This window comes from Stenella coeruleoalba, assembly GCF_951394435.1.
Source record: "Stenella coeruleoalba genome assembly, chromosome: 4".
NCBI classification, from domain to species: domain Eukaryota; kingdom Metazoa; phylum Chordata; class Mammalia; order Artiodactyla; family Delphinidae; genus Stenella; species Stenella coeruleoalba.
Window position 1 is genome coordinate 17,054,148 of NC_137149.1, and position 72,089 is coordinate 17,126,236.

The 72,089-nt window shown below is 37.0% G+C and overlaps 1 protein-coding gene across 1 annotated transcript; it reads left to right on the plus strand.

Annotated features, from left to right (window-relative positions):
- Positions 1 to 2,202: 2,202 nt before the first annotated feature.
- On the plus strand, positions 2,203 to 45,737 carry ANKRD50 (ankyrin repeat domain containing 50). Its single transcript, XM_079919632.1, has 5 exons — positions 2,203 to 2,480; positions 3,994 to 4,946; positions 31,399 to 31,628; positions 37,572 to 41,119; positions 42,641 to 45,737. The coding sequence occupies exons 2-4, from the start codon at positions 4,435 to 4,437 to the stop codon at positions 41,114 to 41,116; spliced, it is 4,287 nt and encodes a 1,428-aa protein (XP_079775758.1). The 5' UTR covers positions 2,203 to 2,480; positions 3,994 to 4,434; the 3' UTR covers positions 41,117 to 41,119; positions 42,641 to 45,737.
- Positions 45,738 to 72,089: the final 26,352 nt, after the last annotated feature.

Here is a 72,089-nt window from a genome sequence, read left to right on the forward strand (position 1 = left end):
TTTTATTGTTATTTTTTGAAAAATAATGTTTAAATAGAATATCTCTGTCAAATACAATAGAACCAAGCTTTCAGTCAATAAATAAGTATATCTAAGAATTATACAATTTTAATTGTTTTTATTGTCTCCTTTTTGTTCTCAAAAATGCCCTGGTTTGGTCAATAAATAGGCCCACTAAGCCAGACTTTTTTTTTTTAAAAAAAAACAGTGGAGATTTCAGACTTTTGGTGAGAGAGACAGTAATTTGGCCGAGCGGAGTTGGAAAAAGCTTACAAAATATCATTGCTTCATATCAAAAACTGGTGAGATAAATGGATATTCTGAAAAGAAAGAATGGCTATAGCAGTCCCAAGTTTCTTTTGCCATCTGTGTCCATCCATCTTTATAACCTAGCACTATGCCCAGCATAATACCATACCTGTAGTAAGCCTCTAAGTAAGTGAGTGTGACAAAAAGGAACAGACATGCTTTACATGCAAGGAAACTTGCTACATACCTACAGGGGTGTGAAGGGCACAGTCCCTGCTTTTCAGAAGTTCTTCTATTAGGGAAAGCAAAAAGCCATAAAAATGAAACGTGAAATAAACTTTAAAGTAAAAAAAATTCTAAATGGGTCTGAAGATTAATTACAGCTTAGTTATTGCTGAAGTTATTTAGAACAGCTTTCCATGATGGTTAGTTACCTTAAAAAAAATAGGCTCACTAAATCAAGTTTCTGTAACTTCTCTCCCTATTGGGCAGAAATTATTTTAATTATTGTATTAGCAAATAGTTTAATGGAAATGATTAAACGACGTACATATCTCTTATTTAAAATGTTCTCTAAGCATATAATTTTACAACCATGAAACTGAAGGAGTCAACTTTTCCAATGACAATAATGTATGGCAAACAAGTTAAGTGGTAATTAAAATTGCTTAAGCAAACTAATATCAAAATTGTATCTTTTTAAAAATCAATTTTCATCACTCTAATTCTTGAGGATTTATACTCTTCTGCCTTTTTTGCTTGTGTTTTGGAAAAGAACCTCAGAATTTGCAACAAATGTGTTAAAGTTAAAGATTAAGATCAACAAACCTCAAATGCCATGGATAGCCAGGGAATAAACAGAATGGAAGAGTAAGCACAAGCACAATCCATTTTTCTAGTTAAGAGTGAGAACTAAACTTTGAAATTCCTGAAAACAGATGGGAGACTGGCTCAACATTTAAGAAATAAGCACATTTAAATTAATGGAGAATGGGAGGAAAGCTCATGGTTTTAGCATAAATAATAACATAATAAAGATACATTTCCTACTCCATCAGTTGACAGTACTTTCCCAGCAGAAATTTGGAATCTAATCCAGGTCCACGTGAATGCAAACAACTGGCTTGTCTAGTTCAAAAGTAACTGCCCTGTGGTCAGGTCCTCTAGGGCAGTTCATGTTATTCTGCATTCTGATCTCGACCATGGTCTTTTTCTCATATAGTGGCCTCTGTGGGTAATCAATCGGTCCAGAAGGGCAGGGGCCTGAGACCCAATCGTGATTGCTTTCAACCTCCATCTGGCCATGTCCTTCACATGAGGCAGGTGGGAACATCGCCCACACCCCTACGATTTTTAGTTTTACAACCTTCTACCCGGTCTTTACTTGCTTCTCTTAGCCCCAGACTGAGAAAGTTAAAGCATCATTTTGTACAAATTGGAATTTAATAGATTGAAAGGGGACCCGGATGACAGGAATACAACGGGCCTGGAGTGGCCTTTGGGGACAAGAGGGTTAAGGGAGTGGCAAGGGGCAACTCTCCCAGCTCAACTGCCCCTCCTAGCATCGGACACGGCCCCCAAAGCCAGCGGAGTCCCTCAGCCTGGAAGACAAAGGAAGGCTCAGGGCCGACTGGTGAAGGGGGGGGCAGCGACTCGCGTGAGCTCGGGGACGCGAGAACGCAGCCCCCGCCCCCTTCTCCGCCCCGTCCCCGAGAAAGGCGGAGCCCCGAGGCCGCCCCCAGAAAGGTCTCCCCGCGGCGCAGGCAGCGGGTCCCAGGCGGCTGCACACGCCCAGGCACGGTTGGCGACTGGACGGCGCGGTGGGGGAGGGGCGAGGCAAGGGGGCGGAGCCGGCGGCCGAAGAAAGGCCTGGCGGCCGGGAGGGGCGGGGCTTGTGCCGAAGGGGCGGGGCTGCTGGGCGGGGCGGAGCCGGCCGGTCCGGGGCTGCCTGAGACAGTCACTGCCCTGACGACGACGACGGCGGCGGCGGCGGCGGCGGTTGGCCATTGGGGGCTGGGAGGAGCACAGCCAAGGCTGCTGGGGCAGCTGGAACTGGCAGTTGCCGGGGGCCAAGAGGAGGATCTGGAACCCGGAGCGTGCTCCGGGCCGGGTGGAGGAAGCGGCTGCAGTTGGAGTCTGGGGAGCGCTGGCGGCGGCGGCGGCTTCTCAGCGAAGCAAGTGTCTGAAGCTGAGAGTCCTCGGCGGCGGCGGTGGCGGCGGCCGGGACCGAGGTAACCGAGGGGCGGCGGCGGCGGCGGTGGAAGCGAGGCCCCACGCTCAGGTCGGATTCTTGGGGGCATGTGCCTGGGGCTACGACCTGACCCACCCAGCCAGCCACCCTGTCCAGCCTCCGGCCCCAGACCCGACTTCTCCCGTCGTTCCGCCGCGGGCCGGGCGGGGGCGGGAGCGGCGCCCGGGGTAGGGGCGCGGAGCTGGACGCCGACCGGAGGCGACCCCTCCTCAAGGATTGGCAAGGACGTCGGGCACCCCCTCCCCCTTCAAAAGACACACCCCGACCTCGGGGCGGGGCGGGGTGTCGAGGCGTTCCCAGCCTTCTGGAAGGAAGACCTCGGTGTGGAGGCTGCACCTCCGTCCGTGGCCTCTCCAAGGTGGCCCCCCTGTGGCTCCTTGGGGCTGTTGAAACCAAAGGTGGTTCCCGTCGCTGGGAATCCCGGAGTTCCTTTTGTCTATCAGCTGAAACTAGAGGCCGGAACTGTAGGCGAACACCCACCAGTCCTGAAGCCCTCTGCTCCTTATCCCTTTCCTGCCTGGAGTGCATGCAGCCTTTTCTCCGGCCACAGTAGTAGATTTCATTCCTAACCCCCCTCCGAAACGTTCCCCCCTTCGGCTCAGAGGAAGGAAGGATTCCCATAGTACGTGTGTTTGGATTTATCTTTCATGTAAGCTCACCCGCCTTTTTTTCTTTCCAATCCATTCCCATCTAGCCACAACCCTGATAATCATCCCCTAGGTTTTTTGCAAACTATCAACAAAGAAGTGTGGCTAGTCGCGTAAACAGAGTCCTTGACTGGCTGGGCTGTGCAAGTTAATGGAGCTTCCTGAACTGGCGCTGTTCTACCAAGCTGGTTGGAAAGACCTTTTTGGCTAGAGTTAAGGATGTTACTGCATGTGCCTAAAGTCTTTTTTTTTTTCCTTCTCCTTTCTACAGTGAGGTTTTAAAAATCCAGGGTAACTTGATTAAAGTGTAGCTGTTTGGGAAGCCTAACTATAGAGGCAGAAAAATACAGAAAGGAAAGTGTAGTTATGATTTGGGGGTAGTTGTCCAACTTTTTGAAACTGCCAAAGATGAAGTGAATGGATTTTTGATATTACTGTAACTGGTAAATTGTATTCTTTGATAAGTAAGCATTTAGCATGTGATATTTCGCACTGAGATATTTTTGTTTTATTTTAGTTACTGGTGGGAATTATTGATTACCTGGACATCTTAAACCGAGAAGCCTGTGAACAGGTTCATTAAGAATCTATCTTGAAAAATGCATTTTATGAATGCTTTGAATTAAGGAGGTGTTAACAGTGGTTTGCCATTTTTGCCACATAAGAGACAGTAATCTGAAACAGTTCCCTCCCTGGCAGTTGCCCATATACTTAAAGCTGGCAGGGTCTAGTACTTTGAGTGACTATACTTCAACAAGGAGTAGAGCACTAACAATCTACTGTATAAATGTAATCTCTTTGGTAGCATTTACTATAATGGACACCTTTTCTGCATCTAATTTTCAGATACAGACTTAACGCTTGCGATCTGGAAAAGCATTTTGTACAAATTGAAAGATTGGGCTTTCTCTTCAGTTTTCCAGATGTATTGTCTCATCTGCATACTTGAAACATCCACAATCACATAAACTCCAGATGAACCATGGAGTTTTGCGACCCATCAAGATATAGGAAAAGTGTTGGCCAAGGTTCGGAACCAGGCAGTTTTCCATCAGTTCAACAATTCATATAAACTAATATATTCTCTGCTGATGATCAGGAATAAAGAGCCAGATAAAGTCATGCACATTCTGTTGGCAGATGGACTATGTGGCTGTTGAATTTTACTGTAACTGGTTACTCTTGTCATTCAAAGTCAACTTAATATGCAAGTTACGTCCTAATGGATGTAAAGACCTGTGTTGATGTACCCAGATTCTAGCAAATGTTGACGCTAAGAAACCTATTATGACTAATCCTTGGGAAGAAAAAGTCTGCAAAATGGCTCAAACGAGTTTACTGCAGGGGAAGCAGTTTTACTGTAGGGAGTGGGTTTTCCACAAGCTTCAGCATTGCCTCCAGGAGAAAACTAACTGCTGCAACAGTGCTGTCAACACACCACCCCTTGTAGTGAATTCTGGGAATAATGCTAGTGTTGTCTCTGGAAAAGGAGCTGCCTGGGGTGTGTTATTGGTAGGAGGGCCTGGCAGTGGCAAGACAGCCTTATGCACTGAGCTCTTGTGGCCAAGTTCACCTACAAGCTTGCAGAGAGGTTTACATCGCCAGGCTTTGGCCTTTCATTTCTGCAAAGCCCAGGACTCTGATACTTTGTGTGTTGGAGGGTTTATTAGAGGTCTGGTTGCCCAGATCTGCCGCAGTGGACTTCTCCAAGGATATGAGGACAAGCTAAGGGATCCAGCAGTTCAAAGCCTCCTACAGCCCGGGGAATGTGAGAGAAACCCAGCTGAAGCATTTAAAAGGTAACAATAAGTATGTCATGGTGTTCTGGTTTCTGTGCAAAAATTAAAGTTTTTTTTAGTTTTTTTGTGTTTGTTTCTTAACTTTGCCAGTGCTTTTACTACCGCTGTATATTTGGGGATAATCTGTGGTTATGAATACACCTGTTTACTTTGTTGAAGGAAATAAAATTTAAGCTTTGTATTGTAAGGTTATGGATTAAAAGTATATCTTTTACTTGTTTAATAACAGAATGTGAAGCACTGAAGAAACTTAATTTGAGAGGTGTGGTATTCTTGCAGACTTTTTAATGTGTAAGTGCTGTCCAGTAAAACTCAGGGCAAATCTGTTATCTTTTGCTGTGAGCCATCAAAATCAGCGTTAGAATCGTTATATCATTCTTAAATTAATGAGGAAATAGGTTAGGCAATACCTGTATCACAAGTATGAGATGCCAGGTTTGATGGACAGTGTTCAATATGGAATCACTGTGTATGGAATCAATAATGCAGTCTTTAATATTAAACTTAACTTTTAAGAGACTTAAGTCTCTGTACATAAACAGCTCTTTTCCTCTTGACTTACTGCTTTTTCTGGAGATACTATCACTAGTTGAAGAGCTGAGTTTTCATTTCTTATAAGTAATTTCATAAACTGCATTTATTGACACCTTAGAAAATGTTTCAAAGAGCTTATAGTCTAAGTTGAACTTAGTCTAACTAAATTATGTAATTATGCAATTTGTCTTATTGGAATTAGCTATGTAAATTTCTAATACCTTTAAATATTTAAAATCAAGTCTGATAACTATATTTTTGATATATACTGATTCTAAGCAAATCTTTCTCTATAGTATCAGATTTTCTTGAAAAAGATCCTTCTACTCAGATGGATTTTCTGTAATTTTTTTTCCTGTGTGAATTTTAGTTACTCATTGAAGGGGAATAACAAGCAAATAGAGCTGTGTGTAAATTGATTTTTATTAATTTTGATTTTCTGATTGACAGAAGGAGCTAATCACTTTGTATTCCCAGTCTGTACTTGGTTAGGGAAAACCTAGTCTTTCCACTTGGACCATTTTGGTGCTCTTACTAATCTTCCACTGGATCTTTCAAAAACTTGGGTCACTTTCTTTTTCATTAAAGTAATGAATCATTAAATAAATTAGGTAACTTTGATATTGGAGAAGCTGTTCTGATAATTCACAGAGCTACATTTCCTTCAAGACTGCGAAGCAGTAAGATAACCATAGTCGAATGCAGACATGAGATCATAATTAAAAGTTAAAAAGAAATATTTCTACATAGTCTATGGCATTAGATGATCTAGGCCTCTGCTTTTGGACAAATAGTTAAGATTTCATTGTGGGTTTTATTAGTGACTGATTGACTTGTTAGATAAGTCCTTTAGAGAGTTTTGATAGGAATGTATTTTTGATAGGAATTTTATTTAGGCAGGGTTAGATGTAATTCAACAAGTAGACAATGGAGCAAAAGGTAATTATTTTCAAAGAGTTGCAATATTTTGAGGGAGACAGAGCTGGAGGTAATTATAACATGATGGGAGATGAAATATAAACAAAGAAAAGTATTTTTTTTTTCATTTTTGACAAAAACAACCTCCCAAACCAGTTTGTGTATTGTTACTTTCTTAACATCTAACACTTGATAATATTGATGGCTTCATATATTCATGTGTGAAACAATTTAGTAGAAACAGAAAATTGATAAAGGTAAATCTTAGTTCTTCACAGGTCCACAAAGTTGGGGAAATTTCAGAGTGATTCAGTAATTAATGCTTTTTATCTGCTTTTCTTCAGTTTTACTTCCTAATTTTTTATCCCTATTTTTTTTCCCCTTAATGATACTAGATACAGTATGTAGTGCGGCAAGCTAACTTCTTACATGAAGTCACGTAGCTAAGTGGTAACTTGTTAATTACCAGTTTTTTGAAATCACATTTTCTTCACGATAATTAAAGACTGAAAGGAACTTTATGTTAATCTTAAACTTCATGTTAAATATTGCTACTTCTTTTTCTTCTGACATGGTAGAGTATAGTGTGTTGATTCTGAGATTTAGTTGTCAAATTTCTTCTGACATCCATTCATTCTTACAGCAAATGTTTATTGAGAGCCTTTTGTGTTACGTGGAATTCAGATGTGGATAAATCAGTGAACCGAACAGAAAAAATACCCTGTCTTCATGGAGCTTTAAGTTCTTACGCTAATATTTATCTTATTTCTATAAAAAGAAATAATATTGATACTTCGGGTATCAATATATAGATACTTGCTGTAGATGCAGCATGTGAACATTTTAACACAAATGGAATTAGGTCATCTGTTGAAGAGAATGATGAATGAAGACACATTAATTTCTTATTTTTGTTCTTTTCCATTTTTCTTCGCTGGTTAAAGTGAAAAGCTATTGTTACTACATTTAGAATATATATATTTTATCTGTTTCTGTTGGTGGAACTAAGTTGATGACAATTACATTTTTACTTGTTTTGAGAACCAAATGCTGATTTCTTTCATTCTGCCTCCCACTTCAGGCTTTTATTGCAAAACTTTGCCTTTTGTGTTGAATTGTCTTTTCTAGAGTTAATGTCAGAGGTAGAGTTTCCTAGTAGTCCTCTAATTGTGAAACAAATTCCAGTTGTTTTTGACAGAAGAATCAAGGCACCTAAGTTATGGAATGAGGGAGGGGCTAGTGGTTTTAGATCGTGTGATTTGTTTAGAAGCACAACTGAAGATGGTTATTTTTTCAACCAGAAACTTCTTTCTGAACTTTATTGTCATGGTCCTTGAACCCCCAAGGGTCTTTTTTGGAGAGTTAGACGGATGTGGAATGGAAGTACAAAGCTTTGTTCCTAGTGGATATCATTCTCTTTTATTTCTGGTTCACAATCTGCAAGGCCAGGTGTGAGTCAATTCTGTGTGTGACGTCAATTTTTCCGAGTCGAGTAAAAAGATTTTGTTCTGTGTAATGTTGATAGGAATTAATTAAACATCTTCAGTGGTACCACAAATTAAGTGTAAATGGAATAAAATCATGATGAAGAATTAAGGATGAATGACTCTAAACTTTGAGAGTTTAGTAGAAAAGTCATCTGAGAAGTGGTGAAAGACAACAATGGCTTGTTAGAAAAGGATTGGGAGTTGGAAGACTGGACTGTGACCTTTGTTTTTATGTTGAATAAGAATCCTTGGGCTTCCCTGGTGGCGCAGTGGTTGAGAGTCCGCCTGCTGATGCAGGGGACACCGGTTCGTTCCCCGGTCGGTCCGGGAAGATCCCACATGCCGCAGAGCGGCTGGGCGCGTGAGCCATGGCCGCTGAGCCTGCGCGTCCCGAGCCTGTGCTCCGCAACGGGAGAGGCCACAACAGTGAGAGGCCCGCGTACCAAAAAAAAAAAGAATCCTTGAATGGTGAAATTTTCTTTCTAATCTTTTTATCTCCCTCTTGAACATTTTATAGTTCTTCGCTGGTATCTCTTTAGATTTTTAACTTCTTTTGTAATTATTTATGCATACATGTTCTGTAATCTCCTCTATTAGGCATATGTTTCTTCGTGACATTATTCATGACTGATTAATATTTTATGCTTACCATAGCGCTTTGAACAGCACTTTGCATATCGTAAGTGCTAAATGATTATCATTTGAAGGAGTGAATAATACTACTTACCTATCTAGAATGTGCTTGAACCTGATTGAAGGACAGCTGAAGTGCTTGCATAAGAAAGGAAATTGAAATGTTATATCATTTAGGTCAGTTTTAAATGCAGACCAGACTGGTACAGTGATTATTAATTTATTAACCTGCTGTCTGCTCTTTAGCATGTATGAATGTGGATTGGTCCAGATAGTTTTACGTGGCCAGATGTCTGTCTTCTGTCTTAACTGTAGTATTAAGAGTATACTCCAAGTATTTTTGGCAAACTCAACAAAGGGGCAAAGAACAGAATGGGACTGGAACGTGTGCTTCCTTCTTACCCTCAGTTGTGGGGTATTTTCAAGGCAAAATATTTCCTTTCCATTATCTGTCTTGAATATCTAAGACTATTTAAGATAACCATCATTATCTATTCTTAAACGTCGGATTAAAAGGTCTTGTAACGGTGTCTTTACAGTTCACATTTTGAATAAAATAAATGAAAATATAATTTTCATAATCAAAATTCTACATTTCTTTTAGTGTAATAGTGTCAGTTTCCACTGAGTTGTCTGTTGCTTCCAGCTCTTATGTTATTTTGACTTTGATATGGACTTCCATGCATTCAAACCCTTGCACTTTCCCTTCCTAAAATCTTTTCCTTTTACCCTAGCCTTTCTCTCTCTTTTATTCTTCATGTCTAAGTGCTGCTTCCTTTGGTTCCTGGTACCTTTATCATTTGCTGAACTAGTCCTCAACATTTAATCAATTCTGTAGTGGCATAACATATTGCTCCGTATTTATACTGTTTAACATCAGCCACGTTCTTAATTCTGCTTGGCCATTTTTTTATTTACTTCTTGATAACTCAGACTTTATTTTGGATCAGAAAGAGTAAAGTAGTGCCCTATAGGTTGAATATATTTTTTATCCACTTCAGGAAATTTCACACACCTATCCAGATTTGGGGGTTTTCTTGAAAAAAAATTGGAAATTTTGATGGTATTAGCTTTTCATTTTTTTTTGAAGCAATAATCTGGTGGCACTGTGTCAGCTGCTGTCTTTATGTGGGGCCTACACATTCTAATTTGATTCCGTCTCCTCCACTCTCTATTATTCTATCCCAAGACTACTTCGTTTGTTTATATATGCCAGCCTGGCTCCTGTGGGCATTTGCAAACGTGAACATGTTTTCTATTTCTCTGAGTAGAGAAACACTATAATTTTTATCTCCCCCCAAATTTGCTATTATATTATCTTGAATTTGTACATGCAAGTACTACTACTTCTTCCCTATCACCTCATTTTATCTTAGCGTACTAAAATCTGACTTCTACGTCTACATGTTCACAGAAAGATGTTTAAGCATAATAGCTTCTGAATCCACTACTCAGTCGATCTTTAGCCTTAGATGATATATGTTAGGACTTTCTTCATTATTTGTGCTTTCTTGCATTCAGAATCTCCTGTCTGACTGTATTCTTTGGTGGCCCTTCCTCTAGGTTCTCTCTGGCCATTTGTCCAACAAAGCTTCCTTAGATCTTCTCTCTTTGTATATACGCTCCTTCAGTAATTTTATTTACTTACATGGCTACCAATGCTCATGTCTAATGTGATAGCAATCAGATCTACATCAACAGCCTTTGTCTTCATTCTGATCAACATATATCTTTTCACTGGAGTGTCTGTCACCTTCCTCTGTTCAATCCAGCGTCTCTTTTAGCATTTCTCTTCGTTGACTCATTCATTCATTTCTTTTTTTTATATATAAATTTATTTATTATTTTATTTATTTATTTTCGGCTACTTTGGTTCCTTGTTGCTGTGAGCGGCTTTCTCTAGTTGCAGTGAGTGGGGGCTACTCTTCGTTGCAGTGCGTGGGCTTCTCGTTGCTGTGGCTTCTCTTATTACGGAGCACGGGCTCTAGGAATGTGGGCTTCAGGAGTTGTGGCACGCGGGCTCAGTAGTTGTGCCTCGCAGACTCTAGAGCACAGGCTCAGTAGTTGTAGCACACGGGCTTAGTTGCCCCGCGGCATGTGGGATCTTCCTGGACCAGGGCTCGAACCCGTGTCCCCTGCATTGGCAGGCAGATTCTTAACCACTGCACCACCAGGGAAGCCGCATTCATTTCTTAAACAAATAATCAGCACCTGCTATGCGCCAGATGTGTGCTAATGTCCAGATACCAGGACTAAAGTGGTGAGCCAAACAGGACACTGAGCTCAGTGGGGGGAAATACATTGAACAAATAATCACAAAAATAAATGTAAAAATGGAGCTTTAGTAAGTGCTAAGAAGGAGGGACACAGGCTGATAAGGAAGCATGTAATATGAGGCTTGATCGTTGTCTTGGGTTCTGGGAAAACTGACTCTCTTATCTACGTTGTTCCATAATTACTCTTATTTCCTAGACCCTTTCTACTTAAAAGTATGATCTTAAGATCAACAATAGTGGCACCACCTGGGAGGTTATTATAAATGCAGAATCTTGAATCCACTGAACTGAATCTGCCTTTTAACAAGATTCCTAAGTGAATTCTGTGCACATTGAAGTTTGAGAAGCACTGCCCAGGCTAGATTCTAGAGTTTTCTTTGATTATTTTCTATTATATTTCTCTATTCTACGGTATTTAATCTTTTTCTTGGAATGGTTCTTGAATTCTTTTCCCCTAATCTAGAATTTTTGTTCATCACGTCCTGGGTGCTTTACTTAACCTTAGCCTCTCTATATGTAATTCATTTTGGTAACAGTTGGCCAATTAACTGTAGTAAAACAGTGCTTTCTTTAGGTCATTCCTCTGAGCCTGTGATAACCTCTACAACAAATTTAAATTTCTCTGCTTGGCTTTAAAAGCGCTTCATAATTTGGTTCTCTTCCATCTAAAGTATGTATCATGTTTCCAAACTTCACCAGAACACATTAAGCTCATTTATTCTTTCAAGAAATATTTTTAAGCATATGAGACAATGTTAAAGTCGACAAGAGATATGGATAAGAATAGTCTTATTTTTCTTAGTCTTTAGTAAGAACTTGATATACATAGTAAGGATATGGACCTTTTGTTTGTTATATATTTTGCAGATTTTTTTTTAGTTTGTTTTTTAGCCCTTAACTTTGTTTTTAGCAACTTTGCTTTTAGCAGTTTTGCTTTTTAGGAAATATCTATAAAGTATAATGGCTTCTATACAATGAAATGGTTTGATTTTATAAAGTAAATACTTATTTTTCTCCCCTTAAAAATAATCTTTGAAGTGTATTCTGATTGGTTGCCTGTCTTTACTGTCTAGTTGTTCTAGTGATGTCTTTGACCATACTATACAATTGTTTTAAATTTCAAACCAGGGCTTCCCTGGTGGCGCAGTGGTTGAGAGTCCGCCTGCCGATGCAGGGGAACCGGGTTCGTGCCCCGGTCTGGGAGGATCCCACATGCCGCGGAGCGACTGGGCCCGTGAGCCATGGCTGCTGAGCCTGCGCGTCTGGAGCCTGTGCTCTGCAACGGGAGCGGCCACGACAGTGAGAGGCCCGCATACCGAAAAAAAATAAATAAATAAAAATAAATTTCAAACCAGTTTCTTTCTTTCATGTCATCTTAATCTCAGAAATATGCCTAATGTCATTTTTTTCTATAACACATGTAGTGTAGCTAAATATAGTCTTTGGTAATAAAGTAGAATTTGAAAATGTTCATGTAATTACTTAATAAAAATAGGTACTAATTAAGAGAACTAATTATATCTTACTTGTGGTTATCCTGAGCAATGATTTGGAACATTCCAAAAACTGGTGACCTTTTACAGTTGTGACTCATGATTTGAATATATAGACACTGGTGTGGATTGAATTATCTGCTTTTGTTCTTCTTCTCTCCGTGTATCCTTGGTCTTTGCCATGTGACATTGCAGTCCTTCTGCTAGAGGAGAAGCGTACCTCTCTGCCTTTTGATTTCGGCTCAGCCATGTGACTTGCTTTGGCCAGTGGGATGTTAGTAGACGTGACCCAAACAGAGGCTTAACATGTGCGTGAGTGATTGGGCTTGTCCTTTTTGTGTCTCATTACCTTCAGAAGAACATGTTCTGGCGAGCTTGTTGGTCCAAAGAAGATGAGGGAGATGTGGAGTAAACCAGACCCAAGTGGAAGCTTGACTCCACGCCTGGAGTACAACGAACTCATAGACACAGAAGTATAAATGATTGTTATTTCAAGCCACTGCGTTTTGGGGTGGTTGTGGTACATCACTGTTGTGGAAATAGCTAACAATACAAAAATTAAGGAAATAACATTTCAAATAGGAAATCGTTAATTTTCATCAAAAATCTAGGAGTCCTCATTGATTCTTCAATTTCACTCACCCCCTACACTCAATCCGTCAGGTACTTTTGTTCTGTTTCCAAGATAAAACAAATACCTCAACTTTTCTTCATCTCCATTGCTGTCACTCCCATTATCCCTTTCAGTGGTGTCCTAACTGGTCTTCTTCTTGCTATTGTTGTCCCTCTTATCTTCACAAAGCAGTTAAGGATAATCAGATCTTGTTAACTCTCTGCTTAAAACCTGCAGTTAGCTTCTCACTACCTTCAGAATAAAATCTAAGCTTTACATGGTCTAGCCCTTACCTAGCCTTTGACTTCAGCCTGTACTGTTTTCAGCCTTGTTCATTGGTTCTTCATCCACATTGTTCTTATTATTGGTCTGAAATAGGTCACCTTCTGGCCAGCAGATTTTTGTATGGCTACTTGCTCTGGTATCACTTAGTGCACCAGCTTTAATGTTACCTCCTCTGAGGTCTTCCCTTCTCCACTGACTCTTTACAAGTCTCCCCACCCGGTCATTTTCTTAAATCACAACATCCCACTTTGTTTTCTTTATTTCTTAATTTTCAGTGTCTATCATGATTGGAAATTATTTTATGCATTTGTTCACTTTGACTTTCTGTCTACCTTCTGGAATGAGCAGAGTACTTGTCTGTCTTGTGTCTTTATATCTCCAGGGCTTAGAATATAGCAGAGACTCAGTATTTCCTGAATTAATGAGTAACTGTATTTTACTTTAAAACGTTATAATTTTGTCACATTGATAATTTGTATTGCTCAACCATATTCAGCTTTGAAATATTCTATTTTCCTGTGGAATAATACTATACATATAGATTATATAGTTATAGATGAAAAGTATCTAAAACCAGTATTTTTGATGATTTCATTAGTGTCAACAATTCATATTGAAATTAATTTTTATCAATGGAAAATCTTTTTAATAGCATCAGATTTATGTTATGTGACGTGAGTCATATGAGGTCATAAATCCATAGTTTCATCTGTAGAATTCTTATCATTCTTTCAGCCATTGTCATTTAAATTTCATATTCACTTAGAAAGGAGAAAAAAACTTTTGTAGCTTAAATCTCAGCTAATATGTTTGTTAAATTGCTACTTTAGGGAGAGAAGCAACTTGCAAACAGAGACCTTCACAGGAATTTAAAGGGAAAAAATAATGGTACTAAAGGGGAAGAAATTGTAGAAAATAAATTTACAGAGGAAATGATAGATTGCTCCTACCGCCAAAGGTTCAGTTATACAGGAAAGTTAATAAAATTGAAAAACAAAGATGCATGTACTTCCTCATTTTGCCATATTTGCTCTAAATCTGGGTTTCCTGTTTCTGTTTTAAAGAAAAAATAATCCACATTTGAAGCCACCCAGGTATGCCGTTAAGTCTGATCTACTCATACCCCGTAGGTGACCCCTCCTGTGAGTTTACTTTTTATGCCTATGTAGTTTGACCAGTTTATATACATAGGGAGATATATATGTATATACACATACTTGTTACATGCTCTAGTTCTGTACATTTTTGATTCCACATCAGCAATTCTCAAACTTTTTTATTCTAGGTCCCCTTTATACTCTTGAAGATTATTGCACACACCAAAGAATTTGTTTATGTGGGTTGTATTTATAAATATTTGCTTATTTAAAATTTAAACTGATATTTAAATATGTATTAATATATTTAATAATAAATCTTTATCTATTAACATAAATAACATTTTAATGAAAGAATATACTGTCCAAGACCAAAAAAAAAAAAAACCACTTAAAGAGTGGTGTTGTTTTACATTGTTTTGCAAATCTTTTTAATATTAGGCTTAATAAAAGACAGCTGGATTATCGTGGTTCTGTTTCTGCATGCAGTCTCTAGAAAACTCCACTTTATCCTTGAGAGAGAACAAGAGTGAAAAAGGCAAATGACATCTTAGTTTTATTATGACACTGAATAGGGGACTCCAAGGGATCCCCAGACTACAATGTGGAAACCATTGTTCTGTATAAATAGTACTGTGTTGCTGGCACTATTCTGCAACATTTTCCGTGTAACGCTTTTTTTTTATGTTTAGCCAAGTTTTTATATGTGGATCTACATGATTCACTTTACCATATGGTATATAATGTCATCCTTTATACTATAATTCATTTGTTGTCATGTTGATACTCATTTAAGATGTATTCAACTTTTCCAATTTAACAAAACAGTTACGAACATTCTTGGGTATTCTGATGTGCATATACTAGGAATAAAATAGTGAAGGGTGATTCGAGGTTGAATACTTAGAAGTGAAATTTTGGATTATAAGGTGTGTATATCCATCTTCAACTCTGAGGAGATAGTACCAACTACCCTTTAAAATTACATCAGTGTATCCTCTTGTAGTACTGTGTAATTTGAGTTTCCATTACTCTACCAGGTCACCAATACTTGCCATAATGTCAGAGTTCTTTATGTTCTGGAAAGTGAATGTGAAATGGTCCCTTATTTTAAATATCCTTGATCCTGTGGCTCGTAATTTTGCTTGTGAAATTTTTGTTTTGAAATGTACAAAAAAGAATAGAGTCAAATATATCAATCTTTTCTTTTTTAAAATTGTTTTAGTTCTCGTAACTTTAATAATTTTATTTATTCATTTATAAATTTATTTATTTTATTTATTTTGGCTGCGTTGGGTCTTCATTGCTGCCTGCGGGCTTTCTCTAGTTGCAGCGAGAGAGGGCTACTCTTCGTTGTGGTGCATGGGCTTCTCATTGTGGTGGCTTCTCTTGTTGCAGAGCACGGGCTCTAGGCGCGCTGGCTTCAGTAGTTGTGGCACGTGGCTCAGTAGTTGTGGCCCGTGGGCTCTAGAGCGCAGGCTCAGTAGTTGTGGCGCACGGGCTTGGTTGCTCCATGGCGTGTGGGATCTTCCTGGACCAGGGATCGAACCCTTGTCCCCTGCATTGGCAGGTGGATTCTTAACCACTTCGCCACCAGGGAAGTCCCTCAATCTTTTCTTTTTATGATTTCCTTTACACTTTGGCCTTTTTGGGTCTTAATATTTAAAAACTTGTTTTCTACTTGATTATTCTAGCAGCACTTGTTGAATGGCTCATCTTTCACTATTGATTTGTAATACCGCTGCGGTGAGACACACACACACACACACACACACACACACACACACACACACACACACGTATTTCCGAGTTCTCTATTTTACTTTGGTTTATTCGTTCATTCATTGATTTATCATATATGTATTAGATACCAGGAATGCGCCAGATGCCATTCTTAATACTGGATGTAATAGTAAAAAAGAAGTGGCAAATATCCTCTGTGTTTATGGAGCTTACATTTTGAGGGTTGGGGTGGGTGGTTAGTAGAAAAATGAAAAGTTAAGAAGATAGTATATAATACATAGCATATCACTACGCAGTAAGTGCTACGTGGAAAATCAAAGCAGAGTTAGGATGGTAGGAGTGATGCGCTGAGTAGGTTGGGGGAGGAGTGTTGCTATTTATGTAGGGGAGGTTAGGGCATCCTGAAGGAAGTATCCAGACTGAGGATATATCAAGTGCAAAGTCTTGAGGTGGGAGTTGGCTTAATATTATCCAAGAGAAACAAGGGGGAGCCTGTGTGGCTGGAACAGAGTGAGCAAGTAGTTGAGTATGTGAGACAAGTCGAGATGTAGTTAGGAGCCACATAATGTATGGACTTGGAGGCCATTGTAAGGACATTCATTTTTCCTTTGAGGAGATTGGAAGCCATTAAGTCTTTTAAACAGAGTAGTGAATGAAACATCCTATGACATGATTTTAAAGGATCACACTAGCTACTGCGTTGAGAACTGGCGTGGTAAATGTGGAAGCAAGGAAACCAGTAAGTGGCCAGTGCAGCAGTCAAGGTGAGAGTGTACTTGGACTAAGGTGAAGTAGAGGTGGTGAGAAGTGTTGTATTCTGATTATTTTTAACATTGACCTGATAGCACGCTGGAAGGTGGAATATGAGAAAAACAGAGGAGTAAAGGATGGTTCTAAGATACTTGGCTTGAGAAATTGTAAGGATGGAGTTGTCTTTTACTGAAAAGAAGAAGACTGACAGGAGCAAGGTGGAGTTTGAGGTCAGAAGTTTCGTTTTGCATATGTTCAGCATTAGACGTCTGAAGTTAGGTAAGCAGTTAGATTTACGAGGCTAGATTCAAAAGAGAGGTGCTGTCTCTATATATCAGTTTGGTTTCAATGGAATATAGATGGTATTTAAGAGCATTAAGTAGCTTATGTAAGGAATGAATGTAAATAGAGAAGATCCAAGATCTGAACCTTAGTGTACTTCCAACTTCAAAGGTTGAGAATATAAGAAGAAAAAGTAGCTAGTATGAAAGGAGCAGAAAGCCAGGTGACAAAGTGAAGACAGTGTCTTTAGAAGGAGGAAGTGATAAGCTAAGTCAGGTATTTGCTGAGTTGAGGATTAATTTTAGTAACATGGAGGTCTTGGGGTATAGGTGGAGTGGAAAATAAACCTTGATTATAATAAGATCATGAATAAGTGAGAGGAGTAAATAGGCAGTAAATATCGGCAGAATTTTTGAGGCATTTTGCTGTAAGGAAGGGGAGCAGCAAAGTTGAATAATAGCTGGAGAAGGATATGTGTTTGAGGGTGATAAAGAAGAGATGAGATTGATGATTCGAGAAAGAAAGGGTAAAGTGCTGGAAATAAATCATTGAGAAGGTAAGATAAGGAAGGATCTGTTATTAGAGTGGGTGGGATAGGAGCACAGATGGTTCATCCATAGTCAGAGGAGGGAAGGCAGTGTATGTAGATCAAAGTGCAGGTGGGTTGGGAGAGTAGATGTTCCAGTGAGTTTGTGGAAGTTCTCTTCTAATTATATATGCCTAGAAGGGTGTGTGTGTGTGTGTGTGTGTGTGTGTGTGTGTGTGCATGCACACATTTTTATATTAAATGTTACTTACACGTATTTAAATAATTTTTTATTATCTAGGAAACCAGGTCAATAGTTGCAAGTGAATGTGGGGAGTAAGGAAATCATGGAGGTTTGAGAAGAACGAAGTGTAAATATCATCTAGGCAAGTGGGGCATGGATGGTTTAGTGTTTCTCCAAGTGCGGTGTAGGCCCCTGCAAGGTCAAAGTTATTTTTAAAATAATACTAACACATAACACAGCATTTGTTTTTTCACTCTTGTTCTCTTTTGAGGGTATAGTGGAGGCCACATGAGAGACTGAGTGCACAAATATTCTGGCTGAGATTTTGATGAGGGTTGCATTGAATCTTTAGGTGAATTTGTGGGAACTGACCTGTTTGCAGTGTTGAATCTCCTAACCCATGAATGTATCTCCTAATTCAGTGTTGAATCTCTTCATCCATGAATATCATGCTAACAATAGTATCTAGATTATTTAAGTCTGTATTTATTGTCTCTTTTTCCTCTAAATTACCAATCACGTATTTCTGCCCTTTTTCTGTCTGATAATTTTTGATTGTATGTCAGACAGTGTGTTAAATGACTGGAGCTCCAGATAATATCTTTCATCAGAGAAGGTTTTCGTTTTTCTCATTTGGGCAGAGAGAGTGAGGGGCTGATATAATCAGGATGGAGGTGGGCTGGGGCTCCTTTGTAGTCTTAGTAAGACTGCTAGTTTATTCCTATTATTTTGGTGTGGACCTTCTAAGCTTTTGATTGAGAGTTCCAAAAGGACTTGATAATTCAGTTCTTCCCCAAGAAATATTTATTTAGTCCTTTGACTTCCTGCCCCTTATACCTTCAAATTCTAACAAGTGTCTTGAAGGGGATGGGTTTTGTGTTTAAAGCAAGTACCCTCCCATTAGCAGAATTTTGTCTCCAACATACAGACTACGGGAGATTTCATGCTGGCTTTTAGACACACTCATCCCAGTTCCCTAGCTTTTTAAATACAACCCAGAATTTAGCAAATGTACCTTGGAGAAAATCAGCCTCTTGTTAGGGACACCTCAGATTTGCACTTTCTCTGAAAGAGACATAGCTGACCTCTGAAAGTTGTGCTGATTTTATTCCTCTGGTAGAGTCCCTCAGGGTGGCCCAAGCCTGATTCTCAGTCCGTACTTAAAATCACTGTATGCCTCAAATCAGCAAATGACCCCTGAGGAGAAAGCAGCAGGTGGTTTGGTTTTTTGTTTTTGTTTTGCTCATTTTGGATCAACTCCCATCCTCTGGAGTTCTAATTCATTTTGTTCTCTTGCTTCAACAGCTTTCTCATATCTTTAAAAACGTAAATTTTGTAACGGATAACATTTTTTTTCTAGCTATTGCAGCGGGAGTTTTGGGCTGCTGCCACCTACTGCATTTTATCTGGCAGTGGAAGTCCCTATGAGGAAGATTTCTCTGGTTCTCTCCTGTTTTATTTGATTTGTGGCTTTGCTTGTTAAATAATTCCTTTTTTAAAAATTGGATTTTATTCCCTCTTTTATTTATCTGAATATCACAACTACATTTTCTTTACGTTCTTTGGCAGTTTTATAAGTTACTTTCATTTGGACATGCACACGTATTCCGATTGTTGAGTTTGCTGCTTTCTCTCTGAGCACTATAAATTTTGTAATTTTTTTTTTCACTCTCCTGTTTGGTTCACCACTTCTACCTCTGCTCTCCTTGCTCTGATTGCTGATTGCCTCCACCACTCCGCACCCTCTGTGCAGTCTAGGATGAGGGCCAGTAATTGAGATACAAAGCTCACACTCCAAGCCGATACAAGTGATTTTGTAGATTTAGTCACTGACCCATGATCATTTTAGGTTCAGTTCCTGTCTCCAAGGAGGCTGATTTTTTGCCCTCCCTGCTGCTTCTTAAAAGCCATGGCCCTAGGCAGTAATCTGTGCTTTTTGTTTCCTTCTTTCATTAGTAATAAGGAAAGCCCCTGTTCCAGCCCCTAGTTTCATACAGTGAGTCTGAGTCCTATTAGTAGAGGCAGGGCTACTACCTCGCCCCTTTTACTTCCACCATCTAATCCCCAGGCTGCCATTGCAGACAAGTTTGACAAGCTGAAGTTTTCGGTTCACTCACAGCATTATGCTTCTTTTCTGTTTCTGATACTTTGAAATGTTTATTTTATTTTTGACTCTGGTTATGTTTTTCTTATTTCATTTTGTTTTTATATTCCATCATTCCCTGCTATATTTTAGCAAAGGGGAAACAGTGCATAAAAGCATGAAGTTACAACAATATCTTGGTCAAAGTTTTGAGGGAAATTTTCCCCTACATTTTGGCCAAGCTCCTTACCTGATTTTAATTATCAATTGTACTTATTAGATTTTTTTTATTGAGTATATAAATTTGATCCCTAACTGGTTTGAGGTATCTTATACCCTGTTCCACATTTTCACATGCTTTAATTTACTGGAGGGTAATTTCATTCCTAAGGAAAGAAAATAGGGAAACAACCTAAGTGTCCACTGACTTAGATAAATTGATAAAGAAATTCTGATATGCATATATACACATAATTCAGCCATAGTAAAAGAAGGAAATTCTGCCATTTCTGGCAGCATGGATGGATCTTGAGGGCATTATGCTGAGTGAAATAAGTCAGACATAGAGACAAATGCTGTATGACTTCACTTGTGTTTGGAATCTAAAAAACCCAACTCATTGAAATGGAGATCAGCTTTGCAGTTCCCAGAGGCAGGGGTTAGGAGGTGGGGGCATTAGGTGAAGGTGGTCAAAAGGTACAAACTTCCAGTTATAAGAGGTGTAACGTACAGCATGGCAACTATAGTTAGCGGTACTGTATTGTATATTTGAAAGGTGCTAGGAGACTAGATCTTAAAAGTTGGAAAAAAAAATTATTAACTGTGAGATGATGGATATTAACTAAGCTTATTTTGGTGACATTTTACAATATGTACATATATGTGTTGTATACCTTAAACTTATACAATGTAATATGTCAATATATATCTTGACGAAATGGGAGAAAAAGAGAAAAGTAAAACCTGTGTTTGTTTTCCTAAGACAAGATATATTAAGTAAGAATTATTAGTGATTTAGTTTTTCTACTTCTCGTCTTTTTAAAAAACATTTTAAAGCATAGCCTTTTGAAAGAATTTAATCATTTTATTAATAAAATGATGGGCCAGTATGTCAGCATTGTACTTCCAGATGGTTTTGGAAAGTGCTAGGTATTTAGGATTACCCTTCTAGGTAAACTTCAAATGTATAATATTTTGATGCTAAATTTCACCAGATAGTAGTGAAATTTTAGACGGCAGAATTCAAAGTGGGTAATCTGGTAATATTATGTATAATTTTTTTTTTGGTTGAAAAAACTTTCCTTTCTCAATTGAATTCCCTTTGCAACTTTGTGAAAAATCACTTCCTGTATTTATACTGGTCTGTTTCTAGACTTTGATGTGTCTGTCTTTTGCAAATACCATACTATTTTTTTAAATTTACAGACTTTATTTTTTTAGGTTCACTGCTTTTAAGGGGAACGTGTAGAGAGTTTCCATTTATTCCCATCCCTGCACACACACAGACTCCTCCACTATCGACATCCTGCATCACAGTGGTGCATTTGTTATAAATGATGAACCTGCATTGACATATCATTAATACCCAAAGTCCATAGTTGACATTAGCGTTCTCTCTTGGTGTTGTACATCCTATGGGTTTTAAGAAATATATAATAAGTGTATCCACCATTATTGTATCATACACAGTAGTTTTACTGCCCTAAAAATCCTCTATGCTCTGCCTATTCATCACTCCCTCCTCGTAGCAACCACTGATCTTGTCACCATTTCCATAGTTTTGCCTTAAGAATGTTTGACAGTCAGAATCATACAGTATGTAGCCTTTTCATATTGGTTTTTTTCACTGGGTAATATACATTTGATTCCTCCATGTCTTTTCATGGCCTGATAGCTCATATCTTTTTAGTGCTGAATGATTTTCCATTGTCTGGATGTACCATAGTTTATTAACATTCACCTACTGAAGGACATCTTGGTTGCTTCCGAAGTTTGGCAGTTATGAATAAAGCTGTTATATACACCATGTGTGCAGATGTTTGCATGGACATACTTTTTCAGTTCATTTAGGTAAATACCAGGGACACAATTGCTGTTTTGTATGGGAAGAGTATGTTTAATTTTCTATGAAACTGCCAAACTGTCTTCCAAACTTGCTGTGTACCATTTTGCATTCCCACCAGCAACGAATGAGAGTTCCTGTTGCTCCACATCCTTGCCAGTATTTGGTGTTGTCAGCGCTTGGATTTTGGCCATTCTAACTTATATGTCGCAGCTTGTCTTAATTTGCAATTCCCTAATGACATATGACGTTGAACTTCTTTTCATACGCTTGCCTGCTATCTGTAGCTTCTTTGGTGAGGTGTCTGTTCAGGTCTTTTGCCTATTTTTTATTCAGTTTGTTTTCCAGTGTCCAGGTGCATCTGCCCCAGGTAAGTAAGTGCTTGCGTTCTGTGTCTGCCTGCAGATGTCTGTGTCACCTTAGATTTTGGGCTAGTTGGTTGCCCTGTGACCTAAGCACTCTCGTAGGTTCATGAAAAGTCTTGAACTTGCAGTTTGCCTGGCTTATTTTGTTGTAAGACTGGGAGGGAGGCTCTTAACTAGTTCTCTACTCCTGAGGGAGTGAGCCAGAGAATGAGATGAAACTCAATGTTCAACAGTGAAAACCTTAAGAAACTATTGTACGTATAGTATCTGTCTAATAGTATACTCCTTACAATACTTGTAGGAGCTTTTAAAAGTTAATTAGCCTCTTGAGAAAGAGGCAGTAAGTAAATTCACTGTATTAAAAAAAAATGGATTTCATTTCATAATTGCCCTAATGGTCTTTTAGCTGCCTTTCTGCCTGAAAATCAGAAGGCCAGCTGCAGAAGCATGATGCTGCCAGCGCTTATTTTCAACATAGAATTGAAAATGGGGGGAGAGCTAGCTCAAGGACTTTAAATTAAATTCATAAAAGTATTAATGTAATATATATTGCCTGAATTTTAATAATGCACCTAAGAAATGTAAGACATTTAATAACGTATATCTACACAGGTAAAATCCTGCGGCACACTGCTGGTTTTAAAGATGGTGGTTATCTTTGTCTGAATGTGATAATCTAATACTATCACATGATCTCATTTTGAAGATAATATATACATATATATTCACAAACAGAGGAAAATCTGTTTTAGACTTCTAAAGCGCTCTTGCTTTGTGTGTGTATACTTTGATGGGATTGTCATTTATAAAATGATAAAACGTAATCTGGTAGAGATGTGGATCTGTGTGTCACTTGGTGGTGTAGGTATCCCCATATGGTGCTTTTGATGGAATAAATAAAGGGAAACTGAATATGGGAATTCTGAGTCTAGAAAATTTTTTATCTAGTGTTTCAGAGTAGCAGTTTTCCTATTAATTACCATTCATTCATGAAGCAGATTTTACTGAGTGTTTGTGATGTGCAAATAATGGTTTTGAGTGCTGGGAATCTAGCAGTGCACAGGACGGGCGCCATCCCGGGGGAGGCAGCACGGAAGTGGAGGAGCTTCACCCCAGCCTTACAGTGAAAGCGGTACACGAGATAACGCAATAAATTACTTTGAGGATGGGATCAACACTACGAAGAAAACAGGATGAGTTGTTAGAGGAACAGTAATACACGATGAAGGCCATTTAAGACACGGTGACCAAGGAAAACCTCTTCAGGGATAAACTTTGTGTTGAAATCTGAAGGAAGAGAAGTTCGGCCTCAGGGAGCTTTCTAGGCAGAGGGAGTACCAAGTACATAGGCCCTGACTGGAGGAAAGCTTGCTGTTAGGACTGAAAGGGGGACCAGTGGCTGGAATAAAAGGGAGGACTCAGGAATTAGTCCTAGGATTTTGACTTAAGAAACTAGGGGGGTGATGGGATACCACTAACTGACATGGGGAAAATGGGTGGGGAGGAACTTATTGGGGTAAATTGAGAGAATGCTTCTTTAAACATGTTAAATTTGAGACGCCTGTAGGACATCCACATGGAGATGGTAGCAGACAGTTTCAAGTTTAGAGGTGATGTCAAGACTAGAAAAAAATTACTCAACATTTTTAAAGCCATAGTTTGGCTTCTGGTTTTGACATGACTGACTAAGGCCCGGGAAATAGTCTAATAGCAAGAAAGTGAAACTATGAGAGACCTGTAAACCCCAGCCTCAAGATAAATGTGGAAGTTAATACCAAACTGAGATGCAGACAAAACTGACACAACATTTACTCTTTGAAATAAATGTATACCCTGAACATCATCAAGAGCATAAAGACCCTCATTTGGAACCAAAGAGACAGGTTATAGACTTATGCTAGAGGTTTCCCTGGACCCAGTTAAGCAGAATGGAAGAACAAAGAGTGCTGGGAAGAATGAGTCTCACAGATGAGCTCTGTGCAGGAGTCAGACATCTGGGGGTGATGGCGAGGGGGCTGTGGTGAGAAAGGCCTTGTGTACATCCCCACAGCTTCTCAGCTTAATTGGTTGGGGAGAAGTAGAAGCGCAAAGAAGTTGTTCATGCCCATAACTCTGAGTCATAAGGAGATTCTTAGAAGCCTGTACACTGGACACACTAACCTGCAATTGCTGATCCAGAAAGAAGTTACCTTACTGAAGAGCTGTCACAAGATATGTAAAAATATATCTCAAAACCAGTAGGGAGAAGGGGTCTAAAAAACAGCACCAGACTAGGACTTCCAAAACTATGTTGAATAAGAGTGGCGAGGGTGGACATCCTTGTCTTGTTTCTGATCTTAGAGGAAATGCTTTTAGTTTTTCACCATTGAGGACGATGTTGGCTGTGGGTTTGTCGTATATGGCCTTTATTATGTTGAGGTAGTTTCCTCTATTGCCCATTTTCTGGAGAGTTTTTATCATAAATGGGTGTTGAATTGTGTCATAAGCTTTTTCTGCATCTATTGAGATGATCATATGGTTTTTATTGTTCAGTGTGTTAATATGGTGTATCACATTGATTGATTTGCATATATTGAAGAATCCTTGCATCCCTGGGATAAACCCCACTTTATCATGGTGTATGATCCTTTTAGTGTGCTGTTGGCTTCTGTTTGCTAATGTTTTGTTCAGGATTTTTGCATCTATGTTCATCAGTGATATTGGTCTATAATTTTCTTTTTTTGTGACATCTTTTTCTGGTTTTGGTAATGGATAAAGAAGGCACATATATACAATGGAATGTTACTCAGCCATAAAAAGAAATGAAATTATTTGTAATGAGGTAGATGGACCTAGAGTCTGTCATACAGAGTGAAGTAAGTCAGAAAGAGAAAAGCAAATACCATATGCTAACACATATATATGGAATTAAAAAACATGGTACTGATGAACCTAGTTGCAGGGCAGAAATAAAGAGGTAGACATAGAGAATGGACTTGAGGATGTGGGGTGGGAGGGCGAAGCTGGGGTGAAGTGAGAATAGCATCAACATATATACACTACAGAATGTAAAATAGTTGGCTAGTGGAAATTGGCTCGGTGCTTTGCGATGACCTAGAGGGGTGGGATAGGGAGGATGGGAGGGAGGGGATATGGCGACATGTGTGTGCACATGGATGATTTGCTTTGCTGTGCAACAGAAACTAACACAGTATTGTGAAGCAACTATACTCTAATAAAGAGCTAGTAAAAAATGATTTGCTTTGCTGTGCAACAGAAACTAACACAGTATTGTGAAGCAACTATACTCTAATAAAGATCTAGTAAAAAAAAAATCTTATATTTTTAACAGTCTATTTTAAGTGAATAACAACTTAAGTTTGAAGGCATAATAAAGCTCTACATTTTACTCTTCCTCCCCCAAAACAAACAAACAAACAAAAAAAAAACAGCACCAGAAATGCTCACCAGAAAAATATTGCCATGGAACAAAAAGAAAACCGTAGCCAAACATATTGTCTTAAATGAAAACATAATTAATGAGCAATTGCCTGACTTCAACAGTTGCATGAGGCAGAGATATAAGTGCTTGGAAAAGAGATGGTGAGACAACAGAATGAGATGAAACTTAGCCAAAATATATATGGGGATTTACTCTGTCTGTGAAAAGAGAGATATTTCAAATCAAGTCAATAAGAGAAAGATAATTTAGTAAATAGTTTGGGGATAACTGTGGAACCATGTGGGGAAAAAAATTGGAAACCTAGTTCACATCTTATGTCAAAACTAATGTGATTAAAAAATAAAATTTTCAAAGCTTTTGAAGAAAACATGAGGAAGTGTTTTTTTTAACCTTTAGAGTAGGGAAGTCCCCTCAGAAATGAAACATATAAAACTCAGAATTCATAAAAGAAAAAAGACTGATGTGTTAACATATAAAACTCAGAATTCATAAAAGAAAAAAGACTGATATATTATATAAAAGTAAAAAAAGAGAGAAATTGTACATTTAAAAAAAAAACCGTTTAAAAGTCAAAAGAAAAGTAACAAATGATGGAAAATATTAGCAACAAAATCATTTTCTTAATACTCTCCAAAAAAGGGAAACATTAATCTTTTGGAAAATGGATAAAGATATGAAGACACAGTTTAAAGAAAAAGAAATAAAACTCCTAGACATTTGTAAATAAGATTGACCTCATGATAAGGAAATGTCAACTAAAAGCATAATGATGCCATTTTCTGCATATCTGTGGAAAATAATGTTAATTGCTATAATGGAGGGGCTAGGGAAACAGGCACTCTTAACGCAGCTGTTGGGAGGGTATGTTTATATAATTTCTAGAGGGTATTTTGACAATATCTGTGAAGATATACACAGATATGCCCCTTAACCTAGCAACTCTAATCCTAGTAATATGTCCTACAGATATACTTGTATATTTTAAAATGGTATGTATAAGAATATAGTAAATTTAAACTGAATCATATGAATAATCACATTAAATGTAAATGGTAAATACACTAGTATAAATGGCAGTTTGTCTGATTTAGATAAAAATGTAAGATCTAATTATATGTTACCTAAGACAAATATACATAAAGAGACATATAGCTTAATTAAAAAAAAATGAAAAAATATATACCTGACTGTTTTAGCTTACTGCCCTTGGGTTCCTTTGTTTTTGAGGCAGAGATAGCAGTATGCTGATTTTTTTTTTGAATTTTATTGTATTTATTTTTTTATACAGCAGGTTCTTATTAGTTATCCATTTTATACATATTAGTGTATATATGTCAATCCCAATTGCCCAATTCATCACACCACCACCCCCACTCCTCGCCACTTTCCCCCCCTTGGTATCCATACGTTTGTTCTCTACATCTGTGTCTCTATTTCTGCCCGGCAAACCGGTTCATCTGTACCATTTTTCTAGGTTCCACGTATATGCGTTAATATACGATATTTGTTTTTCTCTTGCTGACTTACTTCACTCTGTATGACAGTCTCTAGATCCATCCACGTCTCTGCAAATGACCCAATTTCATTCCTTTTTAAGGCTGAGTAATATTCCATTGTATATCTGTACCACATCTTTATCCATTCATCTGTCGATGGGCATTTAGGTTGCTTCCCTGTCCTGGCTATTGTAAATAGTGCTGCAATGAACATTGGGGTGCATGTGTCTCTTTGAATTATGGTTTTCTCTGGGTATATGCCCAGTAGTGGGATTGCTGGATCATATGGTAATTCTATTTTTAGTTTTTTAAGGAACCTCCATACTGTTCTCCATAGTGGCTGTATCAATTTACATTCCCACCAACAGTGCAAGAGGGTTCCCTTTTCTCCATACCCTCTCTAAGCAGTATCCTGATTTTTAACTGCACAGGGGCTCCGTGCCCCTAACCCCCAAGTTGCTCAAGGGTCAGTTGTATATAGAACAATTGAACAACACTATCACCACTTGACCTAATGGACATTTATAGAATAGTCCATCCAACAATAGCACACACAGTCTTTTCAAATGCTTACACGTTTACTAAGTTAGACATTCTGGACCATAGAACAATGCTTAATAAATTTAAAGGTGTGCAAGTTATACAAAGTATGTTATCTGATCACAATTGAATTTAAATAATGGTAACACAGGAACATAAAATACCTGGGAGGTCCCCAAATATTTAAAAACTATACCACTCACTTCTCAGTAACCTGTTTCAAAGAAGAAATCAAAGGGAAATTATTTTGAATTGGATGATAGTGAAAATACTTGAGGGAAATTCATGACATTAAAGGATTATATTAGAAGTATGAAACAATGATTTCAGTTTGTATTATAAGGAACTAGGAAAAGAAGAACACATAACCTGGAGTAAGCAAAAGACGGGGAATAATCATCAAATCCTATCAATTTCACCCACCAAATTTCCCTCAGATCTGTCTACTTCACTCTGACCTTGCTGCTTACTACCTTATTTATAACATTGGTTTTAGATAGACAGTAGACCGTCGTGGGTAAGAGTGTAGACTAGGGGGTGACTGACCATCCTGGTTTGCCCAGGAGTGGGGCGTGGGGGGCATGGACAGGGAGGAGGAATGGCTGGTTCTCAGCACTTAGAACTGGTAAAGTCCTAGGCAAACCAGGCTGAATGTTCTACCCTTGTGTAGGTTCTAGAGCCAGACCCTGAACTTCAGACCCTTCCTTGAGCTTTGGATAAGTGACTTCTCCTTGTGTGCCTTGTTTTCCTCATCTGGAAATGGGTATTACAGTAGTACCCACCTTAAAGACTTAATGTGAGAATCAAGTGAGTTGATGCAGATGTGAAGTACTTAAATGCAGTAAAGCACTGAATTAAAGTTAGCAGTGATGGCCTTGGTAACAGTAGTTCAGGATGGAGATTGTTTTTTCTTTTTTTTCCCTTAAATTCTGAGCAGTGGCCTCCTATCGCACTCTTTCCTTCTAGACTTACTCTGTTTCAGGCTTTCCTTCAACTGTAGCCAGTTATCGTTCTAAACACAGATATAAACATATCAGTTCTGTGCTTAAAGTACTTCACTGGCTCCTTAGTACCCTTAGGTCAGAGTTCACATTTCAGAATACTTTGTAAGTCCCAGCATTTACTCTTTCAGTAATTTTCTTCAGTATGTTGTTCACTGGTCCTTCTCTTCCCCCAGCCTGTGCGTGTCCTACTGCCTTAACTAGATTTTTTTTTCCTGTGTCTGTTGCCTTACTCTCGAACTTTCTCCTGACTAAGCTCCTCTCCTAACTTTGCTGACCTCTCCCCTTACCCTATCCTGATCAAAAACAGGTTAGGTGGGGGCTCCCCCCTGGTGGCGCAGCGGTTAAGAATCCGCCTGCCAATGTAGGGGACACGGGTTCGAGCCCTGGTCTGGGAAGATCCCACATGCTGTGGAGCAACTAAGCCCGTGCACCACAACTACTGAGCCTGTGCTCTAGAGCCCATGAGCCACAACCACTGAGCCCACATGCCACAACTACTGAAGCCTGCACGCCTAGAGTACGTGCTCCACAAGAGAAGCCACTGCAATGAGAAGCCCGTGCACCGCAACGAAGAGTAGCCCCCGCTTGCCGCAACTAGAGAAAACCCACGCAGCAACGAAGACCCAACACAGCCAAAAATAAATAAATTAATAAAATTTTTTTAAAAAAGTAGTTAAGGTTATGGTCTCTCTCAAGTGGCACTGATTATAGGATATTACTATAGTATATTATGATAGTATATTTTATATGTACTATATATAGAAATATATATATACTGTATATGTATATATGTACTGTATACGTAGGTAAATATATAACACTGGTTTTACGTCAGCCTTCTTTGTTCTCATAGTAGAGGAACTATATACATACGGTACAATAAAGGACATTTTCCTAAATTTATAACATTCCTTCTGCCAGGATGGCCCTGCCTTCCCTTTATTGTAAAATTTATTGCAAATTTATTACTATTCCTGGAGAATTTTAATTGATCCTTCAAAACTTAGTTCATCTTGAACACCTAATATTTGAATGTTTCTCTGACATTTTCTTCCTTTCTTATCTACTTCCCTTGAGTTGATCATTTCTTATCCACTGTGTTAGTAATTTTACTGCTTTTTTTGGTAGCACTGAGCAGCCTACATTGAAGTTATTTGTTTTCTAGAATAGGCTACAACAGTGTGAAGTCTTTACTTAGGATCTCCTATGGGTACAGCACTGCTAGGTTCTGGGGTTATACTCATGAGCAAGACTGACATAGTCCCCGTTCTTTTGATGCTTAACCTCTAAAGAGAGAAATAAGAATTAATGACATTGAGTAAGTTTAACATTACAAACTTGATAATGCTGTGAAAGAGAAATACTTGATGTTGTGAAAGCATATTATAGGGTCTTGGTTTTGAGAAAGTGACTCTCAAGCTTACCATTGAAGACCAAGGAGGAGTTAATTACATGAAGAGAGAAGGGAAGCACAGACCAGGCAGAGGAGACTGCAAACCAAAAGGCCCTTGTGTAATTGTATCTAGTAAAAGTCATGGAAAAAGCTAGTATGGCTGCAGGAACATTGTGAAAAGTTTGATCTGCTGCAGTAGGAGCTCTGGAGGGAGTGGCTGGAGGCATGTAGATTAGTGTGGTTCCTGGGTGAACGAGATGACGGCAGTTTGGAGTAGGGTGATGATACAGACCAGGGTGGGTTTGAAGACTTTTATAAAGAAGCATTGACAGGACTTAGTGATACATTGGATCTTGGTTGCCATCAGGATTGAAAGATTAAGAAGAGAGTTGTAGAGAGGATTATCTCTACATTTCTGGTGTTCATAATTAAATGGATTCTGTCCTCTTCACCGTTGTATCTTTCAGTACCTCATTCAGCATATGGAATGCTCATGTAAATATTTGTTGAAAATGAATGAGTATTGTTTCAGTTATGAAAAAGTTGTATTCAACTTCAGTATATATTATCTGAGTAGGAAATGTGTTGGGATTAAACCTAATAATTTATCCTTTACGTTGAAATTTGAACATACATCAAATGGAATCTAGACTGTAGTTTATCTTTGAAAAGTCTTTTAAAATAAAACTTGTGTATGACAAACTAGATGAAGTGCAGTCATTTTGTGAGAGACATGATGATAAAATCTTCTAAATTCTAGAGAACTCTTGATATCTTTTCTATTACTGAAGTGATCCCCAGTTACTTTTTCCTTTCCAATACATTTTAGCTTTGTGATAAACAATTCAAGCTTTTATTATTGATAAAAATTTCAGGAAAGGAATAGTGAAATCTTGTTTCAGGTTCCTACTGCCCTTCTTAAGAATGCTGAATCAATAATACACACACACACACACACACACACACACTTTATTGTGGAAAATGTTGTTGTTATTGGAAATGTGAACTATTTAGGACCAGTATTCTCATTAAAGTAAGGAATTGAAACTTGTACAATAGTTTTATTCTAAAACATTAATTTTTTTCTTAAAACAATATTTATAACCTGTAATTCTAGTGTTTGGATAATAAACCTTAATATCATAGCCAGTAACATTCAAAATGCTCATATGGATGTGTTTCACAGGTGTGTCCTGCTCCCTCTCTTGGGAATGAAGCCTCCCCAGCAAAGCCTCTATCTGCTTGTGGATTCAGTGGATGAAGGGTGTAATGTTACGGAAGGTGAACAGACGTCTACCAGCTTATCTGGGACTGTGGCAGAGCTTTTAGCTGGTCACCACGAGTTCTTTCCACCATGGCTATTACTTCTCTGTTCTGCCCGAAAACAGAGCAAAGCTGTTACTAAAATGTTTACCGGTAAGCATAATTCCTGCCATCTTCAAATGTTTTTCATTGATGAACTAAATAATGCATGTGTTTCTTTCTTAGAGGAGAGTACTCAGTTGAAAATCTGGTCATTGCTTCTGCTATTCTGTCAGCTGTTCTATCTGTTCTATCAGCTGTTTTCAACTGTACTTTTTAAAAGTTGTATTAAAAACAAGCCATAGAATATTTTAAGATCATTTAATAGTACCTTTTTTTTTCAAGATTCTTTATCTAACATCTTTAGTAAAGGTTACGAGTATTTCATGCCATATTAGCTGCTTTATATCTGTAGGGCTGCAATTTTTATGCTGATGTGTCCTGATCAGCTTATGATATTTCTTCTAACTAGACTAAGAGTAGTGAATATGTGTATTTAAAAATCAGTGGCAGTTTCTCCAAGACGTTTTTCCTGGTTTAAGAGGAGAGACAGTCAACAGCCATTCAGGATACCTCTTGAAGTAGATCCTTTTTTTAACGCTTTTCTGATGTGTGAGAAAACAATCTATACAATGTATAGAACTACCTGATCAGGTTTTTTTCTTCCTTTACTTTTCTTGTTTCCCGACTCTACTTTTTTACTACCACAATAAAGTTGTGGTTTCTCCTATTAGACTGTGTAAAGCCCTTTTTTTCTTTGTGCTATGGGAAGTAAAAGGAGCATAAAACAAGGACCACTCACAGGATTTATAGTGTAATTGGAAAGATAATTAAGTTATTGGTTAATGAGCCATATCACTTGTAAATAGTTCTATACATTTTACAGAATGGTGAAACCCTACTAATTTGTTAAAATGGTTTCCTTTAACCAGATTTATTCCCTCTTTTAGATTCCCTTGCTACTAATTACAGCACTTTTGATTTGATTTCCGTTATACTATTCTGTTCTGTTGTTATTGAAAATCTAGTGATAAAAGTTGGGGGATTAACAGAATAACAGCTAATACTTAATGTAGCTCTTAGTATGTCAGGTCCAGATAAAGTTAAATCCCCTTTTGGTCTATGGCATCCCATTTCTTTCCCTTCCTCATTTGAGACGACCAGTATTATTAGTTTATTTTCTGTCCTTTCAACTCGTATTTGTATTCTGTATATTTTTATAGTTCACATAAATGAAACACTGCATACACCATCCTAGCTATTCCCATGTACTGGCTATGTGACCTTATGCAGCTTACCAACATGACCTGTGCCTCAGTGCCCTTATCTATAAAATGAGGATTACACATTCCTACTACTTTCCCCACAGAGTTTTTGTGAGTCTAAATGACAAATTACATGTGAAGCACTTAGAACAATGCCTAGTACATAATAAGTGCTTCATAAGTGTATTGCTGCTGTTATTATTATTATCACTATATCCTTTTGTTTGATAGCATTGTTTTTGAGCCCTATTCCTATTACTACTTATAAACCCAGTTCATTGGTTTTAACTGCTGTATATTATTCCTTCCCATGAATAAATCTCCAATTTTTCCATTATCCTATTCATGGACATTTAATTATTTCAGTTTTTCTTTATTACAAAAAATGCTTCATGGACATACTCGAACACGTCTTGTGCACGTGTGCTAAAGGTTTACATTACAAACCCAGACAGAATTACTAGAGAATAGAGTGTGTACGTTTTGAGCTTTAGTTAATTTTGCCAAATTGCTATCTGGTGTGCTTGAAATAATTTATGCTTCTGCCGGCAACACATGAGATTTCCCCTTTCTCTATATTTTCGTCAGTTCACGTTTGTTATTTTCAGATCTGCATTTTCTGCCTTAGGGGCTTGCGCTTGACGTTCCCTCTGACGGGAATGACCTCCTCCTGAACTTCTTACTATCTTAACATTTCGATCTCTTCTCAAATACCAGTCTCCTGCAGGCTTCTCCATATTCTTCTATCCGATTTCTATTTTTGCCACCTCAACTACTTAGGCACACATTTTTCTTCCTATGTCTTATTACTGTTTAAAATTGTTTACATTTTACATTTGTTTTCTTACTTGGGTGTCTCCTCCACTAAGATACAGCCTCCATAAGAACAGGAAATTTGCTTGTCTTGTCCACCACTGTATCTCCTCAACATCTAGATCAGAGCTTCGAACAAAGCAAAGAAATGAATTTGTGTTTCTTTGAACTAGGTCTTGGTGGAGAAAGCAGTGAACCAAGAAGGACTAAGGAGGAACTGAATATGGTCTTGTTCTCTTACCATACTCCTTCTTATTAAAAATGCTGAGCTGTAATAAGCATCAGATCACATCTCTGTTGATGATAGGTTTGGAATTTGGTAGTAAACGTTGAAGAATATTACTAAAGTTATGAATACATATTTTCAAGTTGCTTTCCAGAAAGATATATGTCATATATTTCTACCTGAGAGTGTTGGTTTCTCGGAACTTCCACCAGTATTGAATTATATATTTTCATATTTGCAGATTTAGTGTGTGAAAAATAGTAGCTCATTTTTATTTATACTTCTTATTTACTATTGAATTCTTCCCCCTTATGCTTAACTTATCAATTTGTCTCTTTTTTTTCCTTTGAATTAGTACTTTCTCACCTTTACCTAGGTTTCCTCCAGGAAGTTAGTGATATTCTTATTGATTATTAAGAGGGCTTTTATTTCATATTTTTTTATTCTTTGCAGCTATTTTCTTCAGCTTTTTAAAACTGTAGTAATTCTTTTGAAGTCCCTTATATTCACTCTAATGTATTGTCCTTTACTATTGTATATTCTTATTTTTACATTTAGTGATTTTTATCCTTATAGTATATATTCTACTGAATGGTGTGAAATAAGACTCTTATCTGGATACTTTATCAAATCACAGATCTTCTCAGCACTGTTTATGAACTCCCTGTACCACTAGTTGTCAGTGCTTCTTTTATCTTAAGTGTAGGCATATGTGCATGTATGTGTGTGTGTGTGTTATTGATGTATTTCTAAACCATCTGTCTGCTCTTCTAAACTGTCTGTTGGCGTTTTTATGCAACTGTCACATTGGTTTAATATTTTAAATTTTCTTGTACGGTTACTTCCCAGTCGTCCTTGCCATCAATATTATCCTAAAATATGTGTTTTTACTTTTATTCCACTAGATTGACTTGAACAGCTTTTTAAAAATTATAACTACTAATGATGTAAACAAAATTATTACATTTGGTTAAAATTTAGGAAAAGTTTGACATTTAAAATATGCTTTCCTTCTGTCCATGAACATAGCATTTTTTTCACTTATTAAAAAATTTTTTCAGCGTTCCTTATGTCCTACATGTTTCTGCTTTCTACTGTTGTTTTAATGAAATATATGGATTTTGAATTGAGATATATGCATTCCAAATTAGAATTGTCAGGTGCAACTTATCTCACAGGCTTGACATAAGAAGAAGTGTTATGTATGATAAGTACTGGAAGTGCTGCTTTAAAAATAATTGACTGTCAATAAATGTTGATCTCTTATATTTCTTTCAGAACCAAACCAAGAACCAAACCTGTTACTGTGGAGGGTTAGCCTAGATTCTGTCTTAATTACCTCAAGTTTCAATCATGGTATCTTAGTTATGTAGGTTTAAATTACAGATATTTATTCATAATAGGCCATATGATCTTTCATGTCAATCATTATCTACAAGATCACTTCGGAAACTTTAAAACACTGTACAATGTAAGGTGGTAGTTATTATTTTTAAAAATCCTTTTTATTAGCAACATGCCAGGTGTTTTCCAGCTTAAATTGTTTTAATGAATTTATAAAGTCAAAAGCAAATGAACACACAAAAAAGGTTTGGAGGCAAGTTATCTCATATCACTGATAAATGTACAATGTTATACACTTCTAGGCATGTTTTAAATTCTTCAGATCAGGAGTGTCTTTTCGTAATTAAAATGTATCATTTGAAATTAATTCTGTTGAGACTAATCAATCAATTGAATGTATGTAAATATATATAATTACAGATTCCATTTTATATAGATTTAGAGGTACGCAAATTTGTTATTTCTTCATGTGTCATTCCTGGTAGGTTGTGTTTTTCAATAAATTTGTCCATTTCATCTAAGTAATTCAAGATTAGTGTCACAAAACTGAATTTTTCAACTTTCTCTCCAAACCTGTTGTTTGTCCTTTAGTGGTCTCTTTTTCCATGCTTTTGGCCACACCACAAAAGAATCTCAGCTTTGACTCCTGTTCTCTTTCCTTCTCCACACTTACTAAGCTCTACGCCATCTAGCTCTTATTAGTAATTTCCAGATCCAACTTTTATTTTTATCTGTTGCTGCTACTGCTTTGGTTGTTGAGGTTTTCAGTGATTCTTTTTTGTTTTTTGAATTTTATTTTATTATTATGTTTTTATACAGCAGGTTCTTATTAGTTATCTGTTTTATACATATTAGTGTATATATGTCAGTCCCAATCTCCCAGTTCCTCCCACCACCACCACCCCTTTTTTTAAAATTAATTATTTATTTATTTTTTGTCTGCATTGGGTCTGCGTTGCTGCGTGTGGGCTTTCTCTAGTTGTGGTGAGCAGGGGCTACTCTTTGTTGCAGTGCGTGGGCTTCTCACTGCGGTGGCTTCTCTTGTTGTGGAGCATGGGCTCTAGGCGCGTGGGCTTCAGTAGTTGTGGCATATGGGCTCTAGAGCGCAGGCTCAGTAGTTGTGGCGCACGGGCTTAGTTGCTCCACGACACGTGGGATCTTCCCGGACCAGGGCTCTAACCCGTGTCCCCTGCATCGGCAGGCGGATTCTTAGCCACTGCGCCACCAGTGAGGTCCTAGTGATTCTTATGTAGACTTTATCACAGCCTCTATAAGAGGCTTTGCCTCTAGAGTTGACTCCACCTGTTCATCTTTAGTGATGTTAGAAGTCTTTCAGAATGCGGGTCTGCCTTGGTCCTCACTGACTGCTCACCACAAAGTGAGAGTCTCATTTCCTCACATAGTACCTGGCATATAGTAGATGATATATACATTTGTTTTATTCAATTGAGTAAGGGTATTTTACTCAGTATTAATTGACCATCACTAATCTTTGCTGAATTTCTAGATTTACTCCTCTTAAGAGAGTTCATTCACTTAGCAGTTTTTTCTTTTGGAAGATGAATTACACAGTTGTCTAATATAATATATATCCATGTCTATAAAACAGGATATCATCTTGCTTCGGAAAATGATATGGTTTCCTTTAAAGAACTTAAAGTGAGTTTTGAATAGCTGTAACTAGTATGGTTTTAGGTTGGTTTGAATTTTATTAAGTTGCTTTATTTTCACAGTGCTGAAATTTTGTTAGCATAATTTGACCAAGTTGCATCTTCAGATTCAAGCTGTTTATTGACAATCTAAGATTTAATTATTTTAACTTGTTAACAAGTTAAATGTTAAATAACATTTAACAAGTTAAATGTTAAATAATGTAATTTAAAGGCAGTGACAGGTGATATTCTAACTGTATGCAAATATTCAATTCCATAATTAAGACTAGTGTACCTTCAGTTATGTGGATAGAAATATGTAAATTTTGCACGTGGAAAAGATCAGTTTATAAAAACAAACAAACCTTATTTATGTCTCCTGCAACTTTTTTTCCTAATCATTTGGGGGATCAGAAAATCTTCCCGATGTGCTTGGCTATGTATGGAAGATGTCTAATGCTCATTTAGTATCTCTTGTCATGGAAGCTGAGAGGAGCACTGAGCCACTAAACGAATAAGAAATAGTTCCATTTGTGGATAGGAAAATGAAATCGTTTATCTGCCATCAGTGTGTTTCTCCAGAAGGAAAAGAAAGCTGACTCATATACTTCTAGGTATCTATTGACTGGTTTATTAGTATGAATTGACTTATTATTGATCTATTTGCTTCTCAGTTTGTCACATGTTGAACATTCTCTTTGACTATATGGAAACTTTGATAATCATTTTCAATTGACATCTACTTTTTTGTCCTTAGGTTTTCGAAAAATAAGTTTAGATGACCTTCGGAAGGCATATATCGTTAAGGATGTTCAGCAGTACATTCTTCATCGCTTAGATCAAGAAGAAGCTTTGCGACAACACCTCACAAAAGAAACTGCAGAGATGTTAAATCAACTGCACATTAAGAGCAGCGGATGCTTTCTTTATCTAGAACGAGTTCTCGATGGAGTTGTAGAAAATTTTATTATGTTAAGAGAGATTCGTGACATCCCAGGAACTCTAAATGGTCTGTATCTCTGGCTGTGTCAGAGACTTTTTGTAAGAAAACAGTTTGCAAAGGTTCAGCCTATTTTGAACGTGATTCTTGCAGCCTGCCGACCTCTGACCATAACGGAATTATATCACGCAGTGTGGACCAAAAGTATGTCATTAAGCTTGGAAGACTTTCAGCGCAAGTTAGATGTCCTCTCCAAACTTCTTGTTGATGGACTAGGAGATACTAAAATACTGTTTCACTATAGTTTTGCGGAGTGGCTCCTGGATGTGAAACACTGCACCCAGAAGTATTTATGTAATGCAGCAGAAGGACACCGAATGTTGGCTATGAGTTATACCTGTCAAGCCAAGAATTTAACACCATTGGAAGCACAAGAATTTGCATTGCACTTAATTAATTCAAACTTACAGTTAGAGACAGCTGAGTTAGCTCTGTGGATGATATGGAACGGTACACCTGTCAGAGACTCCCTGTCCACACTAATACCCAAGGAGCAAGAAGTGCTACAGCTGCTGGTGAAAGCTGGCGCTCACGTCAACAGTGAAGATGATCGCACATCATGCATAGTCCGACAAGCCTTGGAAAGAGAGGATTCCATCCGGACATTACTAGATAATGGAGCATCAGTAAACCAGTGTGATTCAAATGGGAGGACATTACTGGCTAACGCTGCTTACAGTGGCAACCTTGACGTGGTGAATTTACTCGTCTCTAGGGGAGCAGATTTAGAGATAGAAGATGCTCACGGGCACACGCCACTTACCCTAGCTGCTAGACAAGGACATACCAAGGTGGTTAATTGTTTGATTGGTTGTGGAGCAAATATTAATCATACTGATCAGGATGGCTGGACGGCATTAAGATCCGCTGCTTGGGGTGGTCATACTGAGGTCGTTTCTGCACTACTGTATGCTGGCGTCAAAGTGGATTGTGCAGATGCTGATAGCCGAACAGCTTTGAGAGCAGCAGCCTGGGGAGGACATGAGGATATTGTACTTAACTTGCTACAACATGGTGCTGAAGTCAACAAAGCTGATAATGAAGGTCGAACTGCTTTGATAGCAGCAGCCTACATGGGACATAGAGAGATTGTGGAACACCTACTGGACCACGGAGCAGAAGTGAATCACGAGGACGTCGATGGCAGGACTGCACTCTCTGTGGCTGCACTTTGTGTTCCTGCAAGTAAAGGACATGCGTCGGTTGTTAGCCTTTTAATCGATCGAGGTGCTGAAGTGGATCATTGTGATAAAGATGGCATGACTCCACTGCTGGTGGCTGCCTATGAAGGACACGTCGATGTGGTTGACTTGCTTCTAGAGGGGGGAGCAGATGTCGACCACACAGATAACAATGGTCGTACACCCTTGTTAGCAGCAGCTTCTATGGGTCATGCTTCGGTTGTAAACACACTTCTGTTTTGGGGTGCAGCTGTGGACAGCATTGACAGTGAAGGGAGGACAGTCCTCAGCATAGCTTCAGCCCAAGGAAATGTTGAAGTTGTACGTACTCTACTGGATAGGGGGTTAGATGAAAATCACAGGGATGATGCGGGATGGACACCTTTGCACATGGCAGCTTTTGAAGGTCACAGATTAATATGTGAAGCACTTATTGAACAAGGTGCTAGAACAAATGAAATAGATAATGATGGGCGGATACCTTTCATATTAGCTTCGCAAGAGGGTCATTATGATTGTGTTCAAGTATTATTGGAAAACAAATCCAACATTGATCACAGAGGTTATGATGGAAGAAATGCACTGCGGGTTGCTGCATTAGAAGGACACAGGGACATTGTTGAATTACTTTTTAGCCACGGAGCTGATGTGAACTACAAAGATGCTGATGGTAGGCCTACTCTTTATATTTTGGCCTTAGAAAACCAACTTACAATGGCTGAATATTTTTTAGAAAATGGTGCAAATGTAGAAGCAAGTGATGCTGAAGGAAGGACAGCACTTCATGTTTCCTGCTGGCAAGGCCATTTGGAAATGGTGCAGGTTCTGATCACCTACCATGCTGACGTCAACGCTGCAGACAATGAAAAGCGCTCTGCTCTGCAGTCTGCAGCCTGGCAGGGCCATGTAAAAGTGGTGCAGCTTCTGATCGAGCATGGCGCCATGGTGGACCATACCTGTAATCAAGGTGCAACTGCGCTCTGCATTGCGGCCCAGGAAGGGCACATTGATGTTGTGCAGGTTTTATTAGAGCACGGTGCTGACCCAAACCATGCTGATCAATTTGGACGCACTGCTATGCGTGTTGCAGCCAAAAATGGACATTCTCAGATAATTAAATTATTAGAAAAATATGGTGCATCCAGTTTGAATGGCTGTTCTCCATCCCCTGTCCACACAATGGAGCAAAAGCCTCTACAGTCAGTGTCTTCAAAAATGCAGTCGTTAACAATTAAATCAAATAGCTCTGGCAGTACTGGTGGAGGGGACGTGCAGCCTTCGCTGCGCGGGTTACCGAATGGGCCAGCTCACGCATTCAGTTCTCCTTCAGAATCCCCGGACTCGACAGTTGATCGGCAGAAGTCGTCATTGTCAAATAATTCCCTGAAAAGCTCAAAAAATTCATCTTTGAGAACTACTTCATCTACAGCAACGGCTCAAACAGTGCCAATTGACAGCTTTCACAGCTTGTCATTTACAGAACAAATTCAGCAGCATTCGTTGCCGCGCAGTAGAAGTCGACAGTCAATTGTTTCCCCGTCTTCCACAACACAGTCCTTGGGACAGAGCCATCATTCACCGAGCAGTGAGTTTGAGTGGAGTCAAGTAAAGCCCAGTTTGAAGTCAACTAAAACAAATAAAGGGGGGAAATCAGAAAATGCCAACAAATCTGGGTCAGCTGGGAAAAAAGCTAAACAAAATAATTCTTCACAGCCAAAGGTTCTAGAATATGAAATGACTCAGTTTGATAAAAGAGGACCTACAGCCAAATCTGGGACTAGTGCACCATCTAAACAGATGCCAGCAGAATCGCAGTGCAAAATTATACCTTCAGCTCAGCAAGAAATCGGTCGATCGCAACAGCAGTTTCTTATTCACCAACAAAGTGGGGAACAGAAGAAGAGAAACGGAATAATGACAAATCCAAATTATCATCTTCAGAGCAACCAGGTTTTTCTTGGTAGGGTTTCAGTCCCACGAACAGTACAGGATAGAGGGCATCAGGAAGTGCTGGAAGGATATCCTTCCTCGGAGACGGAATTAAGCCTTAAACAAGCCCTGAAGCTTCAGATTGAGGGTTCTGACCCAAGCTTCAACTATAAAAAGGAAACACCATTATAAAAGGTAACATTTCATCAACATAAAGAATAAATGTCCAAAGTGTAGTTCCCTCTACTTAGAATACTCTTCCCTAATCCACACGGCCACCTCATCACTCTTCCTGTCGTCTTCTCAGCAAGACCCTCCCTCATCACTCTTTGGAATTTGAATTCTCCCACCTCCAGCGCTCCCTTTCCCCCTTTCCTGCTTTACATTAGCCACAGTACTTACTATTTAACATGCTTTATATATTTTATTTATTATGTTTATTATTTGTCTCCTCTCTACTGAAATGTAAGCTTTGTGAGAGTAGGGATTTTTATCTCTTTGGTTCACCACTGTATTCCAGGCACTTGGAATACTGCTTGGACCTATAGTAGTTTCTCAGTAGGAATGTGTTGAGTAAGTGAATGAATGAGTGGGTGAATGAATATGCTATTTATGGATCTCAGATTAAGAATTCCTTCCTATACAGTCATTTCCCCTCTTAAAAGTTCTCTGATGGTAACAGAGGCAGGGGCTATTTCAGTAATATTCCCTTTTGGGTTTGAATAAGGTAGTGTATATAGTGCTTAGTAGGTAGTTAGTGAAGGTTAATTTCCTTCCTTTTTCCACCCTGGAAGAAATAAAAGATTTAATCATGAAAGGTAATTTTTATTATGACAGATCCCTTAAGAATCTTCCAAGTAAAATTTACACATATCAAGAATAGGTGTGGAAAGATGATAAATGGATGTATTGGCAAGAGGGTATTTAGGACCCAGTATATTTAGACGTTAGAATTAAATGTTTAAACCTCAAAGTTATATTTATTAAATAAAAACATTTTTTTTTCTCCTTTTCACTACAGTGGATGCTACAGTAATTACATAGGGGAAGTTAATGGGAAAACAGATGCATAATTTTATATTATGGATACTTTTTCTGAAGTACATTTCTCATATTCAGGATAAATTCAGATTTCACTAGGAATTTTTGCTAACTTATACTACAATTATATTTATCCCACTTTGCTTAATCATTTTTCATCCTCTAACAAAATTGTACTCTTTTCTTTAACAAACTTGAAATCTTTCTTTTGCTTTTTTGTCTTTGGAGATAAATTTTTAGGGATGTTTTAGGTAAAACATTATTATAAATACATTTCCTATACCTTCTAATAATAAACACCCTTCACTGTGAATATACAGACAACTAGTCAAATCTCATTCAACAGTAATTTGTCTAAAAGTAGTGGATACATTCTCCAATGTGATTTATTTTAAAAATATTTAGTTCTGATGGTACAGCCCTCCAACTCATTCTATCTTTTGTAAAGGTTAAGTATAGATATATATTATACAGTAAAACATATGAATTAAGGTAAACAGTTTGTGGAATCTTTAAAAGTGATTTATACGTTAAATAATGAATCTCTAAAAGGTCTACTTTTGTGCTTTACGTAGTAAATATATGTATATATTCTTTTGTAGGGTTTTAAAACTAGATGTAGTTAGATAATAAGTATAATATAGAAATTAATTTTTTTTTTAACTTTTGCATTAGTTTCCTATTCTGTGAAACAGAGGACATTGTGATTGGAGTGATTCTTCAGCTACTGGATGAAAACATAAAATGCCTGTTGATTTGCTGAAAAAAAAAAAAATGAAGAATGTGATATCTGCAGTACAGTTACCTTAAATACTGTAATGTGCCTAAATAGTAAGGCTGCCTTCTCAGTGTAACCCTCTGTACTTAAAAAATTTCATTTTGTGTGCTTTGTATTAACTACCCAAGAGTAAGCACTTTTTTTTTTTTAAATGCAGATACATACTGCGGTTCCTTGATAAAAGCTGAAAAAGATCTTGAGTAAAGTATTTTAAGTTAAGATTTGATAAATGTGCATGTGCCATGATCAAATATATATGAAAAGGCAGTGTTCTTTGTATTTATTTTTTTCTTTCTGTGGCAAACAAAACGTAAGCATACTGTTTCCGTTGTATTTGCCTTGTTGTAGTGTATGGCTTGTTTCCTGTATCCTTAAAAATGTCACTCAATAAAATAAATCATACAACTAGTTTATGTTCACTACACCTTCAGCACTGGTTAAAAATGTGTTTCTATTTAATGCCACATCGAGGTGAAAAAAGTTTCATGAAAGATTTTTAAAATGTCTAGTATTTTAGGGATCTGCTCTAAGTAGTTTATATTTGGATTTCCCAGTAGAATCCTCCTAATCTTCGGCTAAAGGTGTCAAAAAAAAAGAAAAAAGCAAAAGAAAAGAAAAAAGAAAGAAAAGAAAACTCACACACACACAGATTATAGGCAGAATAAAGTTCTGCTTCGTTCACTGGGATGCAGTTTCACCTTCCACTCACTTGTCATTCCACCTCCAAGAAGACAGATGATCATTCCTGAGGCATGAAAAGTCTCAGGGACAGAGCCAGGCCTCAGTGGCATGTGTGTAGAGGGAGATGCACCTGTCTATCTGAGGGTAGATTTTTGATCCCTGAACAATTCATTGACTACCCTTTCTCTCTTCCATCCAGTTAAATAAAATATCTACCACTGTAAATTGTGATGGTAGCTTCTCTCTCAGTTGTTTCTATTTTGTAAATCACTGCATGACCAAAATAGCCCCCACTCAAAATCAATTGGGTCAATTTTAGTGATTAGTTGGATGAATATTCTTGATGAATATAATACGTGTTTTCCTTCGCTGATGACACCACTAACCTATCGGCCATAGCACAGGTGTATTTTTTTTTTTTAACTGCTATTTGATAAATGGTAGTGATGGATTTGCACTTTTCTGTCCACATACTCTTTCCTGTTTTTCTCTTTGGACAATCGCTTCCAGAATGATGGATGCCAGGGTTAAGGGTGAAGTCTGTAACCCAGGAAAACAAAGTTGACTGCTCAGATGAGCATGTGACCCAGAGCTTTAGCCTCCTGGGTGGACTCTAAACCAGTTGAGCTAGCTTAGTGGGTTGTGTGCATGTCTGGAAAGATTAAAATTTATTGTTTAGAAACCAAGGTTGTAGGTTTGATCTTTGAAAAAGCCCTGGGATCTTACAAAAAAACCCCAGAAATTCTGTTCTTTCTATGTGCATAAGGAGGAATAAGGGAAGAGAATTTGGAGATTCAGCACAAAACCATTGCTACTACTGGAAAAAATCTTTAGAAAATGTCTTAGTAACTGAGGTCAGTAATGTCATCTTCATATATGAAGAACATATACATGATATATTGTTCACAGAAATAGAAATGTATAATTGGTTGTGATAAATGTTTCACTTGATCTTCCTATAAGGCTTTTATTTTTGCTTCTGTTTTTTAAAGTCAGCAAAACTTATGTGTTTATGTCATCAGTAAGTCATAATCAAGAATAGGAGATAAGTTGATAAGTTCAATTAATATTAAGGTGACATGGCAATATTGATAACTCGAATGTGAATGTTTCAAGTATTGAATTTTTGTCCCTATGGGACATTTATTAAATACGCTTAATAGGACTCTTGCAAAGTAGCCTTAAAAGTGTTAATGATTCTGTTAATAAATATGAACACATCCTATTATTATAACCAACTTTACTCATATCTCAAATACAGTACATTTATGTAATTTTAGAAGATGAAGCTCCAATTTCTTATTAGGTGTATTTTTCTTTAGAAAGAGAACCCTGAAAGCTGCCAGTTTTTCTAGTAAACCTTGAGTTATTGGAATTATATTTATTTAATTTTATTGTTTTTACAAAAATGCACCTTGTGGCCAAAGGGCAAAGTTATGACTCATTACATAAGGGATTTATGTTTTCTGAAGAGCTAAATGTTTTCATATCCATACTATATACACTTGAAACAGTGGTAGGAAGAGAACCTGTTGGAAAAATATGATTTTCAAAAGTAAATATTCCTCTGGATGTTTTTATATTAATTAAGCTTTGGAATAGAACAGCAATGGCTTTCAGTTAGAATATGGATGAAAAGGGGGCTGAAGATGCCCTGCTTTGCTTATTTGTTTCTGTGGGGATTTATTTAATACCATGACCGACAATAGCTTCTGCTTCACTAAGAGCGTAAAAATAGTCCCACAAATATAAAACTCCTAAAGAGCTATTTTTTAAATAAAAATGTTTAAATTTGATAAATCACTTGATGCCACAACACAACCATGATGCCATGTGCTTATAACAGTTTTATACCATTCCTTGTGTGCTTCCCTAACAGTCATGAGTTGATAGTAAAGGAAGTGATAAAAAATACAGCAATGAAAAATAAAATCTCCATGTTTGTAGGAAAGGTTTTGGAAGGAAAATTGACCAGAACTCAGTATGTCCTGCAAAGTACAGCCAGTTATATCATGTCCTTCGCCCTCATCCCCATGCCTACTGGGATCCTCACCAATAATAGTTCACTGATTAAAAAAACAGGAGTAAGTACTTTTTCCAATGTTGTTTGCCTATGCAAATGTTTGTTTTACTTTAATGTCCTCCACTTACACTTCTCAGCAAATATAGTTTCAGACAAATGCTTTTTCTTTTTTCATTTTTCCCTTGGTTTGGGGTATGTAAATAGCCTAAAATGTACATTGAATTTCACATTGTAAAAGTTTTATTTTATTCCTTGTATTATATTAAGCAAAAATCCCTATGTATATGAAAGTGCATAATAAATATATTTGCTTTACAGAGGATATCTTGTTTTAATTTTATCCTTGAACCAACAGAACATCCATGTGATTGGAGTGATTCTTACGTGCTTGCAGTAAAAACAACTGCTAGTTGTTTTAAGTTAACTTCTTTTAAGTACATACTGAGCAAATGAATTTTGGAAACATTTCATAAAGAAATGAGATATAAAACCTTTCAAAGGAACGTAGAAAAACAAAAAGATCTAGCCTTAGTATCTTCCTAAAATTTCTATAAGGACTTAATATTCTCCTCCCACCCCCAAAAACATACTGTATCTCACCATGTCAGGTTTCCTGCCTCTGAAATTGCAGTAATCCAATAAATTGTGTGCATGTGTGTGTGCTCCTTGATCCTCAGAGTATCATGGGCATCTTAAATTTGATATTTTGGGGTTTTATTGCAAACAGTGGTCATTTTCTAAATAATTTTCTATGTATTCTTCACTCAGTAAACTTATGTCACTTCTTGAGAACTTCTGCTTCTTCTACCAGAACACAGTGTTGTGTGTGTGTGTCTGTACTCCAGAGGTTTCTAAAAGGGCCAACAAGGCATGTTCTGTTAGGTAATTTTACAATAATTACAGGGTTCTATAGTCATTACGTCACATTCTTTATAAAATTGTTGGAATAATAAAAGTCTTACTCTAAAAATTTTTAATAATTTTTTTTAAACACAAGTGGGTGATGTACATAGAGGAATTTTAAAACAGACTCGTTGACTAAATAAACTTACATGGAATTTTCTAGCTGGTGGTCCAAGGAAATACACTGGGAACTTGGCAATGACTAATGTTTTCACTCCTTTGCTCTAACAGTTGGAGGGAATCCAACTAATAGTAGTGAGATACATATCAAAGGCATAGATTCCCGAATACCTGGGAAAATTTTATTCATCATGCAAATATATGCACTAATCTCATCTTTAAGATAGGGTCTCTGCTTGCTTGTTTTGCTAATATAGTAAAATTAGAATTAGCCAATATTAAAATGGAGTCATTTGAAATTTACTGCATATTTAGATTTCTACTTTTAAATACACACTGTCATTACCACACTGGCAAAATTTAGCTACATTCTAATGACCATATTCTTAGAAGAATATATTTTTAATGTTTAGAAAAAGCCCCTGTGTACATCTAGCTTTCTACTTATTCTTGTTCTAAATTGATACAAAGGTATGTCCCAAAAGAACTGATGCTGCAATTTTAATGAGTGTCTGTTACTCCTATTTTGTTTGTAAACTTAGGTTGAAATATACACAGCAAGAAACACAAATCCTAAGTTCCTGTCCTATACATTTTTATAAAGTGAACAGACCTGTTTAACCATCGCCCTGATCAAGAAGTAGCCCGTAACCATACTCTCAGAAACCTCCCTTGCCACTTCCTAGACATTACCCCCAACAAAGAAAACCACTATTCTGCCTTTCTTCACAATAGATTAGTATTGACTATTTATTTAAGCTTCATAGAAATGGAATCAAACAATATGTCCTTTTTGTGCTATTTTCTTTCGCTTAATGTTATGTTTCTAAAATTTATCCACACTGTTTAACAGTGGTGTACCTCTTTTCGTTGCTATAGTATTGTTTGTCTTTTAAAACTGTTGTATAATATTGCATTGTGTGAATTTACCATACTTTCAAAAATCCATTTTACTACTAATGGGTATTTGGATTGTTTTGGTTTGGGGCTCTTGGAAATTCTGCAGGCAGTTACATTTTTGTGCATACTTTTGGTGTCCATGTGTGTACATTTCTTTTTCATGATGAGTGAAATTACTGCATCTTATGGTATGTGTATGATTAGCTTTAATAATGTCAAACAATTTTCCCAAGTGATTGTATCAATTTCTACACACATCAGCCATATACAATAGTCTCTTATTGCTCTACATCCTTGTCAATACTTGGTATTGTTTAATTTTCTTCTTTTCTCTTTTTTTTGTCATTCTGTTTGATTGTATTCTAGTATTGCATTTGAGGTTTGAATTTGCATTTCCCAGATGACTAAAGAAATTAGACATTTTACATATGATTTTTGTCTCTTCGTATATGCTGACTTGTGAAGAAATTTGCCCTTTTTCCCCCTTGGGTTTCTTGGTTCTTAGAAATTCTTTTATGTTTTGGATATAAATCCTTGTTATAATATATACAATGCAGATATCTTCTCTTGATTCTGTGCTTTGCCCTTTCACTCTCATGATGGCATGTTTTAATAGAGGTTCTTATTTAATATTTTTTAGAAGTTAATGCTTTTTTGTGTCCTATTGTATAAATATTTGCCTGGCCCAAGGTCATGATGATAGCCTCCTATGTTTTCTTCTAATAGGTTTTTGTTTTACCTTGATGAATTATCAAATTAATCCAGCATTATCTATTTCTCATTGTATTTTAGTATCATTTTGTCATAAATCACGTATTCTTATATGGGTAGATCATTTTTGTCCATCCTTGAGCCAATATCAGACACATTTAATTACTGTGGCTTTAGAAGTTTTAATATCTAGTAGTGTGAATCCTCCCACTCTTTTCTTCAAGATTGCCATGGCTCGTCTTAGCACTGTTTTGCGTTTCTATAGAACTTTTAAAATCAGCTTCTCAGTTGTCATTTCAAAAAGAAACTTGCCAAGAGATTTCGACTGAGATTGCATTGAATCTGCAGATCAATTTGGAGCTGGGTGAATTGATCTGTTTATACATTTAGTCTTCCAATCAATGAACTTGTGTATCTTTCATTATTTTCAGTAATGTCTCTTAGTTTTCTGTGTAGAGGTATGTGCATCTATTAGATGTGTTCCTAGATAATTTGTTGCTCATTGATGCTGTTGTAAATGGTATTTTTATTTCATTTTCTATTTGTTATATATAGAAGTCATTTCAGTATATTGATCATGTATTCATAAGTCTTGCTGAATTTTTTAATGTGAGGTATAACTCACATACAATAAAATTCATCCTTTTTAAGGCTAGTTTGATGAGTTTTGACAAATGTATACAATATCAACACCACCACAATTGAGATATAGAATATTTCCATCACTTCATAAAGTTCCTTTGTCCCTTTGGAAATCAATTCTCTCTTCTCACCCCCAGCCTCTGGCAACCACTGGTCTGATTTCTTAATAGTTTTGCCTTTTTAGAGATATCTTATTTGCATTTAGATATTTGTGTCAACATATGATTTCATTTGTCTTGGGTAAATATTTAAGAGTGGGATTGCTGAGTTGCGAGGTACGTATACCTTCACATTTATAAGAAATTAATGAAGCCCTTTACACGGTGGCTCTACCATTTTGCATTCTCGCCCACAGTGGATGAGATTTCCAGTGTCTCCACATTTTCACCCACACTTGAAATTGTCAGTCTTTTTAATTGAAATTGTCATTGAGATGACTGTAGCCTCACATGCGGTTGTAAGACATAATAGATACCCTATGTACCCTTTCTCTAATTTCCTCACATGGTAGCATCTAGGGAAACTACAGAACAATATCACAGGCAAGATATTATCATTGATAAGATCCACCAATCTTATTCCAATTTCCGTTTTACACGTTCTCGTGTGTGCACGCACGCACGCGCACGTGCACACATTTAGTTCCGTTCAGTTTTATCATTTGTGTATGTTCCTATATCCAACACAACAGTCAAAATACAAAACAGTTCCGTGCCTACAAGGATCCCTTGTGTTGCTTTCGTAACTACACTCACCTGCTTCCTGTCCAGCCCCTCCATTCTTAATTCCTGGCAACCACTAATCCAGTCTCCATTTTCATAATTTTATTATTTCGAAATTGTTAAATAAATAGAATCATAGCGTATGTAATGTTTTTGGCTTGGCTTTTCTCACTCAACAGAGTTCCCTTGAGGTTTATCTAAGTTGCGTGTGTCAGTAGTTGTTTTTCTTTTTACTGCTGAATATTTCATGGTGTGTACATGCCACAGTTTAGTTGACGATTCACCTATTGATGGGCATGTGGACTGTTTCCAGTTTTGAGCTGTTATGAATAAAGCTGCTATCAATATCTGTGTATAGATTTTTTTTGTGAATATAAGGTTTCATTTCTCTAGAATAAATGCCCAGACTTCAATTGCTGAGTCACATGGTAATTGCATGTTTAATTTTTTAAGAAACAGCCACACTTTTCCAGAGTAACTATATCATTTTACATTTTCATCAGCAATGTGCGAGTGCTCCAATTTCCTCACATCCTTGCCAGAATTTGTTGTCACTGTTTTTTATTTCAGCCATTCCGATAAATATATAGTAGTAGCTCATGTTTCAATTTGAATTTCTCTAATGACTAATGATGTGGAACATCTCTTCATGTGTCTATTTGCCATCTATATATTCTGTTCAGTGAAACGTTTGTGTTGTTTGCCTATTTTCCAATTGGATTTTTTGGGGTTTTTTAATGTAGAGTTTTTAGAGTTTTTTATTTGTTCTAGATACTAATCCTTTGTCAGATACATGGTTTGCAATATTTTCTCACAGTCAGTAGCTTGTCTTCATTTTTTTCGTATACTCTTTTACAGAGCAAAAGTTTTAAGTTTTGGTGCACTCCAATTTATCAATTTTTTTCAATATGGACTGTGCTTTTTCTGTCAAATCTAAGAACTCTTTTCTTAGCCCTAGACCCTGAAGACTTTTGTCCTTTTTTTCTAAACGTTTTACAGTTTTTACATTTTACATTTAGGTTTAGGTTGAGTTCATTTTTTTTTGGCTATGAAAGTCCAATTACTTTCAGCAACTTTTTGTTGAAAAGTTTATTCTTCCTTCACTGATTTGCTTTGGCACCTTTGTCAAAAATCAGTTCAGCATCTTTGTGTGGGTCTATTTCTGGGTTCTCTATTCTGTTCTTTTGATTGAATTGTGTCAATTTGATTGAATTCAATTTGATTGAATTTGATTGTGTGTCTCTTACTCTGCCAATACTGCTCTATCTTGATTGCAGTAGATATACAGTAAGCCTTAATATAAAGTATCATGATTCCTCCCATATTACTTTTTTTCAGATTTTCTAGGGCCTGTGCCTCTCAGTGGAAATTTTAGCTAGTCTAGAGCTAAGTAAATGTATTTATATCTTTGATTTCTTTCATCAGCTTTTGTAATTTTTCATTTACAGATCCTGTAAATGTTTTGTTAAGTATATATCTAAGAAATTCATGTTCTTTGAAGCAATTATAGATTGAGCTTTTAATTTCAGTTTATACATGTTCTTTGTTAGTGTACTAATTTTTATGGGTAATCTTGCAGAATTCACTCATTTTCATTTAAGTGAATTTAGCAAGGTCAGTACACAAACACAAAAATATTATTTATACTAGCAACAAACTGGAAAAAGAAAATTTAAAAATACTATTTACAAAAGCATCAGAAAAAAATTGAAATACTTAGGGATAAATTTAACAAAATATGTGCAACAAATATACACTGAAAACTACAAAACATTGCTGAGAGAAATAGAGTGATATATTGTCTTCATGAATCAGAGAACTCAATATTCATAAGAAGTGCATTCTCCCCAAATTATCTATAGATTCAATCAAGGTTCCAGCAGGGTATTTGTGTGGATATTAACAAAATGATTTGAAAATTTACATGGAAATGCAAAGGACTTAGGGTAGTCAAAATATCGTTGAAAAAGAAAAAAATTGGATTTACTGTAAAAGTAATCAAGATAGTATGGTATTGGCATAATGATAGAGATAGATCAATGGAACAGAAATGAGTTCATGAACAGATCTACACATATTTGTTCCACTGACTGTCAACAAAATGCCAAAGTAATTCAATAGTGAAAGGATAGTATTTTCATCAAATGAATATTTGTGTCTAAAATAAAGAACTTGTACTACACAATAATAAGAAAACCTAATTTCATCCTAGTTGAAAGAATGGGCAAAATATTCAAAAATACTACATTAAAGAAGATATAAAGATGGCAAATAAACATGTGAAAAGAGGCTCAACATTAATTTGCAGGAGAAACCAATTTAAAATCACAATGAGATTTAACTATCTATCCACAAGAATGGCTAAAATTTTTTAAAGGCTGACAAAGAACTTTCGATTCCAATAAGGTGGAACATAGTCATACCCATGTTTTACATATTCCTTATGGCTGCTCTCACACTATGAAAATATAGTTAAATAGTTGCAACAGAAATTGTATGTATGACCCATTAAGCCAAAATTACTCACTATCTTTCCATTTACAGAAAAAAAAATTTGCATTATTTATTTGAGATCTTCTTTCAAATATAATAATTTAATGCTACAAAATTTCCTCTAAGCACTGCTTTAACCACATTCTACAAATGGCGTATTGTTTTTCTTTTGTATCCAGTCAAAAGTATCTTCTGATTACCCTGTGATTTCTCTTTTTGACCCAAGTGTATTTAGATATGTATTGTTTGCTTTCTAAATATTTGGGTATACTTTCAGATTTTTCTGGAAAGATACATTTTGATTACTCATTCTTGGCTACTCCATTGGCATTAGAGAACATACTTTTTATGACTTCAATCTTTTTACATTTGTTGAGGTTGTTCCATGGCCCAGAATACACCTATCTTAGTAATGTTTCACGTATGTACAGTTGAAAAAACACTTATACTGTTGTTGGATGAAATGTTATATATATATCAATTATGTCAAGTTGGTTAAGTATTGTTCAGCTCTTACGTTTTCTTGTTTACTTGTTCTATTGAATGAACAAGGAGTACTAAAATCTTTAATTATAATTGCAGATTTGTCTTTCTCCTTTCAGATCTTTCAGATTTTGTATATGAATTTAAAACCATTGTGCCCTCTTGATGAATTGGCCCCTTTATCCTTATTCAATGTACCCCTTTATCCTTGGCAAAATTCCTTATTCTGAAGTCTCTTTTGTCTGATATTAATGCAGCCATTACAACTTTCTTCAAAGTCTTTTTTCCTGGTATATTCTTCCATCCTTTTACTTTCTGCTTTTTTATTATTGGAGTATAATTGCTTTACGATGTTGTGTTAGTTTCTGCTGTACAATGAAGTGAATCAGCTAAATGTGTACATATATCCCCTCCCTCTTGGATCTCCCCCACCATCCCACCCATCTAGGTCATCACAGAGCACCAAACTGAGCTCCCTGTGCTATACAGCAGGTTCCCACTAGCTATCTATTTTACACATGGTAGTGTATATATGTCAATCCTAATCTCCTTTACTTTTAACCTATTTATTTATTTATATTTGAAGTGGGTTTCTTATACATGGTATGTAGCTGGTCCTTGCTTCTTTTTATCCAATTAACAATCTGTCTTCTGATTGGAATATTTGATCATTTACATTTAATATAGCCAATATAACTGAGTTTGTCTACTGTCTTGCTACTTGTTTTATGTTTGTCTCCTTTGTTCTTTGTTCCTTTATTCTCTGTTTTATTTTGGAGTATCATTTTATGGTTCCATGTTATTCCAACTATTAGTTATTATTTATACCTCTTAATTTTGTTTTTTAATGATTGCTCTAGGGTCTACTGTATACATCATTAACTTATCACTGTGTTCCTTCAGATAAGATTACACTTTACATATAGTTTAACAACCTTATAATAATATGTTTCCATTTTCTCTTTCCCACACTTTGTGTTATTGTTATCATATATTTTATATCTACACATGACTTAAACCCCACAATGTATTCTTACTATTTTTGCTCTAGAAATTCAGCTATTTTTAAAGATTAAAAGAAACCCAAAACTTTATATTTACCCATTTTTTACCATTTCTGGCACTCTTCATTTCTTTGTTTTATTTTTTTCACATCTTTATTGGAGTATAAATGCTTTACAATGTTGTGTTAGTTTCTGCTGTGCAACAAAGTGAATCAGCTATACATATACATATATCCCCATATCCCCCCCTCCCCTGACCTCCCTCTCACGCTCCCTATCCCATCTCTCTAGGTGGTCACAAAGCATTGAGTTGATCTCCTTGTGCTATGCAGCTGCTTCCCACTAGCCATCCATTTTACATTTGGTAGTGTATATCTGTCAATGCTACTCTCTCACTTCATCCCAGCTTCCCCTTCCCCCACATGCCCTCAAGTCTGTTCTCTATGTCTGCGTCTTTATTCCTGCCCTGCTACTAGGTTCATCAGTACCGCTTTTTAAAATTCCATATATATGCGTTAATATATGGTATTTGTTTTTCTCTTTCTGACTTACTTCACTCTGTATGACAGACTCTAGGTCCATCCACCTCACTACAAATAACTCAATTTCAATTCTTTTTATGGCTGAGTAATATTCCATTGTATATATGTGTCGCATCTCCTTTATCCATTCATCTGTTGATGGACATTTAGGTTGCTTCCATGTGCTGGTTATTATAAATAGTGCTGCAATGAACACTTGATAAATGCATCATTATGGCAAATGGAATATTGTATGTTTTCTCAGTGTATTAGGCTAAAATTCTTAATAAATAATTCTCTAATAACCTGCTTGCTTCAACCTATTTAAAATTTCCTAAAGATTCCATTCAGTCATCTGATTATCTTTACTCAACACTCTGAACCTAATTTTAACCTCTATGAAAATACTTATATTTAAATCTGCTATTTAATAATGTACTATGTTAAAACAATAACATAATTTGGGGGAGGAAATTTTAAAGAGTGTTTGTGGACTTATTCAAAATCCCATTAGTGATAATAGTGTTAGATATGTATCTAACATTAACAGATTCTTAGGTTTTGACTATTATCACCACTCTGAATCTCGAACTATTTCTTTTTAAATGTAAAGATCAGCCATGGCCAGACATTATAAGAATTATCACATGGAAATGGCACAGCAAGAAATTCCTTATAATAAGGTGGACCACTGAATGTGGATGTGGCTTTCTCCAAGGCCAATATTGTGAAAGGTGAGTGTGTGGCTCTGAGCAGCACTGAGCGTGCAAACACACTACTCGCTGAAATCACATCAGTCATGCTTTTGTAGGAGGGAAGGGAGATGCTGGGAGTCATGTCTGTTCACATATTTGATTTGAGTACTTCCAGAACTGCTTATTTACTGATTTGGTAATAAATCTAAGTGGAAACAATGGTAAACAGATGACTCATCATTCTTGTCAGTCTTTTAACCACACCTAGCCTTTGTGACCTAGCCTAGTTCAATAGTTTAGGAATTGGAGCATAGTGGGTATTTGCACATTACTTTGAACATTTTCTCTTAAGAATTTGAGGATGAGTTTTATATTAGACACATACAGCACCATTATTACATATGATATTAACTTTATGTATCAACTGGGCTAGGCTATAGTGCCCAGATGTTTGGTCAAACACCTGTTTAGATGTTGCTGTGAAGATATTTTTAAAATGTGATTAACATTTAAATCAGTGGACTTTGAGTAAAGCAGATTACCCTTCATAATGTGGGTGGACCTCATTCAATCAGTTGAAGACTTTAAGAGAAAAAGACTGAGGTCGTCTGAGAAAGAAGAATTTCTGCCTCCAGATGCCTCCGGACTCAAGATGAAACATCAGTCTTTAATGTTCTCTACCCTGCTGGCCTGATCTGCAGAATTCAAACTTGCCAGTCCCACAATCGTATAAGCCAATTTATTAAAATACTCTGTATCTCTCTGTCTGTCTTTCTCTTATTATTCTGTTTCTCTAAAGTATACTGACTAATACGGTACATTTTTTTAAAAAATTGAATTCAAGAACATGATAAAGGAGATAAATTAGCCATAATAATTAAGAGAATTTCTCATACTAATATTACATTTTTATCAGAATTTCCAAGATAAGTTGAATTTTGTAATTTTCTTTACTTTGATTAACTATATATGAAGAAAAACCACAAGTTAGTTATATGTGCATGAATGTTCAACTCAATACATGGACTTCAGAAAATAATACATGGTGTGCACAAAACATGCATTCAACATGAGGGTATATCCACATAGGTACAATAACGATAGATCAAACTCATATATCCACTCACGCAAATCATTAACACTCAAGGAGATTCAAATCATTTTGAGAAACTGGCTGGTTTGTTCCAAGTAAGTGGAAAACTCAATTTCCTTTAGGGAAAACTTCTAATATGATACTACCACTTAGCAATGGTGTCAAACTTTTTTTTTTTTTTTTTTGCAGTACACGGGCCTCTCACTGTTGTGGCCTCTCCCATTGTGGAGCACAGGCTCCAGACGCGCAGGCTCAGCGGCCATGGCTCACGGGCCCAGCCGCTCCACAGCATGTGGGATCTTCCTGGACCCGCGTCCAGGGGCACGAACCCGCGTCCCCTCCATCGGCAGGCGGACTCTCAATCACTGCGCTACCAGGGAAGCCCCAGGAAACACTTCTTTTTCATTACTGTTGTATTTTATTTTTTGTTTTTTATTGTTCTTTTTCTTCGTTATGCTAAACAAATTGTCTTCTTTTCTCCCACTGTAATCTTCTTTTTGATAGGACTTGAGTCTTACTCATCTTTGTGCCTTTTAGATTGTCTTGTACATAGTAAGCGTTCAATTACTATTCTTTTTATTGCAGTTTCTTTTTATTCAGAAACAGCTGCATGGTATTGAGAAACATTTTAATCCTGCTATTTTAGGCCACTTGTTAAAACACACTCTTGGCTTAACCAAGCTCAAAGAGGGATCAAACTCAGTACAAAATAGTATGCATTTTCTTATTCCTGCTTTCCCATCTGTTTGTATTATAATCGCTCAGTTTGTATTGAATACCACAGAAGAACAAGCCAATTATTCATCACTTACTAGTTTGAACATATGTGATTGACTGCTTGATTGCTTTTAGCTGATAACCTGACCTGACCTCTTTGTATTGGAGACTATTAAGTTGAATTCAGTTAATTATTTTAAGAAGAACTTAATAGCTGTCACTAAAGTCAAGAAAACATACATGTGCCTTTTAATTATTCAGCAAACATGGAAACCCAGCAGTTTTCATGGATTCAAAAGAATAAGTGTGGACAGTTGATTCAGATTTGAACTTAGCTCTTGCTAACCTCAGAACCCAGATACTTTCCATCAAGCAAAATTGCCTCCTTCTCCTAGGAATCCTTTCTCCGTATTACAGTGGTTCCTTGTGAAATTTGGATATGAGATTATATTTTTAACAGAAAAAAATTTTTAAAAATTCTATTTGGTACTATATCAATTTAGTATTGTTAAACTTTTGAACTGAGATTACATTTTCACCTGATATTTGTTATGTAAAATATTAAAAAAAAAAAAAAGTGTGGGTTGTCAGCCCCATTCCACGTCGCCAACACATGACTTCCCCCAGCTAACCACCCCTTTCTCTGAGAATCCACCATAAGTTCTTTTGGTGCAATAATATAGGCATTCGATCTGAGACCTGGTAATAAGTCATTTGATGTAAATTTCAATAGAAGCTAAAATGGAAATAGTTGAATCAGTGGGGAATATAGCCCATTAAAAATGAAATAAAATTGGTGAAATAGAAGAAGAAAATGTGTATCAAGGTGGAAAGTAAAAGAAAATGTGTCAACTTAAGCCAAAGGAAATGTATTTGGGGGAAATTAGAAACTAAAAAAATGCATGAGAAATGTGAAGAACCTGGCCTGGACATAGGCAGAGTTCAAGTTATCCCTAGATTCTAGAAAAAGGATGTTTAGAAATAGCAGGAAATATTTGTTTAGGGAGCCACTGCAGGGATGAATAAATGCCAATTGCTTTCATTGTCTTTGTTACTCTGTTTAAGTTCCAGTGAGGTTAGCCTGGGTCACATCCCCGTCTCTTAAGAGGGAGAAGATGGACATCTAATTATATTTTTGAAGATAGTATCCAATAGCAAATACAGAATTCTCAAGAGGGAATCAGGGTGTTATTAGGAAAGGGAAATAAGTGCTAGGAAACCCCAACTAGAAAATGCCAGTTATACTGCTTATGTAAACTGAGATGTATCAAGAACTGTGAAAGCTCTGAGGTTTTACTCTACTTGCAAGCTCACAAGTCACAAGCCTGCCACAGTTTCACAGATGCCAGCAGAAGACACAAGACTTCTGGATCAGAGACAAAAGACTTTATTACACATACCACAGCAGGCAGCATGAGCTTCATGTTTGCTTTGGTTCTCCCTGTCCCTAAGCTCTACAGGGATGATAGGGAGGCAGGTCCAGAAAGATTCTACATGCACAGTGGTTGTACATCAAAGCTAAGGAACTCAGAGGCTGGGAAACCCTCATTCTTATAAAGGGGCTGCTAGCAAACTTGCCCAATCCTTACCCCGGAGAGAGCCATTGTCTTTATTATTTTGGGCTGCAAAGAATCTGCCCTCTGAACTGGAAGGAGATAGTCTATCTCCAAGGTTGTTTGCTAAACAAACATCTTTGAAAAGCTAGTGCAGAACAAAATATGTCACAAGACAGGCAGAAACATGAGAGATCTAGGGAGAATTGTCTACCAGCGAGGTGAGAGGATGAGCTGACAGAGGCAAAGAAACATTGATAGATGAACGTCTGATTCAAATCAAAGATGGAAGGAAAGCCAATGTCAAAGACATTAAAACTCAAGTTCAAAAGGACTAGAGGATAAAGATTAAGGACAAAGAGCTGAAAGATTTGGGTTTTGTAGATTCAGAGAGACCAAGGTGGTGGTGACGGTGCAGGTGTTGGTGGTGTCCTCAACCCCCGATTGTCACTTGTTCGGGTCAGACAGGCTTAGAACACCAAGAACAGGGTGGGCATTTTGTCAATTTGTGCCTCCATCTGTTTGGTAGAACTTGAGGAATTATATAAATGTATTTATGAAGAAGATACAGGACCATGTTGAAATCAGGCAGAGCTCAGTTTGGTATTCAACCAAGAGATCAGCTCTACGCCATCGCCAAATGACAGAGCTCTAACCCGTGATGCTGCACTGAATGAGCTGTTGTTTGGTTAATTCCCAGAGTAGTACCTGGGCCCTTCATAATTTCCTAAGAAGGAAGAAGACTGTGGCCATTGTGCTTTGAAATCTTTTCCCCATGGAGCCTAACTCTGTACGATATAGATGTCTTCTCTGTCCAAGCTTACAGGTACTTCTTGGGAGGAAAAAAAGCCATTCTCTGTCAGTGCAGATCCCAGTCCTTCCCACAGGGCAGTGATGAGAGTGCAAGTGTGGGCCTTGAACTGAGAGTGACACCCTAGAACCTTAATGGGAGAAGATGGGCAAGTGTGGGCAACATCTCTCATTATCCTGCCTATTATCTCTCTTGTAATGTTCCTCTTAGGAATATTTGAAGAAACAGTTCTTGGTTTCTGTTTTAAAAATATGTCAATAGCTTAAAGTGTAAAAATTAGTATTAAAGAAAAAACAGTCTGAAGGTAAACTTTTTTTTAACTGAAGCATACAGTAATATAGATTGAAAAGTCAGGATTTAAAGCAGTTAGCCCCATAAAGGTAGATACTTCTACCCAAACAAGTTAAAATTGTTCTACCTAAACAATTTAAAACATATTTTAATGGAAAAAAATTCTCAGTCAATTTTGAAAATTAAGCAATGAGAATATAAAATAAATGAGAATATAAAATAAAACTTATATTAAGCAAGAAATGTGTAATCGCTTATAAAGTCATATAGAAGCTTTATCCTATGACAAAGTATTTCCTCCTTTTTTGGTAGTGACACTATTCAAATCTTGAGTAATGAATTACTCACAGTACTTTGTAATATATCAAAGAGAATTTTGACCTCATTGTACTAAAGCTGCTATTTAGTATGTATTTCAGTCAAATACATTCTTCATTTGAGAATGAAGATTTGAACGTGATCCAGAATTTCTAATGGATAAAAAACAATTTTTAAATAAGAATAACTATTCCTCTAAGTTTTGAAAATGCATGTATGGATTGGTTTAAAAACCCTCACAGTTTTTCAATTAATTGGTTGTTAGTTAGGAACATTATCGCTGAAATGAATGTTGTTATAATCCTGCTTAAATCAATATTTTTAATGTAAAATTTACCTTGGATCAAAGGATTTCCAAACCCAGTTGGCCATCAGAATCACTTCAGCAACTTCCCAATATTTTCTGAAAATCAGTTGTGCTTGTGAAGCACTGCCTTGGGTCATCTAGTTCAACTTCTGCCTTTAACAGAATGACTCAGAAAACTTAGTCTCAATCATATGATAGATCTTCTTAAGCCAAGCTGAATGATTTCCCACCCCCACCCCAATGTCTAAGATTCTTTGTTCCACTTTTCACATTGATTATTCTGACATTCTTCCTTCCCCACAAGGGAATACAGAGTGAACTTGGATTATTTCAAACGACAGTGGATCGTATTTCCTTTTTCAACCTGTCACACTGTGAACAGAGATGCTTCTGTTTTCCTGTCAGAGATCAGTATAGAAAAGAGCAGTGTATAACACAGTGGTCTGCAATTTTTTAATCCAATTTTTCAAGTGAAGAGAGATAACCATGCTATATGAAAATACAACCATGACACATATGAAATACATTATGAACCTTGAATGTGCATAGACTAAACAGTAGTATTGAGTTTCCTACTATCTGTAATCATATCTAAATACCTAAGAGGTCTAAGTTTCTGTATGAAGAAATCAATCTAATAATTAGAGCAAGAATTTGCTCAAATACAAACTTTTTATTTTGCTTTTGCAAAAATGGTTCAGAGTTCCTGTGTATTCTTTACCTGATTCTCCCAATGGTAACATATTACATAAACATAGTTCACTTATTAAAACCAGGAAATTGACATTGAAACAATTATAAAAAGCTATAGAATTTATTTGTATTTCACAAGTGTTTCATGCACTTTCTTCATTTTTTAATAGTTCTATGAAATTTTATCATGCACATAGATTCATATAACCACCACCACAATCAGGACACAGAACTGTTCCATCATCCCCCCAAAACTGTCACCTACTCTCCCTTTATAACCACACTTTTCCCACAAACCAAGCCCCTAGTTGCTACAATGACAAACGAATTCATAAATAAATTTGATTTAAAAACCCAATGTCACTGAATTACATTGAAATATAATGAAATATATTCATTAATGAAATTGTCTAGCTTTGTATTGAAAAGCCAGTGATTACTTCTCGTACAAACATGAAAGGCAAAGCAGCAATTTCCCTTTCTCTTCTGAATATTTTGCAAAAGTTACAAGTTGAACACTAACAAAATCTGCATGCTTCATTTTCAGTGAAATTAGAAGTCAGATAATTCAAACTCCATTAAAAGGGTCAGGTCGGCCATGAGCAGGTAAGAGTGCCTCCAAATTTCTTGCAACGAAGAGTAGCAAATATTGTTTGAGGGGAAGTGGATAGCAAGATGGGCCAATGACAGCAGATCCCAGATAGTCTAAAAAAAATAAAATAGCCCCGGTCCGGGAGGATCCCGCGTGCCGCGGAGCGGCTGGGCCCGTGAGCAATGGCCGCTGAGCCTGCGCGTCCGGAGCCCGCGTACCGTCAAAAAAAAAAAAAAAAAAAAAAGGCAGCAAAAAAGCACTTTCTTATGGTAAGGGATCCACCTGAGGTAACCAACCTATATCTGCACACCTGGAGAGCTAATGTTTAATATTATTCAAATAAATTTGGAAACCTGGATAACATGAATCATTTCCTTAGAAAATATAATTTACCATGAATGACCCTGGAAAGAGTCTTAAAATTCTAAGCATCTTATTTCCATAGAAGATATATAGATATCTTGGGAAAAAAGGAAGTAAGAGTAGATGGTTCACAGAGAAACTCTACCTGATATTGAGCAGAAAATTCTAATGTTTTTAAAACTGTTCTAAAATGCTGTTAAAAAAACAAACAAACTTCCTAATACTTTGTATGCAACTTCATATTGCATGGTTCCAATACACATGAATTTCAGTTATTACAGTTTAGTTAAATAACACCAGTTCCTCAACAGCAGGCTTCAAATTTCAGTCACCATGATATATTAACTATGAATAATTGTATAAAGTAAAAAACTTCACTGCTAGCTCTTTAGTCCACAAATCATTATGTACATAACAGATACGCATTATGATCACTGATCATCATGTCACCTCTTTCAAAGTCTGTTGGTGACTGGTTGATTGGTCACTGAGTATCTGTTACTCACTTCATGAACAGACAGCAAAACACATAATTGTGTTGCTTTCTTATCTCCCAGTGATAAACCCATGCAACATTTTTCAAAAATGGATTATTGAAAGAGGAAATTGGCCAACAAAGATTAAAGTGTGACAAAGACATGGAAATTGATGATGCTGGAGTGAAAGTGGATGAAATTAGAAGATTTGAAAATGGCAACGGCAAAGCAAAGATAGGATGAAATCTAGATCTGCATGATGTTATGGTACAAACCATGTTGAAAAAGTTTGATGAATATAAAAACTAAGCTAAAGTTGCGTTAACATCTTTTAGTTTAAAATTTACTAAGCACAGAAAGCCACTATGATTGAAACATAGAATTTGCTTCTACTTTTAAGTGGAGACTGTAATAAAAAAATCCCAACCAGTTTAGCTAGGATTCAAGCTAAAACATTAAAGTTAGTTGTTGCATTGAAAGAAAACAGAGACCATGAGGAGACCGAAAAGAGCTTTTACTGCCAGTAAAGGCTGGTTTTTGTTGTCTCAGAAGATAGTGTAAATTGACTTATGTGAAGTTATTGGTGAAACTGTTAACACACATATGTATGCTGCTGTGAAATTTGCACCCAGATTCCAAGGATTATTAAGATCACTGTGCAGGGTTTCAGTACGCGTGGTCATTTTTACAGTTTAACACTGTAGTGCAAAGTGAGGACTGCCAGTGTAAATTGATACCAAATCATGGCAAAGCTTGTGCAAAAAGAAAATAACAGACCAATAGACTGATCTCACTTATGATTTTTGATGCAAAAAATCTTAAGTAAATATCAGCCACCAGAAGCCCATACCACATTAAAAGATATTTTATTATAACCACTGGGGTTATTCCAGGAATTCAAGCAAGATTTGATATCTGGAAAGCTATTAATATAGCAGTTCTTTTAATTACATACCTATAGAGAAAAACATATATATTTCATGGTGGCTGAAAAGACATATGACAAATGACAACAATAGTTCTTGATAAAAACACTATAGAAATAGAATAAAATGTGTTTCTTAGTATAAAAGTCAGCTTTATGCTTAATAAAGAAATATGAGTTACCTTCCCACTAAAGTCAGAATAAATCAAGAAAATTCACTCTCACCACCATTACCAATAGTGTTCTGACATTAGTAGCCAGCACAATTAGAAAAAGAAAAAAAGTTGAGTTTGTAAAGAAGGTAAAATCACTGTGCGCAATGTCATCATATTCTTGGAAAAACCCAAGTGAATCAACTGAGAAACCACAGTAGGCAATTAGAGATTTCAATAAAGCAATAAGGACACAATTAACACACATTTTCAGTAATTTTCACACATACAAAAAATAACCAAGTGGAAGGTATAGTGAAAGAAGTACACTAAAATGGCATTTTTCATCTATCAGAATGAACAAAACTCCCCAAATTTGATATTTAAAAGACTTTTTTCTTTAAAGTCCGCGAGAAAGTAGGCTCATGATACATGAGTAGTGCTCATGTATAACAGGTGGGCATAAAACTACTGCAATCCCTATGGAAAGCAATTTACTACATAAGAAAACTGCAAACTCTTTTACTCTTTGATCCCGCAATCCCACTTTTATACTTTATCTGCAGATATGCCTATACATGTTTGAAATGATGAAGGTACACGTTTATTCATTGAAGCATTGTTTGAATAATCGAAAGAGCTGGCAAACAAAAACGAAAGCACAGCAACGAAATGAAAATTGAAATGGTGAGAAGTTTGAAAAATGTCCATCAATAGGAGACTGATTAAATAAATTATGGCCTATCTATTCAACGGACACTGCAAATAAGAAACGACAGTTCAATGTAGTAACATAACACTAAGGAATCTCCAAGAGACTTTGTCCTGCGAGGAAAAAGCTTAGTGCAGAACAATGTGCCTGCTACCTTTTGCATAAGAAAGACCACAAGATCTGCAGGAAACAATCTTGTTGAGCTCACAGATAGGAGGAGGAGAATGGAAACCCATGAGGCCACGGTGGAGGCAGACTTTTAAGCTGGATACCGCTTATTTATTTACCAAGTGAGTTTATTCCCAATTCAAAATGAAAAGTCAATGAAATAAATTCTTTTAAACTTATTCTCTAGGTCAATATTTTAAAATATTATTCATTCACTCAAAGCCCATCTCTTCTTTTTCCTGCACGTAAGTAGGCCCCATTTGCCAATTTGTACATCAGTGGCAACCCGGCCACGATGATTCATTAGGGCATCACTTCAGCGTACCCTGGGTTGCAACCCCATGAATTAGCTAAGGATGTGAAACTGTTTCTTGCCTGGGCGGCAGGCCTGGAGAAAGGTGTGAACTTCTCAAGTCAGCCTTAATTTCAAATCCAGAATCTACCATTTCCTAGCACTATGACCTTAGGCAAATTCCTTGACCTCTCTGAGCTTCAGTTTACTTTTCCCAATATCTTCACTGCAAGGTTGGGAAGATTAAAGGCGTTAATATAGAAAACACCTGCCGAGGCACAAAACAAATGTTAGTTGCTTTTTCCTTTTTTTTTCATGTGACTTGACAAGTTTCACAAATGATATTCTAAATTAACCGGCTTAATAACTGTCCCTTATTCATTCATTAATAACTTTTGTAGTGACTGATGATCTGATTAAGTGTGAATAGTTCTGATTTAACCTTTAGCCATATCAGATTTTTGATTTTTCTGCTATTGTGACTAAAGCTATTGATAAAGCCTATGCAAGTTCAGTCTCGGTGACTAATTGAAATGAACAGCATATTCCTTCATAAAATGTTGACTGACTGCTGGTTTATGGATTTCTTGGGACAAGTTAATTCCATCAAAACAACTGAATGGATTTTTCTGTGCAGACTTTTTCCCCTGACTAATCAGGATTAGTTGTAGTGTACACAGCTATATGCTTTGATTTAGCGACTAAGACAGCACAAAATTTTATACCTCATAAATGCCGTGTTAGGAATCAAGGTAAAGTAGAGATAAAATTTTTAAAAATGGACAAAAGCCAATTAAAAGCCAAACTAACATTAGCAATAAGCTTTCTCTTCAAAGACTAATAAATATTCTGAAATATTCTGCTTAGGAAAATGAAACCTCAGGTTAGGTCCTTCAGTGGGAACATGTGATTTATTTGGGAATCCCCATGAAGAGACTGATGAGACTTGTAGAAACTAGTGATAAAACTTACAGCTGGAAGTCGAGATTTACAGGTGAGACATAGGTACACACTTCTTCAAAGTGATAGCACTTGTTCCCCCCATTAAATTTCTGCAGAATTATTTTGAAATTTCAAGTCATATGTGGATAGTTATCTTTGAGAACAATCTATAAGGGAAACAGTATTGCAAGATTTGTAGTTGTGTTTGCGCACAGTTTTGCAATTTAAAAAAGCCAAAGGACAACGCAAACTGTAATGCGGACTAAATGAATAAAACTAGCTTTCTCTTTTCTTCTCATTTTGCCTTTATCGGATGAAGGCACTTTTCGCCAGGTTCTGAGAAAAAAGAGGTCTTTAGAACCACACGGATTGATAATAATATCATAAAAGGCCCATTCATTGTCCCTAAAAAATTATTTAAAAAATAGGGTATATAGAAAGCAGAAATGACTGGGGTTATTATTTTCAATTTTCTTTTATTTATAGTAAAAGCTTTATTTATTTATTTTTTTCATGAAAACAGCCTCCCCTTGATGTCCATCTGAAGCTCCTGGTAGCCTTTTATAGGGAACTTGTGCCTGCACTGAAGGTGAATTCTTTTAATCCAATTATAAACAGAAAAGCCATAGTAAAAGAGGGGAAAAAAAGTCACAGTATAAATCACGTAAGAGGCATGAAGTCTCTTACACAGCACATAGCTGGAAGCATCACCTGTATTTGTATTCTCTTTCAATCCACAGGCAAAATCTTCCATCTACCTTCCCAGATTAAAGTATCAGCCTTTTGGAATTGCTGAGAGGAAAATTAAACAGTTACCTATCAGTTTTCTACAACAACGAATTGAGAATTTTTCATTTTCTTTCTCATTGCAACACATTTTAATATTTTTCCCAATAAAAGGAGAGTTCTTGTAAGACACACAGTTAGTTATCCTGGGAATTTGAGGAGATAATCAGCAGGAGATGGCACCCTTGCTGCTCCCATGATTGTGGGAAGTTAACCCTGTAATGGCTTTAGGGGATGGAGCCATCTGGTTTTACAGTTCATTACCCTTCTGCTCTCAGGAGCAACACATTCTGTAAGGAGTTGCTCTTTGCTTGCTGAGCAGTTCAGAATAGACACTAACAATGGGATTAAATTCATTCTGCTGCCCTGCAGGTTTCCATCCTCAGGGTGCCCTCGATTTGAAGAATAGTGACATCAGCACAGGAGTTGGGGAAATGAGAACAGCAGGCAGAACACATGGGTGTAAAGCAATCAGAGGACGCCGTCTGCAAAGAAATAGCCTGCTTAGGACAAGGCCAATAGTCAAAGCCAGAAACAGAGACTGTCCAGCAACACCATCAGGGTGGATAGTTACAGGACACGCAGCACTTGGGAAGCGACCAGAAAGGGGAGAAAATCCTTTCCTTGGGAATCCATGAAGTTTAGTTAAAGGCTAACTTAGCAGTTTTCTTTTTAAAAAAAGAAATACCTTGTAAGGTACAGACTCTCTGGGAACTCTCCTCTTCAGCCTAGGAGCTCTGGAGAATAAACTGTTTACCAAGTATTTATACACCCAACACTGTGCTAAGTGCATTGTATGCAATTACTTTGCATTTAATCCTTACAAAATTTTATGAAATAAGTTTTACTATCCATATCTTATGAATTAAGGAAATAGTTTAAGAGGGCTTTAGGATCTTGTTCATTGTCAACAAAGTAAGTAAAAAGACAGAGCCAAGAGCTTGTATTTGTCACTATTGAATATTAACTTGAAGGAAAAGCTGAAGAAATAGGTGGCAATTTAGGGTCTATGGATAAGAGTCAAGCACTGAGATTGTAAAATGTGGAAAAGAAAAGGTGAAGGGTGACTTAATAGTACCTCCCAATTCATAAAATCTACAAGGAAATGTTTAGTACTTATTCCATACCTTTACATAGAGAAGAAAAATGGGCATAACCTACGTTAAAAAATGTTTAGTATTAATGAATGATTTTGTAATAGGAAGAGTTCAAGGGTGACAATCCTTAGAAAATTAAAAAAATAAAAATATATGACTTTGGGACTTCCCTGGCTGTCCAGTGGTTAAGACTCCGGGCTTCCAATGCAGGGGGCATGGGTTCAATACCTGGTCAGGGAACTAAGATCCCACGTGCCGTGCTAAGACCCCCAAATGCCGGTGCAGCCAAATTATATATATGATTTTGATAGAAAAGATCTGCCTGTAGGGAGGATTTGGAAAGACATGATCTATTCATTATTATCTTTTAATTATGAGATGGGAAAAGACACACAAGTGGAAGTGAACCACAGCCCAGATGATCACGTGAGTTTCTTCTTGTTTTCTCAAATTTGTAGGCAGAGACCTTCAGTCCTCAAGAAAATGTCCACAAGGATTCCCAACAAGTGTCAGAAAGTGAGAATCTGGCTGGTTGTCAACAGGACTTTGAACGTGCAAGGAGAGAAACAGTCGCCATGGGCATTTGGTTGTCTTTGAATATAGGAAAGAGCTAAGATGAAAATACAATAAGCTATTATATATAAACTGATTTTGGAACAGGGCCTTGATACACACTCAGTGCGTTTACCAAAACAAAATGAGAGAAAGCAAAACAAACAAAATACCAACTAAAAAACCAGTCCACAACAGAAAGTGTTTTTATTCATTAAAACTACAACAAAAAAAATGTGTTCCTACCTTTTCACAGCGATCCATCAACTAGCAAGGATAAATAAGGTATTGTTAGCTGCCTTTTAGTGACACTGAAGGATTAATGGCGTTGTGTTTTCTGTTCCCATGAAACGTGAATTCTATCCACTAATGATTCAAATGCTAAATTGCAAAATCTCTTGCACTTACACGTATGCTTTATTCCTGGCAAAATTGTCTTCAGCATCAATGTTAATTGTATGTAGAACACTTAAAGAGAACAAAACCTCAAAAACTTCATTTCTTAGGTTTCTATAGGGACCATTCCCTTGGTCATTTAATTTCTGGAGAAATTTTTTTAAATGGCATGTGATGTGTTGAAAAAAGCACCGAGTTTCCAGGAGACCTGAAAAAGTCACTTATGCTTTGCTGTCCTTTGTTCTACATTACTTTCTGAGCAACTGTTCTATCATCTATAAATTAGAGATAATAATTCATCTTCTTCTAGCTCTTCATACAATTATATGAAAATACTTTACAAAGCATAAAATGAGAGCTAGTATACTTAAATTTTAGATACTGTTGATTGGTAATGCTAGAGACTCAATTTACAATTTTTCATAAATTTTAGTAAAATTAAAATGTTCAGAATTAAATTTGAGTGGTAATAAATTTCAGTATATTCCCAATAATCAGGTGACATGAAATGTCGAACATTTACAAAGAAGAAAACAAGCAGGCAAAATGAAGAGAGAAAATTTTAAAACCATATTCCAGTATTGAAAGAGAATTTGATTTTATGACAGCAGTTGATAATCTGTTTGCATTTTGTTCAGGTCAGCCTTCCTATAACCCTGGGCTGTGGCAGTGCTGCTTTGTGTTTTCCATCCTGTAATCCAGTCTTTTACTGATTTGGGGGAGACTACCTGGTCATTTGGATCCCCACAGTTAACTTGTCACTTCTCTCTTTTCTTCCAGCTTAAACTTGAGGTCCACACCCACCCTTCACACTGCACCAGGCACTAACAGACATTTTCAAAGCGTTCCTTAATTCTGATAAGACTGTTAAAAGCATATGTTCCCTGAAGGCGCTCAGTCAAAATAGGAACAGCCAGACGCTTTAAAAGTATATATATATTTTTTCAAAATATGCTTGTATCTCCTCTACTATGAAATTGTAACTGACACAAGATTCAAGAATAAATTCCCCCAAAAGAAGGTTCAAAAACATTTCCAGTTCATGAATCAAAGGGTAAGAGGAAAGATGAATTTCTAGAATTGTTTTTAATAGCATTGTTTTTAACCCCCCAAATAAGCTTCTTTATATTGTTAAGTTTTCTTTATAGTAAATACATTGCAGGCAACTCAGATGGAAAAGTACCTTAAAGGAAAAGACATACATTTTGCCCAAGGCAGTTTAATTGATCTAAACAAAGGCTGGGCTCCCAGCAAATGTATCTTTGGAGATCAGAAGACTGCAGCTGCTGGCAAATAAGTAGGTTTTGGGAATTCACACTTGGGGAGGCCTGCTATGGCTGCCCAGGCCCCTTGTATTTTGTCAGTGGTTACTGAGCAATCAAAACATTTAGAATTCTCATGGAAATTTGCCTGAAGCAGGCATGAACATACGAGGTGTAAAATAATGATTAGTTCATGACTAGAGGTGTTGCCCTGGGTTTTTTTTGGGTCTGTTTTTGATTACCCTTAATGGGAGCAAAGAACACAAAGGATTTTCTCAACATGTACAGAGTTGTATTTCTCACAGAATATTGGAACTATCTCCTTACATCAGAATAAGGGCATGGGCTAGGCCGTGAGGCTGGAGCTCTGTGAAGGGAGCTGCTAAAAGCCCCTGGGTGGTAGATCCATTACAAACTTCCATTCACATCTGCTTTTCTGCATAGATGACTTGTTTACAGAACGGTGCTGTACTCTGCCCTACCACTCACAGATAGGCATTCATTGTAAAATTCATAATAAGACCAAAATGGCTCCAGACCCCCAAACCCACTCTGACCTTACAGCGCTGAAACCATCCCATTAAGGCAGTTTTCTTATCTTTACCCTTACTTCCCCGAGCTGATCTCAGTATAAGTCTTCTTTGATCAGATCTTAAAATAGAAACTGGTTTATGCGCTGAACGTTTTGTGCCTTGATCTAATATTAACATGATGTCTGTGTAAAATGACAAAAAGAACCAGTATTGAATCACATTATATTTTGTCATTCCGCATTATCCCAGATTGCTAAATGTGTTCTTTCCAAGAAGTTTGATTGAATTACTGTACACATTTACTGTCCTTTGTGACAGTTTTATCATTGTTAGAGATGTCAGTAATTAAAGTGGGAAACAGAAGCTTAGGTTAGTTTCCTTATCAAAACTATGTTCCTTGCAACCACATTATTTACGATGGTTTTCGTGCTCTTGTACATTGGATGTTTTCAGCTGAGTGCAGTTTAGGGGATACTTTATAATTACAGGAAGGTACTTCTTTCCTTCAACACTGTGATCTGACCTGTGACACATCTGTACTATACACTGTGTAAATGGCTAACAAGTCAATTGCAAACCAACTGAATGTACAAATCTTAGTGTTGGTGCTGAAATCTCTTCAGAATAGTCATCATGATCTCAAAGTTTGTTTCAAAATTTGCAAGCATCAAGTATCAATCAAAACTGGAGATGGAACACTAATGAATGTTGAATTCTCATGTTGTAGGTGTACTTCCTTTTTAGATTTTTTTGGCTCTCTGCTATTTTTAACATACTGTTTCATTTAAATTTTGTACACGCTAACTTCATTTGTGCGATTGAAATAAAATTGTGGTATATACAAGAAAAGGAAAAGTCATGTTAACCAGATAAGGAGAAGCTAAGTCCTAACCAGGCCAGAGTTAGGATCACATAAAAGGAAGGTGATCTAATGGCCACAGGTGACAAATATATTCATCTTGAGTCTTTTGGTTTGCAAGTAATAGAAATCCATTCAAATTATTTCCAGCAAAGAGGGGACTTTATTGAAAGGCTGGATTGCCTAACCATAGAATGGAGGGGTGCAGTCTAGCCCAAGGGGTGACTGAACCCAGGAATGTGACACCCTCTGGACTGCCCCTCTTCTGTTTGTAGAACAGTTTCTTTCATAGGTTGGGGTCTTCAAATCTCATAAACCTGCCACTAGAGAGTGACTTCTTCTCTTCCTAGGGAAGAATTCAGAACGGCCCACCCTTGGATAAATCAACTCTGGTGAGGAAGGTAGGGAATTATCATGGCCAGCAGCTGGAGAAATCCAAGGTAAAGTGGAGAAATGAATAGCTTTGCAAATAAAAGGGCTGCAGTTGGGATTAATAAAGGGATTAATACTGTGCAACAAACCGAACTGCAGGTGGAGAACACACCTTAGAATAAAAGAGCAATGCTCAATTGTGCTCAAACTGAGAATCCTTGATACAGGGGATGGAGGACCAAGGAAGCGAATGCAGAGATTAAAATGTGGGATGAGCGTTGGGACTAATTTTTTTGATAGGGAAGAATCAGACAGTGTCCTGTTCATGTGACCATAATGAAATACTAAGAAATTATCAGGCTAATGAGGAAAAGAACAACAAAGACTGTTCTTTACAAATAAGGTTAAGGCCAGTGAGTGATTCAGGCCTTCAAATTGTAGTGACTCAGGACTTCCCTGAAACTCCTAGTGGTCCTCAAAGGACCACGGCCGCAGGGTTGGTGGAACTTTCCGCTGGATCTTTTTTTTTTTTTTTTAACATCTTTATTGGAGTATAATTGCTTTACAATGGTGTGTTAGTTTCCGCTTTATAACAAAGTGAATCAGCTATATATATACATATATCCCCATATCTCCTCCCTCTTGCATCTCCCTCCCACCCTCCCTATCCCACCCCTCTAGGTGGTCACAAAGCACCGAGCTGATCTCCCTGTGCTATGTGGCTGCTACCCACTAGCTGTTTTACATTTGGTAGTGTATATATGTCCATGCCACTCTCTCACTTCATCCCAGCTTACCCTTCCCCCTTCCTGTGTCCTCAAGTCCATTCTCTACATCTGCATCTTTATTCCTGTCCTGCCCCTAGGTTTTTCAGAACCTGTTTTTTTTTTTAGATTCCATGTATATGTGTTAGCATACAGTATTTGTTTTTCTCTTTCTGACTTACTTCACTCTGTATGACAGACTCTAGGTCCATCCACCTCACTAAAAATAACTCAATTTTGTTTCTTTTTATGGCTGAGTAATATTCCATTGTATATATGTGCCACATCTTCTTCATCCATTCATCTGTTGATGGACACTTAGGTTGCTTCCATGTCCTGGCTACTGTAAATAGAGCTGCAATGAACATTGTGGTGCATGACTCTTCTTGAACTATGGTTTTCTCAGGGTATATGCCCAGTAG

Bases quoted from the DNA above. Each gene is read 5' to 3' on its own strand.
- ANKRD50 (XM_079919632.1), top strand. From the start codon at position 4,435: ATGACTAATCCTTGGGAAGAAAAAGTCTGCAAAATGGCTCAAACGAGT. The intron at 4,947-31,398 runs GTAACAATAAGT...TGTGTTTCACAG, and splicing joins CCAGCTGAAGCATTTAAAAG to GTGTGTCCTGCTCCCTCTCT. The intron at 31,629-37,571 runs GTAAGCATAATT...TTTTGTCCTTAG, and splicing joins TGTTACTAAAATGTTTACCG to GTTTTCGAAAAATAAGTTTA.